The sequence below is a fragment of the Pinus tabuliformis genome, chromosome 9 (assembly GCF_031772625.1).
Source record: "Pinus tabuliformis cultivar Carrire ecotype Pingquan chromosome 9, CPIR1, whole genome shotgun sequence".
NCBI lineage: Eukaryota > Viridiplantae > Streptophyta > Pinopsida > Pinales > Pinaceae > Pinus > Pinus tabuliformis.
In genome coordinates, this window is record NC_142307.1 from 232,750,165 (window position 1) to 232,822,253 (window position 72,089).

Sequence of the window (72,089 nt, forward strand, 5' to 3'; positions counted from 1 at the left end):
TTTGGACTATGGATTTTGATGGAGCAGTAGGAAATGATGGCGCTGGAATTGGAATTTGGGTACGCAATCCTTTCTCCGCCCCAAACAAAGTGCCTAGAAGCGTGAGGGTTTGCTCTTACAAGCTGGCCTTTGAATGTTCAAACAATGAAGCTAAGTATGAAGCTTTGATTGCTGGCCTGAAGATTCTTAGAAAGCTGAATGCAAAAAGGATTTCGATATATGGTGACTCCGAATTGGTAATAAAGCAGGTCAGAGGTGAGTATCAAGCAAAACATCCTAGGATGCGGGCCTATCGTAATGCAGTTTTAGAAATATTAAAGTTATTTTCAGAATACACCTTGACATGTGTGCCTTGTATACAAAATAGTATTTCTAATGCTCTTGCCAAGGCAGCAAGCAGTTTGAAGATCCCCATGAACTCCAACAATAAATTTGAAATCCATGTCAAGCATTGTCCAATCATTCCAGACAATCAGCGATATTGGCAAGTGTTTCAAGATGATGAGGAGATTAACGATTTTCTGCTAAAGAAAGGCAAGTTCAAAGAAACCTCAATTGATGTAAAAAACGATGAGGGCAAAGGGAATGGTACAGATGAAGTGAAGATCAATGAAATGGACGTGTTGCAGCTGAAGAATAACATCATTCCTAAAGGCTTGATACCTCTAGAAGAACGTTTTGATTAGGATGATGTAGCCCGCAAGCCAACATGGTAGCCAACAGAGAAGGGTGTAGAAGAGGTCAACATCGGAACAACTGCCAATCCTAAGTTGGTAAAATTGTCTAAAGCATTACTGCCAAAGATCAAGGACAAATACATCAGTTTGATGGCTTCATTTGCAGATGTGTTTGCTTGGGATTATTCTGTTTAAAGACCTATAGTACCAATATTATTCAGCACACAATACCCATCAAGCCCAATCAAAAACCATTTAGACAGAAGCTGAGAAGGATAAATCCAAAGTTGCTACCATCTATCAAAAAGGAGGTGAACAGACTGTATAAGTCAGGTATCATTGTGCCCATTAGATTTTAAGATTGGATCTCCAACTTAGTGCCTGTAAGCAAGAAGACCAGTGAGATCCGCCTATGCATTGAGTTTAGGAATCTAAATAAAGTCTCATTGAAGGACAACTATCCAATGCCCAAGATGGACCATATACTTCAGCGAGTAGTGGGGGCATCTCGTATGTCATTGCTTGATGGTTATTCTAGATATAACCAAATTTTCGTCCATGAGGATGACCAAGACAAGACGACATTCACCACTCCATGGGGAACCTTTCATTATGCTAAAATGCCTTTTGGTTTAAAGAATGCAGGTGCCACATTTCAGCGTGCAATGGACTTGGCTTTTGCGAATGAGAAGGATGTGTTTTTGGTGGTGTACATGGATGATTTGACAATATTTTCCAAATCTGATGAAGAGAACATGCATCATCTAAAAACTATCTTTCAAAAGTGCAGAAAATATGGTCTATCGCTGAATCCTAAGAAGAGATTTTTCACCATGGAGGAAGGAAAATTACTTAGGCACATCATTTCAAAGGATGACATTCATATTGACCCAGCACGTGCGCAAGCAATTCAGCAAATCGATCTGCCCCGGAATAAAAAGGAGATACAATCATTCAATGGTAAGATGAATTTTCTGCGTCACTTTGTGCCTAATCTTGTTGAACACTTAAGAGAGATGACCAACATGCTCAAGAAGGACAACCAAGTGAAATGGACAGAGGAGGCTGTAAAATCTTTCAACTTGGTCAAATTGGCCCTTTCTTCAGCTCAGTTCTAGTCAGCCCGAACGACACTCAGGATTTCATATTGTTTTCATTTGCTTCTGAGCACACTATGGCAGTGGTATTATTGCAGAAGAGAGATGATCATGAAAGACCCATTGCATTCCTCAGCAGGGCTATAAGGGACGCAGCTTTAAAGTACACCATCATTGAGAAGCAAGCCCTGGCATTGGTGAAGGCATTGAAGGATTTCCAGGTATATATCTTACATTCTCACATTCTGGCCTATGTTCCTAATACTGCTGTAAAAGATGTTTTAGTGAAGACCGATCCGAAATGAAGAAGAGGCAAATGGATCGCGGCTTTGCTGGAATATGATGTGGAAATAAAGCCCACTAAGCTGGTCAAAGGACAGGGGTTGGCGAAGCTAATGGCCGAATCAAACTTGAATGCCTTGGACATAAATATGATCGTTGCCATGTCTGATGAGAATGAGGAAATATCATCTATTCAGGTATCTGAAATGTTTGCTTTATGCCCATGGTATTCAGATATAATATATGTGCTGAAAAATCTGTCACCACCGCCCGGCATAACTAGAAACAAAGCGAGAACACTCAAATTGAAGGCTGCCAAGTTTTGCATTTTGAATTCTGCACTGTATTGGAAAGATCCCAGTGGCATTTTGTTAAATTGTTTGGTGGAAGAGGAGGCAAAGAAAGTCATGGAGGATTTCCACGGAGAAGAGTGTGGTGGTCACCTTTTTTGGAAATCAACAGCAAACAAAATTTTGAGAGCATGGTACTACTTGCCTACTTTGTTTGCTGATGTTTATAAGATGGTCAAGCGCTATCATAAATGTCAGATTTTCAAAGGAAAACAAAAATTACAGCCTTTGCCACTTAAGCCTATTGAGGTGAGCACTCCTTTCCAGCAGTGGGGGTTGGATTTCATTGGGGAAATTCATCCCGCCTCTTCTGGACAACATAGATGGATCCTTACAGTGACAGACTATTTCACAAAATGGATTGAGGCAGCTCCCACCAGACAAGCTACAGATACGGTAATCATTTCATTTCTTGAAAATAACATCTTGTCTCGCTTTGGTTGTCCAAATAAGTTAATCACCGATAATGCAGCAACTTTCAAATCAAAGAGGATGGTAGAATTTTGTCATAAGTATCACATCATGTTGGGTCATTAAATTGCCTATCATCTGCAATGCAATGGATTGGTGAAATCTTCGAATAAATCATTGGTCAACATCATCAAGAAGCTGCTGGAAATAAATAAAAAGAGCTGGAATAAGAGGTTGTTCCATGCGCTTTGGGCAAATCAGATCAGTCAGAAAAAATCCATTGGTATGTCACTGTTTGAGCTTGTTTATGGAGTTGACATAGTATTTCCCACCTCTCTTGCTGCCCCGGTAGTCAGACTTCTTCAGGAGGCCGGTAGTGAAGAAGACACCATACAGAGAAGGTTGAATCAAATGATCCACTTGCAACAAACAAGAGAAGAAGTTTTCAAGAACACATCCAAATTGCAGGAGAAAATAAAGAAAATCTATGACAGAAAAGAAAAGGCAGATAAATTTCAGTTGGATGATGTGGTGCTGAAGTGGGATGCAAGAAATGAAGAGAAAGGTAAGCACGGAAAGTTCGAAAATCTTTGGAAAGGTCCTTTCAAAATTGCAACATAAAGGGGTCAGAATGCCTTTCTTCTAAAGGAAATGAACGGGGAGGATTGTCTAGGAGGGCCAATCAATGGTCGGCTACTCAAGTGGTACAACTGCTGATTTATTAACGCTGCTTCCACTATCATTGTAAATACCATTTTTATTTCAGTTTGGTTTCAGTCTGTCAAGTTAGTTTTTGAGTTATTTCAATGTCAAGTTTGAGTCAATTTCTTGGTCATTTCAGTTTCATAAATAAGTCAGAGTCATGTGCTGTTTATCGAAATGATGACTCCATAGCCCAATGGACAAAAGGCACTGTGTAGCTCCTCTAGAGATCTGCTATTCTTGGCACCTCTAAGGAGCTACCATCCCCCATTGGAGCCAATGTTAGAGTCTGTCTGGTTAGCCCTCCGTCAGAGATCAAAACTCTGTGCATTTCAATATTCGGTGTCCCACTCCATTCACTCAGCTGCATCCCGCTAGGGGCATGCCATGATTTGACGGAGAAAGTCATGCTAATCATTTCCCCTCATTTCTGGCTCCTGCTGGCTCAGGTCTTTTGTCAATAATCACCAAAGTCCATGACAGTCAAGGTCTGCTCCTTTAAAGGACAAAAGTCATTTTCTATGTTTAGGTCTAGGAATTCATCAATTTGATCTTTGAAACATGTCCAGTAAAGCCATGCAGTCCAGAGGGAGGCCCTTACATAGATATGGTTCAGAGAACTTCATCGTCATGTGGATAGACTTCGACTCTTCTTCAAAACTCTGTTTTGAAGAAAAGTCAAACAGTGTCATTTATGACAAAATTTTCCAAAAAAGTCGCCAGTTGATTTTTTCAGATGCAGTCATGGTTTCTGTGGCCAAATGTCCTGTCATATATTCCTTGCAAAGAGTGCCGAAAATTTCATCATTTGAGCGAAAATTTCAAAGGGAAAGTGAAAATCAGTGTGTTTTAAAGTCGGTGAAAAAGTGCAAAACACAACATTAGAAAAAAGGGTTTTCAAGGAAGCAAAAATTAAACCCATCTCTTCCAAGGCTATATATACATGTTTTTATCCAAATCAAGGGCATTGTGCTATTACAAGCCTTGGAGAGATGTTGCAAAGGTGTGAGTGCGAGATTGTGAGCGTTTGAGTGAGTTGGAGGTGGTTTTAGAGGGTGCAGCGCATATACCCAGGAGTGCGGCGCACACGCAGCCTGCCCACCATTTAAAATTACCACAGGCACGACGCATACCCAGTGCGTTGTGCACTGGGTTTTGCGCGCGGCGCACACAGACCAAGGGCCGAAAAACATTACCAAATCACTCCAAATTTTGGTGAATTCTATCAAATCAAGAGGTAGGCCTTACGACATCACCTGTTCATCAAATTTTATCAATGATATGGTGTTTATAGAGATGCTTGAATGTCACGAAAATGCATAAGGTCAACCATAAGAAATCACCAAGAAAATGATGGCTAGGGTTGTTAAAATGTGTTGTTAGTGCCAAGGTTTCACTCCACTCACCTTTTTCCCCTCACCTATCCTTTTTCCCATCCTCCCTTTATCATTTTTCCTAAAACCCCTGCCCTAAATTACTACCAAGCCCTCTCCCTATCCCTCCACTATTCGGTCAACACAAGATCCCAAACACTACCCCATCAACACAATACCCAAACTCCTCCCAAGTCCCTAACAAATTCTCCCTATAACTCCTAGTCCCATTACATCATTCCCTTCCTAATACTCCCTGTTTAATTGTCCCCTTGGTGGCAGATTTTCAAAGCAACTACCAGCTTCATTTAAATCAAAGAGAAACCTAAAATTCAATGTACAAATAACAGTCATGGCATCCAAAGTTTCATCAGAATATGAGGAGGAGACCCACAGTGATACAGCTTCAGGAGAACAGGCCCTCAGGAGACATCACCTTAGTGGCAGACATCTTAGAGATGAGCCAAACTCCCTCACTGAGTTGCAGGCATGCCCTCTTGCTATGTCTTGTTTCCAGCACTTAGGATGTTTTGAAATTTGTCAGAGGGTGGCAAATGTCAGATTTCATAATGAGCCGGCCCGTCTTTTTGAACTCAACCTACCCGGAGGACAGTCTATCTTGGATGGGGTCACTTTTACATTGACACCTGAAACCATATTGATGAGCCCCAATTTTTGGTACAATTTGGGCTCATTTGGCCTACTCACCTTGCTCAACCATCCATATTTTATCACTTATGCATTCATTTCTTAGTATATTCGTGTTATTTGTAGGAAGAAGAGCAGGCATTATATCTATGTGGCTAATACATGATGATTTCAGGTTTTTGGCATTAAAGAGAGCAAAAGACCACGCAGAAGGAGACAGCAAAGGTGGCATTGCAAGTTTATAGGGAGGTTTTCTACAGCCTTAAATAACCTCCCTCGTGATTTTCACCTTAACTCTGAGCTCCAACAGCTCTCCCCACCGAGCTTAGAGGTAGCCAACAGATTCTACAGGATCAGCAGTTTGACTTTCAGTTGGACAGCCAAGCTCCACGAATGGAGGAAGCCAGCTTGATCTTCATTGTGTATAAATATGAAGGTTGTAGCCTTTGATAGGAGCTTTTTGAACCTTTGAACTATTATTGTACTTTCTGAGCACGAGCTACAGCTTGGTGTTTGTTTTTGTAAGCTAGTTTTGGCATGACATTAGACTTTTGATTATGAATAAAGGCAAGTAGATTTGGATCTAATTATGAGCTTTTAAGGGAGCTATAGCTCTCAGGTTAGGGCCCAACCTGAGAGCAATAGATCTCCTCTTCGTTGTATTGTTACTTGTTTCCTTGCAGCACTTTATTTCCTCTGTTTTGATATGCATTTAAAATTTACAGTCTACTGATTTGATTTCTTGTATGTGATTGAGTAGGATTCATTTACAGTTCAAGTGCTTTCAGTTGCTGAGATTAGAGTAGGAGGATTGTAATTCATTAGATCTCAAAAAAGGTTGATAGTGAAGCAGCTGCCATTTCTGTCTAGAGATTGGGGGTGTGGGCTGTACCAACCACCAAAAACGCAGTCTTATGCTTTCATGCAAGCTGCCACACAGTCGTTGCAATCATAGATCTTTCCATGCATTTTGCTCTAGAGCCATACTTCTTCATTCTAACTCCATGCATGACTTCTCTTCATGATTTACATTGCTGTTCATTGGTTAAATAGCACAGGTAGCACAGGTTAATGAATTCTTGTTTTTGGTGCAAGACATAAGCAATTTGTTTTATTTACACTGCTCAGTATCATTCCACTTCCTTATTCTTCTTCTTAACCACACCTCAAGCCACCTACTTGACCTCTGTTCAGCTCGTTTACCTTCCAACTCTTCCATTGCTCACGTAGCTCCATTTTCTTGACCTTTCGTTGCTTCCATCCTTCTATCCACCAACCAACTCCGTGCACTCTTTCTCCATCTTATTTCTCTGCTCCTGGGCCATCACAAGTTCCATCTCCATCTTACATATCCACCCATGACGCTCCATCACTTCACCATCACCCAAAACTCCCACGGTAGAACATCCTGTAGAAGTTAGCAGACTTCCTGTAGGATCCCCTGCAAGCATCCTGTAGAAGCCTACAAACTTGGTTGCCGAGCACCTGAACGTTGTGGACTTTGTGGACTGATGCTAGGGATCCTCTGGGACCTCTCCTAGCCCTCCTGACCTTTCCCAAGCTTTCTCTCCCTTCGCACCACCTCTGCACAGCCAAACCCTAATAAGAAATACGATCATAATCACTCCATCCACTTAAGAAAAAATACAAAAACAATGTTCTTTTTAATGGAAGTAGTTTGAGTTCATGCATTTCACATCACTAGAAGTAATGGCATCATTTTTAGACATTTGCACTCTCACTATTGCATCATAGAGGTTAAACTAGTCAGATTAGGGTTTACTAGGGTTTCCATGTTTTGGTTGGCTTTCAGTTCATTTTTGCAAAGTAGATTAATTTCCTTTGAGATAGCCTTCATCCATCATTTAGAAAGCTTCTTCTGAGAGCATATAGAAGTTGGCTTGAGCCCTAGCAGACTTGTGCCAGCTGACCAAGTGACAGCTGCGACAAGAGCTAGTACTTGTGCATACAGCACCGTCACTTCCAAGTTTGTACGAACTACCGGGTTGATAAAATTACAAATAGGAAGCCTCAGGAGTTGTAGCATTATTGATACAATACTGGAGCCCACCATCTTTTTTGGCGCCGTTGCCGGGGAAGCGTCAGAGTATTAGTAATTGTTGCTTTTCTTCTATTTTCTTACTCTTGCCTTCTGCTACGTAGTTTATTTCATTTCCATTCTGCAAAAGTAGCATAGACATTTCTTGCTTTCATAGACTAGCATTTCCTGCTTTCATAGATTAGCATTTCCTGCTTTCATAGATTAGCATTTCCTGCTTTCATAAACTAGCATTTCCTGCTTTCATAGATTAGTGTTTCAATTCTGCAAGCGTAGACTAGCATTTCCATTCCTGCAATTTCATTTGAGCAAAGTAGATTAGTTCTTTCCTGCTTTCAGTTTAATTCTGCATCTTTGTAGTTAGTTGTAGATCAATCTATTTCAGTTTTGCAGGTACCACAGAAAAAAACAAAAGCAATCAAAAAAAAAAAAAGTCTTTTCCATTTCATGCCTCGTAGAAACTGAGAAAAATCAGGCAAATTCCTACCCAACACCCCCACCACATCACTGAGTCACCCTTCTCTCTTCTTCGGTGACACTGACCCAGAAGAACCTATAGGTGAACATCCTGAGATATACGAAGATCCTATAGTAGAAGAAGAATTAGAGACCACTCCATCTGAAGCTATGGCTGACAATAGAAGAGAAGATGAGAGAATAGAAGGTGCGTTCCCCATCCGAGGAAGAAGGCTTGTGGACTATGGATTTTGATGGAGCAGTAGGAAATGATGGCGCTGGAATTGGAATTTGGGTACGCAATCCTTTCTCCGCCCCAAACAAAGTGCCTAGAAGCGTGAGGGTTTGCTCTTACAAGCTGGCCTTTGAATGTTCAAACAATGAAGCTAAGTATGAAGCTTTGATTGCTGGCCTGAAGATTCTTAGAAAGCTGAATGCAAAAAGGATTTCGATATATGGTGACTCCGAATTGGTAATAAAGCAGGTCAGAGGTGAGTATCAAGCAAAACATCCTAGGATGCGGGCCTATCGTAATGCAGTTTTAGACATATTAAAGTTATTTTCAGAATACACCTTGACATGTGTGCCTTGTATACAAAATAGTATTTCTAATGCTCTTGCCAAGGCAGCAAGCAGTTTGAAGATCCCCATGAACTCCAACAATAAATTTGAAATCCATGTCAAGCATTGTCCAATCATTCCAGACAATCAGCGATATTGGCAAGTGTTTCAAGATGATGAGGAGATTAATGATTTTCTGCTAAAGAAAGGCAAGTTCAAAGAAACCTCAATTGATGTAAAAAACGATGAGGGCAAAGGGAATGGTACAGATGAAGTGAAGATCAATGAAATGGACGTGTTGCAGCTGAAGAATAACATCATTCCTAAAGGCTTGATACCTCTAGAAGAACGTTTTGATTAGGATGATGTAGCCCGCAAGCCAACATGGTAGCCAACAGAGAAGGGTGTAGAAGAGGTCAACATCGGAACAACTGCCAATCCTAAGTTGGTAAAATTGTCTAAAGCATTACTGCCAAAGATCAAGGACAAATACATCAGTTTGATGGCTTCATTTGTAGATGTGTTTGCTTGGGATTATTCTGTTTAAAGACCTATAGTACCAATATTATTCAGCACACAATACCCATCAAGCCCAATCAAAAACCATTTAGATAGAAGCTGAGAAGGATAAATCCAAAGTTGCTACCATCTATCAAAAAGGAGGTGAACAGACTGTATAAGTCAGGTATCATTGTGCCCATTAGATTTTAAGATTGGATCTCCAACTTAGTGCCTGTAAGCAAGAAGACCAGTGAGATCCGCCTATGCATTGAGTTTAGGAATCTAAATAAAGTCTCATTGAAGGACAACTATCCAATGCCCAAGATGGACCATATACTTCAGCGAGTAGTGGGGGCATCTCGTATGTCATTGCTTGATGGTTATTCTAGATATAACCAAATTTTCGTCCATGAGGATGACCGAGACAAGACGACATTCACCACTCCATGGGGAACCTTTCATTATGCTAAAATGCCTTTTGGTTTAAAGAATGCAGGTGCCACATTTCAGCGTGCAATGGACTTGGCTTTTGCAAATGAGAAGGATGTGTTTTTGGTGGTGTACATGGATGATTTGACAATATTTTCCAAATCTGATGAAGAGAACATGCATCATCTAAAAACTATCTTTCAAAAGTGCAGAAAATATGGTCTATCGCTGAATCCTAAGAAGAGATTTTTCACCATGGAGGAAGGAAAATTACTTAGGCACATCATTTCAAAGGATGGCATTCATATTGACCCAGCACGTGCGCAAGCAATTCAGCAAATCGATCTGCCCCGAAATAAAAAGGAGATACAATCATTCAATGGTAAGATGAATTTTCTGCGTCACTTTGTGCCTAATCTTGTTGAACACTTAAGAGAGATGACCAACATGCTCAAGAAGGACAACCAAGTGAAATGGACAGAGGAGGCTGTAAAATCTTTCAACTTGGTCAAATTGGCCCTTTCTTCAGCTCAGTTCTAGTCAGCCCGAACGACACTCAGGATTTCATATTGTTTTCATTTGCTTCTGAGCACACTATGGCAGTGGTATTATTGCAGAAGAGAGATGATCATGAAAGACCCATTGCATTCCTCAGCAGGGCTATAAGGGACGCAGCTTTAAAGTACACCATCATTGAGAAGCAAGCCCTGGCATTGGTGAAGGCATTGAAGGATTTCCAGGTATATATCTTACATTCTCACATTCTGGCCTATGTTCCTAATACTGTTGTAAAAGATGTTTTAGTGCAGACCGATCCGAAATGAAGAAGAGGCAAATGGATCGCGGCTTTGCTGGAATATGATGTGGAAATAAAGCCCACTAAGCTGGTCAAAGGACAGGGGTTGGCGAAGCTAATGGCCGAATCAAACTTGAATGCCTTGGACATAAATATGATCGTTGCCATGTCTGATGAGAATGAGGAAATATCATCTATTCAGGTATCTGAAATGTTTGCTTTATGCCCATGGTATTCAGATATAATATATGTGCTGAAAAATCTGTCACCACCGCCCGGCATAACTAGAAACAAAGCGAGAACACTCAAATTGAAGGCTGCCAAGTTTTGCATTTTGAATTCTGCACTGTATTGGAAAGATCCCAGTGGCATTTTGTTAAATTGTTTGGTGGAAGAGGAGGCAAAGAAAGTCATGGAGGATTTCCACAGAGAAGAGTGTGGTGGTCACCTTTTTTGGAAATCAACAGCAAACAAAATTTTGAGAGCATGGTACTACTTGCCTACTTTGTTTGCTGATGTTTATAAGATGGTCAAGCGCTATCATAAATGTCAGATTTTCAAAGGAAAACAAAAATTACAGCCTTTGCCACTTAAGCCTATTGAGGTGAGCACTCCTTTCCAGCAGTGGGGGTTGGATTTCATTAGGGAAATTCATCCCGCCTCTTCTGGACAACATAGATGGATCCTTACAGTGACAGACTATTTCACAAAATGGATTGAGGCAGCTCCCACCAGACAAGCTACAGATACGGTAATCATTTCATTTCTTGAAAATAACATCTTGTCTCGCTTTGGTTGTCCAAATAAGTTAATCACCGATAATGCAGCAACTTTCAAATCAAAGAGGATGGTAGAATTTTGTCATAAGTATCACATCATGTTGGGTCATTAAATTGCCTATCATCTGCAATGCAATGGATTGGTGAAATCTTCGAATAAATCATTGGTCAACATCATCAAGAAGCTGCTGGAAATAAATAAAAAGAGCTGGAATAAGAGGTTGTTCCATGCGCTTTGGGCAAATCGGATCAGTCAGAAAAAATCCATTGGTATGTCACTGTTTGAGCTTGTTTATGGAGTTGACATAGTATTTCCCACCTCTCTTGCTGCACCGGTAGTCGGACTTCTTCAGGAGGCCGGTAGTGAAGAAGACACCATACAGAGAAGGTTGAATCAAATGATCCACTTGCAACAAACAAGAGAAGAAGTTTTCAAGAACACATCCAAATTGCAGGAGAAAATAAAGAAAATCTATGACAGAAAAGAAAAGGCAGATAAATTTCAGTTGGATGATGTGGTGCTGAAGTGGGATGCAAGAAATGAAGAGAAAGGTAAGCACGGAAAGTTCAAAAATATTTGGAAAGGTCCTTTCAAAATTGCAACATAAAGGGGTCAGAATGCCTTTCTTCTGAAGGAAATGAACGGGGAAGATTGTCTAGGAGGGCCAATCAATGGTCGGCTACTCAAGCGGTACAACTGTTGATTTATTAACGCTGCTTCCATTATCATTGTAAATACCATTTTTATTTCAGTTTGGTTTCAGTCTGTCAAGTTAATTTTTGAGTTATTTCAATGTCAAGTTTGAGTCAATTTCTTGGTCATTTCAGTTTCATAAATAAGTCAGAGTCATGTGCTGTTTATCGAAATGATGACTCCATAGCCCAATGGACAAAAGGCACTGTGTAGCTCCTCTAGAGATCTGCTATTCTTGGCACCTCTAAGGAGCTACCATCCCCCATTGGAGCCAATGTTAGAGTCTGTCTGGTTAGCCCTCCGTCAGAGATCAAAACTCTGTGCATTTCAATATTCGGTGTCCCACTCCATTCACTCAGCTGCATCCCGCTAGGGGCATGCCATGATTTGACGGAGAAAGTCATGCTAATCATTTCCCCTCATTTCTGGCTCCTGCTGGCTCAGGTCTTTTGTCAATAATCACCAAAGTCCATGACAGTCAAGGTCTGCTCCTTTAAAGGACAAAAGTCATTTTCTATGTTTAGGTCTAGGAATTCATCAATTTGATCTTTGAAACATGTCCAGTAAAGCCATGCAGTCCAGAGGGAGGCCCTTACATAGATATGGTTCAGAGAACTTCATCGTCATGTGGATAGACTTCGACTCTTCTTCAAAACTCTGTTTTGAAGAAAAGTCAAACAGTGTCATTTATGACAAAATTTTCCAAAAAAGTCGCCAGTTGATTTTTTCAGATGCAGTCATGGTTTCTGTGGCCAAATGTCCTGTCATATATTCCTTGCAAAGAGTGCCGAAAATTTCATCATTTGAGCGAAAATTTCAAAGGGAAAGTGAAAATCAGTGTGTTTTAAAGTCGGTGAAAAAGTGCAAAACACAACATTAGAAAAAAGGGTTTTCAAGGAAGCAAAAATTAAACCCATCTCTTCCAAGGCTATATATACATGTTTTTATCCAAATCAAGGGCATTGTGCTATTACAAGCCTTGGAGAGATGTTGCAAAGGTGTGAGTGCGAGATTGTGAGCGTTTGAGTGAGTTGGAGGTGGTTTTAGAGGGTGCAGCGCATATACCCAGGAGTGCGGCGCACACGCAGCCTGCCCACCATTTAAAATTACCACAGGCACGACGCATACCCAGTGCGTTGTGCACTGGGTTTTGCGCGCGGCGCACACAGACCAAGGGCCGAAAAACATTACCAAATCACTCCAAATTTTGGTGAATTCTATCAAATCAAGAGGTAGGCCTTACGACATCACCTGTTCATCAAATTTTATCAATGATATGGTGTTTATAGAGATGCTTGAATGTCACGAAAATGCATAAGGTCAACCATAAGAAATCACCAAGAAAATGATGGCTAGGGTTGTTAAAATGTGTTGTTAGTGCCAAGGTTTCACTCCACTCACCTTTTTCCCCTCACCTATCCTTTTTCCAGTCCTCCCTTTATCATTTTTCCTAAAACCCCTGCCCTAAATTACTACCAAGCCCTCTCCCTATCCCTCCACTATTCGGTCAACACAAGATCCCAAACACTACCCCATCAACACAATACCCAAACTCCTCCCAAGTCCCTAACAAATTCTCCCTATAACTCCTAGTCCCATTACATCATTCCCTTCCTAATACTCCCTGTTTAATTGTCCCCTTGGTGGCAGATTTTCAAAGCAACTACCAGCTTCATTTAAATCAAAGAGAAACCTAAAATTCAATGTACAAATAACAGTCATGGCATCCGAAGTTTCATCAGAATATGAGGAGGAGACCCACAGTGATACAGCTTCAGGAGAACAGGCCCTCAGGAGACATCACCTTAGTGGCAGACATCTTAGAGATGAGCCAAACTCCCTCACTGAGTTGCAGGCATGCCCTCTTGCTATGTCTTGTTTCCAGCACTTAGGATGTTTTGAATTTTGTCAGAGGGTGGCAAATGTCAGATTTCATAATGAGCCGGCCCGTCTTTTTGAACTCAACCTACCCGGAGGACAGTCTATCTTGGATGGGGTCACTTTTACATTGACACCTGAAACCATATTGATGAGCCCCAATTTTTGGTACAATTTGGGCTCATTTGGCCTACTCACCTTGCTCAACCATCCATATTTTATCACTTATGCATTCATTTCTTAGTATATTCGTGTTATTTGTAGGAAGAAGAGCAGGCATTATATCTATGTGGCTAATACATGATGATTTCAGGTTTTTGGCATTAAAGAGAGCAAAAGACCACGCAGAAGGAGACAGCAAAGGTGGCATTGCAAGTTTATAGGGAGGTTTTCTACAGCCTTAAATAACCTCCCTCGTGATTTTCACCTTAACTCTGAGCTCCAACAGCTCTCCCCACCGAGCTTAGAGGTAGCCAATAGATTCTACAGGATCAGCACTTTGACTTTCAGTTGGATAGCCAAGCTCCACGAATGGAGGAAGCCAGCTTGATCTTCATTGTGTATAAATATGAAGGTCGTAGCCTTTGATAGGAGCTTTTTGAACCTTTGAACTATTATTGTACTTTCTGAGCACGAGCTACAGCTTGGTGTTTGTTTTTGTAAGCTAGTTTTGGCATGACATTAGACTTTTGATTATGAATAAAGGCAAGTAGATTTGGATCTAATTATGAGCTTTTAAGGGAGCTATAGCTCTCAGGTTAGGGCCCAACCTGAGAGCAATAGATCTCCTCTTCGTTGTATTGTTACTTGTTTCCTTGCAGCACTTTATTTCCTCTGTTTTGATATGCATTTAAAATTTACAGTCTACTGATTTGATTTCTTGTATGTGATTGAGTAGGATTCATTTACAGTTCAAGTGCTTTCAGTTGCTGAGATTAGAGTAGGAGGATTGTAATTCATTAGATCTCAAAAAAGGTTGATAGTGAAGCAGCTGCCATTTCTGTCTAGAGATTGGGGGTGTGGGCTGTACCAACCACCAAAAACGCAGTCTTATGCTTTCATGCAAGCTGCCACACAGTCGTTGCAATCATAGATCTTTCCATGCATTTTTCTCTAGAGCCATACTTCTTCATTCTAACTCCATGCATGACTTCTCTTCATGATTTACATTGCTGTTCATTGGTTAAATAGCACAGGTAGCACAGGTTAATGAATTCTTGTTTTTGGTGCAAGACATAAGCAATTTGTTTTATTTACACTGCTCAGTATCATTCCACTTCCTTATTCTTCTTCTTAACCACACCTCAAGCCACCTACTTGACCTTTGTTCAGCTCGTTTACCTTCCAACTCTTCCATTGCTCACGTAGCTCCATTTTCTTGACCTTTCGTTGCTTCCATCCTTCTATCCACCAACCAACTCCGTGCACTCTTTCTCCATCTTATTTCTCTACTCCTGGGCCATCACAAGTTCCATCTCCATCTTACATATCCACCCATGACGCTCCATCACTTCACCATCACCCAAAACTCCCACGGTAGAACATCCTGTAGAAGTTAGCAGACTTCCTGTAGAATTCCTGTAGGATCCCCTGCAAGCATCCTGTAGAAGCCTACAAACTTGGTTGCCGAGCACCTGAACGTTGTGGACTTCTGTGGACTGATGCTAGGGATCCTCTGGGACCTCTCCTAGCCCTCCTGACCTTTCCCAAGCTTTCTCTCCCTTCGCACCACCTCTGCACAGCCAAACCCTAATAAGAAACACGATCATAATCACTCCATCCACTTAAGAAAAAATACAAAAACAATGTTCTTTTTAATGGAAGTAGTTTGAGTTCATGCATTTCACATCACTAGAAGTAATGGCATCATTTTTAGACATTTGCACTCTCACTATTGCATCATAGAGGTTAAACTAGTCAGATTAGGGTTTACTAGGGTTTCCATGTTTTGGTTGGCTTTCAGTTCATTTTTGCAAAGTAGATTAATTTCCTTTGAGATAGCCTTCATCCATCATTTAGAAAGCTTCTTCTGAGAGCATATAGAAGTTGGCTTGAGCCCTAGCAGACTTGTGCCAGCTGACCAAGTGACAGCTGCGACAAGAGCTAGTACTTGTGCATACAGCACCGTCGCTTCCAAGTTTGTACGAACTACCGGGTTGATAAAATTACAAATAGGAAGCCTCAGGAGTTGTAGCATTATTGATACAATACTGGAGCCCACCATCTTTTTTGGCGCCGTTGCCGGGGAAGCGTCAGAGTATTAGTAATTGTTGCTTTTCTTCTATTTTCTTACTCTTGCCTTCTGCTACGTAGTTTATTTCATTTCCATTCTGCAAAAGTAGCATAGACATTTCTTGCTTTCATAGACTAGCATTTCCTGCTTTCATAGATTAGCATTTCCTGCTTTCATAGATTAGCATTTCCTGCTTTCATAAACTAGCATTTCCTGCTTTCATAGATTAGTGTTTCAATTCTGCAAGCGTAGACTAGCATTTCCATTCCTGCAATTTCATTTGAGCAAAGTAGATTATTTCTTTCCTGCTTTCAGTTTAATTCTGCATCTTTGTAGTTAGTTGTAGATCAATCTATTTCAGTTTTGCAGGTACCACAGAAAAAAACAAAAGCAATCAAAAAAAAAAAAAGTCTTTTCCATTTCATGCCTCGTAGAAACCGAGAAAAATCAGGCAAATTCCTACCCAACACCCCCACCACATCACTGAGTCACCCTTCTCTCTTCTTCGGTGACACTGACCCAGAAGAACCTATAGGTGAACATCCCGAGATATACGAAGATCCTATAGTAGAAGAAGAATTAGAGACCACTCCATCTGAAGCTATGGCTGACAATAGAAGAGAAGATGAGAGAATAGAAGGTGCGTTCCCCATCCGAGAGACCAATGGAGAGATGAAAATGAAGAACATTAGCCCCTCCGCCTTACCTCACTTCCATGGACTGACTACTGAAGATCTTGATACCTTCATGTTTGAGTTTGTTGTCCTTTGTAGAACCTATGACTATACTGAAGATGAGCAAAAGCTGAAACTCTTCCCTTCAACTCTTAAGGATGTAGCATTACGCTAGTTCATGGGCTTACCTGGGAATAGTATCACCACTTGGGCTCAGATGCAGCAAGCTTTCAATACCAAGTACAGGGATTACTGTAGGTCTAAGGAAACCAAGGCAGAAATCTTTCGGATGACCATGGGAAATGATGAGTCCTTAGAGGATTATGAGGAGAGGTTCCAACTTAGCTATAAGCGGGCCAGGTGCACACTTGACCCTGAATCCCTCAAGTTGGTCCTACTCCGAGGAGTCCCTGAAGACCTCTTAGATACCCTTCACATGTTAGCTGGGGGGGACATTTACCAACTGCCTTACGAGGACATCAAGACTGTGTTTAGAAACCACTCCAGGGCAGCTCGGAAACGAGGTAGAGGAAACCTCCTCTCAACTAGTGTCCCTTTCTCCAAACATGAGCTTGCAAATCAATTAGAAGATCTTAAGAGTGAGGTGAGACAGACCATTTCCATGCAGCTGGACACATTTAGGAAACAACAGAAGAAAGAAGAAGCTGAGAGAGCCTTGGTTGTCTTCTGCCCTAGGTGCACAAGGAGACACCCCCTAAGAACGAATGCCCATTGCATTCGGTTGAAGTGTGTTTCGTTTGTGAGGAGGACCATCCCACAAACCAATGTCCAACCTTACCTGGATTTAAAGCCATGTACCAAGGGACAGAAGCTCCCACTGAACCTCTCTATTACCTCAACCAATGAAAGCCACAAGGACCTAGAACTTACCAGCAAGGGATGCAAGGGGCACCTCAAGCTTATTACAACCCCAACCAATCGACTCCTATGCCTTCCTGGGGTCCCCCTGCTCATCCTTCCTGGTCTATGCCTCCTCCATGGTCTTATCCACCTCAGTACCCTACTCAACCTACTTCTCATTCATATCATTCACATGCCCAGCCACAGCCTCAGTGGAATGCACCTCAGTCGGGGTGTAGGCCCAAATACAACACTCCTCCTGCCATTTTGCCTCCACCACCAGTTCAACCTCAACCATTACCTCCTGCTCCTCCAAGGCAACCCCAAATACCTGCTCAACCGAACCCGAACCCCAACAATAGATAGGCCCAGCAGGTATATGCTGGGGAAACATCATGCCCTACCTATGCTGTGGAGATCCAGGAGATCAATCTTCGATCTGGCAAGACTCTTCCAGATCGCCAACCTCCTCCCCCAGAGGATGAGGAAGATAAACAGGAAAGTGAACCAAAGGCTATTCCACCCTTTCCTGAGAGACTAACAGCCACCACACAACCCAACCCAGAGGAGGATGAGCTTCTGGGTGAGCTCAAGCAGTTGTGTGTAAAAATACCACTTCTCCAAGCCATCAAGGATGTGCCAATATACAACAAACTGGTTAAGGAAAATTGTTTCAAACACCCAGGCAGGCGGAAGAAAGATGCTTCAACCATCAATGTCATAGGACAACTGTCTGACCTTATGTTAGGACAAGTCATGTGCCCAAAGTACCTAGATCCTGGAAGTCCTGTAGTAGATGTCCACATCAATGGCACCATCATACCACACACCTTGATTGATCTGGGGGCTGCCATTAATGTGATGACCAGGGATACCATGCTCAAAATCAATCTTCAGGGTTCCTTGAGGAAGACCTCGACAATACTGCAATTAGCAGATCGCTCCACGGTGACTCCCGAAGGGATTGTGGAGGATGTCTTGGTCTCTATCGACTCTTGGGAATACCCTGCAGATTTCTTGGTTCTACAACCCAAGGCAAAGCTTACTGGATATCCTCTCATTTTGGGAAGGCCTTGGTTAGCCACTGCAGATGCTTACATAAGTTTCCGTGCAGGGAATATGACCATCAAAAATGGTCCTATGTCCAAGCAGCTAGTCCTATACCCTCCTGCCCAACCCTCCTTATAGCATGACTTACCACTCTGGTTGGAGGAAGGAGAGGAAGACGAGGTGTACTCAACACCTTTGTGCACCCTAGATACCACTAGAAGAGACCCCCCAACCGAGGATGACTTGATTGAGACCCTGATCCAGAATCCACCTTCCAGTGCACTATCCTTAGAGAAATTGGTGGAGGATACCCAAGCCAGCACCCTAGCGGATCTTTGTACGACCAACCCTGTCACTCCCAGAGTCAAGAATGTGGAGTTCGGCCCTGAGAGAACATTAAAGATCAGCTCCTCCCTATCTTCTTCCCAAGAAAAGGAGCTGTGTAACCTGTTGGCCAGTCACCTAGATGCTTTTTCTTGGAGCTATAAGGAGATGAAAGGAGTCCATCCCTTGGTCTGTACCCATCACATATACATCAAATAGGTTTGTAAACCGGTTAGGCAACCTCAGAGGAGAATGAATCTAGCCCTTAAGGACATTGTCAAGGAAGAACTGCAAAAACTGTTGGATGTCGGATTCATTTACCCCATCTTAGATAGTGAATGGGTGTCCCCTCTGGTGTTGGTTCCCAAGAAGAATGGTAAGTGGAGAATCTGTGTGGACTACCGAGAACTGAACAAAGCTACCAAGAAAGACCATTTCCCTCTACCTTTCATAGATCAAGTGTTGGATGGACTGGCAGGAAAGAAGTTCTTCTCTTTCCTGGATGGGTTTAGCGGGTACAACCAGATTCAAATCAGCCCGGAAGACCAAGATAAGACCACCTTCACTTGCCCTTGGGGTACCTTTGCTTACCGAGTTCTTCCCTTTGGGCTATGCAATGCTCCTGCTACCTTCCAGAGAGTTGTCTTAAGCATCTTCTCGGAGTTGGTCCATGATGCAGTGGAAATCTATATGGATGACTTTACTCCTTATGGAGCCAACTTCCAGGAAGCATTGTCCAATCTGGGAAAAGTCCTAACCAAATGCATTGAGATGAACTTGTCCCTTAGTCCCGAAAAATGTGAATTCCTAATGACTGAAGGGACCGTGCTAGGCCATACCATTTCTTGCCAAGGGTTACAGGTGGATCCTAACAAAATTGCTCTCATCAAGAAGGTTCCACCTCCTCAAAAGGTAAGGGATGTTCGGAGTTTCTTGGGATTAGCAGGATATTACCGGAGATTTATTAAAGACTTCAGCAAGCTAGCCTCGCCATTGTTTGGCCTGTTGGCAAAAGATGTGGAGTTTAAATGGACTGACGATTGTCAGAGGGCTTTGAATGAATTAAAGGACAAGTTGGTGTCAGCCCCAATCCTGAGAGGTCCAAACTAGGCCCTACCTTTCCACATCCACACTGATGCCTCGAACAAAGCCATAGGTGCAGCTTTAGGACAAGTTGAGCAAAAACTTCCATATGCCATTTACTTTGTTAGTAAAAACTTGTCCAAAGCTGAGCTGAATTACACTGTAACCGAGAAGGAATTCTTGGCTGTGGTCCATGCACTGAACAAGTTCCAACACTATATCACTGGCTATCAAACATTTGTACATACAGACCATGCTGCAATTAGATATTTAATGAATAAACCAGATGTGAATGCTCGAATTATTAGATGGTTACTTTTGTTGCAGCAGTTTGATTTGACCATTGTTGACAAACCAGGTAAAGAAAATGTTGTTGCTGACTTTTTACCTAGATTGGATTTGTCTGCAAATGAGGATGGAACGGTGGATGACCAGATGCCTGATGAACATCTGTTTGCTATCTCAACACTCTCTCCATGGTTTTCTGATATAGCAAACTACCTTGTTTCAGCACAGTTCCCTCCACACCTATCTTCAAGAGAGAAGAGCAGAATCATCAGAAAAAGTGCCTCATTTACTTGGATCGGGGGCAATTTGTTCAAGCTTGGCCCCGATCAGATCTTAAGGCGTTGTGTAAGGGAGGAGGAAGTCTTTGATATCCTCCTCACCTATCATGATGGGCCTTGTGGAGGACATTTTGCAGCAAAGAGAACTGCCTTCAAGATCCTGCAGGCAGGCTACTATTGGCCCACACTTCATCAAGATGTCAGAAGATATGTCAGCCAGTGTGACCAATGCCAAAGAATGGGGAAACTGACCCAAAGGGATGAGATGCCTCTCCAACCTCAGGTGACTCTTGAGCCATTTGAGAAGTCGGGTATGGACTTTGTGGGGCTAATCAACCCTCCTTCGAGGCAAAGGTCTTACATCATTGTGTGCACTGACTACCTGACAAAGTGGGCAGAGACCAAAGCAATCAAAGCAGCAACAGAAGAAAAGGTGGCCGAGTTCCTAAGAGAAAACATCTTCTATAAGTTTGGCTATCCAAGAGAGCTGGTCACCGATCAAGGGAGCCAGTTCACCTCCAACCTGGTTGAAGATCTACTAGCTCATCACAAGATCAAGCATAGGACTTCCACCCCCTATCACCCTCAAGCAAATGGGCAGGTGGAAGTCACCAATAGAGCATTAGAAGGGATCTTGACTAAGGTGGTCAGCAGCAGCAGAAAGGACTGGGCAGATCGCTGGTTGAAGCCACATGGGCTTACAACACCACTTGGAAGACCACCACCGGCTTCACACCTTATGAGCTAGTCTATGGGAAGAAAGCTTTGCTGTCCATTGAGTTTGAATACAACACTTTGAGGATGGCAGCTCAGCTGGACCTAGATCTCAGCCATGCACAACAAGAAAGGTTATTGCAGTTGAATGGACTGGATGAGCACCGAATGTAGGCCCTCCTTCACTCAGAAGTGGTTCAACTTCAGAGAAAGGTGTGGCATGACCAACATCTCCATGACAAGCAATTTCAGCCGAGAGATTGGGCTTTGTTGTATGACTCCAGATACAAATATTTCAAGGGGAAGCTGAGAACCAGATGGCTAGGGCCATATTCAGTGGAAAAATGTCATGACAATGGATCTGTTCTTATTCGGACCATTGATGAGGAAGCCATCCCCATGCTTGTTAATGGGCATCGATTGAAGATCTACAGGAAGCCTCCCTCAAGACAAGAGTTCATCAAAACTATGGAGAAGGCAGTGTTGGTCATAGAGAAGGGTTCTGCCTCTGCTTTGGGCATACCCTGAAGAAAAAAAAATAATAATAAAGAAATAATAAAGATCCTTGGGTGAAAACCTTTCTGAGGCGCCCAAGGCAGGTGGTAGGGGTGAAAACCTCATTGAGGCGCCCCTGTTGTCTTTTCAAAAAAAAAAAAAAAAGGAGATTGGAAAAAGATCCTTGAGTGAAAACCTCTTTGAGGCGCTTAAGGCAGATGGAAAGGGTGAAAACCTCAATGAGGCGCCCCTGTTATCTTTCAAAAAAAAAAAAAAAAAAAAAAAAAAAAACAAGGTCAGCAGATTCATTATGTAAAATTGCATGCAGGTTGCAGGTGTTCTATGGAGGAGAGGGAGCCTCTCAACTCAAAGCCAAGGGTCCTCATCATGCAGTCAGGACACCTCACCAGCACCTCCTCCAACAATACTCATTTTCTCCAAGGTAGGTGCAATTTTATTACAACTTGAGTCTTCTACAGGAAGACGCAGATTTTCTACAGGAAGATGCAGAGTTTCTACAGGAAGGTGCAGACTCTCTACAGGAACACAACCTTTCTATAGGAAGCTCTGTATTTCTACAGGAAACTTCATGTAGAAGCTCAGAACGGCCCATAATTCATTTCATGAGGAGATCTAACAGCTAAGGATCGGTTTGGACGCATGCAAGCCACTGTTGTCACCCTTGCACATTGGTGTTATCTTGTTCCACCATCCTTGTCGACATGCAACAAAGTTACCCGCACCAGCAAAGCAGATCGATGAGTTCTCAAGAAAAAGCAAATTTTAAATGAAAAAATGCTGGAGATCTCGCACCATATTCATCCCAGTCATCCAGAAGCTCCGGGAGCGTGATCGTGAGGCCAGATCCTTCGTCGTGCAGCATGCACCCAAGGAGGAAGAACTGTTACAAGACATCCCGCGGGAGTCCTGTAACAGTTAAGCCTGCTAGAGTGGATACCATTCACAGCGCAGGCCATATGCAATGAAACATGGGCGCATGCAACCAAAGCATCCAATCCATCGTCGGCAGCCTGTAAACATGGACATCCGGGCCTATGTAAGTTCGCCAGCAGCAGGTAAATCCACTCATCAGTGTCCACAAAACTGAAACATCGTGTGCAGCCGCGCAGGTAAGTGTATCGACCCTTCCTTCCCTCAGATTGCATTAATTTTACTTTGATTTTATTGCAAAGTGTAAAGGTGAATGGGTTGAGTGGCCGTATGGCCATTTGGCCGACCACGTCGGCCAGTTAATGGTCTAGTTGGATGTTTGGGTGGCGGCCATGAAAAAATGGGCAGCACGCACGTGAGAGCAATCTCTTCGGGAAAAAAAAAACAAGTTTAACAGAAGAGGCGGCGGCAGATCTGCGGTAATTGATGCGGCAGCAAGTGAACGCGTAGTTGAATGATGGGATGACATCGCCCAGCGGTCCGGCGGGGACAGCTCACCCCCGCGCCATGGATTCCGCCGAATTCAAAATCTAATCAGCTAGATTGCACTCATGCATTTATCAACCACCGTTTTGAACTCGAGCGGCTATCCTGATCTTTCTGCAGTTCGATACGTCGAGCCTTTGGCTATCAGAACGATTGTGAAGCACACCCAAGGCGCAGACCGACTGCAGTCTTTCCCGAAAATCACGCGCTGCATTCTACAAGAATGTTGTCATTCTACAGGAACGCTGTCATTCTACAGGAACGCTGTCATCCTACAGGAACGCAGTTTCTACAGGAAAGCGGGTGCCTCACGTAAAAAGGTGGAAAATTAAAAAAAGGTAACCATGAACTCTTCATGCACTGGTTATTAAAGGTGGCAGAATTGTCGTCCACAGTCTGGTCATAGAAAAATGGTGAAATTGTTGTCTTCTGTGCCTATACTATCATTCTACAGGATGTCAGGGTAATTAAACTGTGTTAAGTTCCTCAGGGATAAGTTTTGTGGATTATGTGCATGACATTCTACGCTCTGTCTCAGTAGACCAAATTTCTTCCACAATCACCACCTTTGGTTAAGGAAACCGTTTTATCATGCCGGGTGGGTTTATTAGACGAGAACCCACTGATTCAACCAAGTTAAGGGAAAACCAGGAGGTGGTGGAGCTCTTCACACGAGTTCAATGGATATCTTTTTGTGACAAATTGCAGGGTTACGACGATGAAGTGCAGAAGAATTTTTGCAGGCTCTGAGGCTGAAATCCAAGACACTGGCCACAATGAACTTTAGGGGTCTAAGCCTCAAGCTCACCCCGCAATATATCAGTCGAATTACTGAACTTCCGATGGGTTTGCCATGGGATAAGGAAGAAAGGAAGTTGAGCCAGCAGGCCAAGAAAGAATTCTTTCCACCTGAGGAGGAATTCTCGGAGGACAAAAATGGGGTGCGTAGAACCAGTTTGCTGCCACCATGGAATGAAGTTAGCCTGCAAATCATGAAGTATATAACCTGTGAAGGCCGTTTTAGCATCGTGTACGCGTATCACTTTCGGTTGCTCACTGAATTGAGGCACCGGATTGATCTTCCTGTAGAACAGAAACTGAGAATTCCTTATTTCCTGCTACAGTCTCTAATTGAGTGTGCCACAAAGTTAAAAGAAGGCATACCAGATCAGGTAGCCCACCATGGGTTGATCAAACTTCTTGTGGAGGATGCACTCCATTCATATAAGGTTCCCCTCTCATGGGAATCATTTAGGAATTTGACAAGAGATGGAGACATAAGGATGTTGATTGAAGAAACGGGTTCCTCTAGTAGTGAGGAAAAAGAATCAGTGGCCGAGGGAAAGAAGGAAACAGGCCGAAGACCCCGACCACAGTGCAGAAGAAAGAACAAAAGAAGAAGCATGAGGAAAAGGATGACAAAGAAAAAGGTGACACACCCATCTTGTCAGCAAGAGAAAAGAGGTTGCAGAGCAGAACGGACAAAGCTGAGGTGGTCCACATCAGCCCAAGTACCTCATCAGCACCTGCAACCAAACCAAAAAGCAAAACCCATGCAGCAAAGCAAGCAAAGGTGGTGACACCTGTGTCTACAGGAAAGCAGAAACAGGCTTCTACAGGAAGCCCGAAAACAGTAAAAGGGTCTTCTATAGGAAGCCCGAAAATCATTGAAAAAGGGGCTTCTACAGGAAGCCTGAAAATAACCAAAACAGGGGCTTCTAAAGGAAACCCTGAAAAGGTGAAACCCAAGGAGAAGAAGGTGGACATTCTGGCAAGGGAGGCAGCAACTGTACTAGCTGGCCTCAGCACGCCACCTAAGCCAAAATAAAAGAGGAAGAGGGAGACCCCTCTATACTTTAAAGCTCGAAGAAGTGTTAGCATAAAGACGGGCAAGCCATAGCCTTCGTCCAGCAGCCCAATTGTCATTGAAGATGCCCCTGCTTCTCCCAAGGAAAAATCCCCATCAAGGATAACAGTCACCTATGAGAAGGGGAATCCAAAGAAAAATACGTGGCAAGAAAGGTTGGACCTGTTGACCGAAAAAGCTCGGCTACAGGAGGCTGAAAATGTTCTACAGGACACTCTGGCCTGGCTACAGGAAACCGAGAAGAGGGAAGGAGAAGGACCCTCATCACCACCAAAGGAGGGTGAGATAGAGCCACCTAAAGAGGCAGAAAAAGAACATATACCAGAGCCCAACCCTCAGCCTAGTCTGAGTTCATACTACACCTTTCTAGAGGCGGGCAAAATCATACTGTAGAAATTTACTGTACCCCTATTTTTTGCATTAGAAGAAGAAAGAGTCCGAACCCACACATGGATGCAAATCGCCAAGTCAAAGGGTGTGGCAGACATAGGTCCTTTACAAGAGCAACTCAAGGAGGTTAGGAGTGAATTCACCATGGCTAAACATGTGGCTAATTGCCAACGTGTGCTTCTACAGGAAGAGAACCAGAAGCTGAGATTGCAGCTACAGGAGCTAAGGGCATGGGAAGGTACATCCTCCAAAGACACCACAGAAGAACAACAAGGTAAAAAGGAGCTGACCACCAGTCTTGAGGAGCCAATGACACTTCTACAGGAAGCATAACAACAAGCACAAATTGAAGTGCAAGCTCTAAAAGAACAGCTGCAGCAAAAGGAAGCACAATTGGCCTGCATGGCCAGTTGGGCCATGGAGGCAATACAGTGCAGACAACCTGCAAAATCCTATGGTTTATACTTGAAAGATCAATGGCTGCAGTTCCAAATAAATACCTTGGCACAAAGAGGTATTTCACATATCCAAAACCCACAACAATTTTCTGAATTGTGCAGTACTAGTTCATCAGAAGACAAAGCCAAATTAGCAGAGTTCTACCTCCACAATTTGGCTTTGCCTAATGAAGTCTCCTGGGATCCCAATACTGCCTTGGGTGATATGAAATTGATGGCGTTCACTTCATGGTTGAACCATGAGGATCAAAGAGCAGTTGAAGCAAAATCGTTCATGAACCGAGAATTGAACGAGCCATTGTTCATTCGAGCAGAACCAGAGGATCCGGTTGCACTCATCTCAGCACACCAACAGTTGTCTACTGATCCCATAGCTTCCTTGAGATTTATGGACCAACAGGCCCAAGTCATAGCTCATTTTGAAGACATGGAAAGATTGCTAGGAGAAAATGCTTCCCAAGCATGCACACGCAGATGGAACACCTTGGCACACAGTTTGAAAATCCGAGAGTACCATACCCCAACTCGGATGAGAGAAGCTTTGGTAAGGGTAGACCTTTACAAGAAATCCATGCAAAGCCTCCAGGCCAGCTGGATTGGCCTTGAACTCAGCCCACCACTACTGCTAGGGCTGACTGAAGGCAATACAGAGGAGGATGACAGTGAACAATGGGAAGAGGTGAACAGGAAAGCTGGGTTTCATATCAGCAAGGAGGACACTACCACAGAGGCTTGGGATGTAAGGGAAGCAGTAAAAGCAATGAAAGATGAAGATTTGGACTAAGTTGCTCAAGGATGAGCAAATATTTTAGTTGGGGGGTGATGACGAGCCCCAATTTTTGGTACAATTTGGGCTCATTTGGCCTACTTACCTTGCTCAACCATCCATATTTTATCACTTATGCATTCATTTCTTAGTATATTCATGTTATTTGTAGGAAGAAGGGCAGGCATTATATCTATGTGGCTAATACATGATGATTTCAGGTTTTTGGCATTAAAGAGATCAAAAGACCACGCAGAAGGAGACAAGGAGACAACAAAGGTGGCATTGCAAGTTTATAGGGAGGTTTTCTACAGCCTTAAATAACCTCCCTCATGATTTTCACCTTAACTCAGAGCTCCAACAACTCTCCCCACCGAGCTTAGAGGCAGCCAACAGATTCTACAGGATCAGCAGTTTGACTTTCAGTTGGACAGCCAAGCTCCACGAATGGAGGAAGCCAGCTTGATCTTCATTGTGTATAAATATGAAGGCCGTAGCCTTTTATAGGAGCTTTTTGAACCTTTGAACTATTATTGTACTTTCTGAGCACGAGCTACAGCTCGGTGTTTGTTTTTGTAAGCCAGTTGTGGCATGACATTAGACTTTTGATTATGAATAAAGGCAAGCAGATTTGGATCTAATTCTGAGCTTTTAAGGGAGCTATATCTCTCAGGTTAGGGCCCAACCTGAGAGTAATAGATCTCCTCTTCGTTGTATTGTTACTTGTTTCCTTGCAGCACTTTATTTCCTCTGTTTTGATATGCATTTAAAATTTACAGTCTGCTGATTTGATTTCTTGTATGTGATTGAGTAGGATTCATTTACAGTTCAAGTGCTTTTAGTTGCTGAGATTAGAGTAGGAGGATTGTAATTCATTAGAGCTCAAAAAAGGTTGATAGTGCACCAACTGCCATCTCTGTCTAGAGATTGGGGGTGTGGGCTGTACCAACCACCAAAAACGCAGTCTTATGCTTTCATGCAAGCTGCCACACAGTCGTTGCAATCATAGATCTTTCCATGCATTTTGCTCTAGAGCCATACTTCTTCATTCTAACTCCATGCATGACTTCTCTTCACGATTTACATTGCTGTTCGTTGTTTAAATAGCACAGGTAGCACAGGTTAATGAATTCTCGTTTTTGTTGCAAGACATAAGAAATTTGTTTTATTTACACTACTCAGTACCATTCCACTTCCTTCTTCTTCTTCTTAACCATGCCTCAAGCCACCTACTTGACCTCTGTTCAGCTCGTTTACCTTCCAACTCTTCCATTGCCCACATAACTCCATTTTCTTGACCTTTCGTTGCTTCCATCCTTCTATCCACCAACCAACTCCGTGCACTCTTTCTCCATCTTATTTCTTTGCTCCTGGGCCATCACAAGTTCCATCTCCATCTTACCTATCCACCCATGACGCTGCATCACTTCACCATCACCCAAAAATCCCACGGTAGAACATCCTGTAGAAGTTAGCAGACTTCCTGTAGAATTCCTTAGTTTCCTGTAGGATCCCCTGCAGACATCTTGTAGAAGCCTACAAACTTGGTTGCCGAGAACCTAAACATTGTGGACTTCTGTGGACTGATGCTAGGGATCCTCTGGGACCTCTCCTAGCCCTCCTGACCTTTCCCAAGCTTTCTCTCTCTTCGCACCACCTCTGCATAGCCAAACTCTAATAAGAAACACGATCATAATCACTCCATCCACTTAAGCAAAAATACAAAAACAATGTTCTTTTTAATGGAAGTAGTTTGAGTTCATGCATTTCACATCACTAGAAGTAATGGCATCATTTTTAGACATTTGCACTCTCACTATTGCATCATAGTTGTTAAACTAGTCAGATTAGGGTTTCCATGTTTTGGTTGGCTTTCAGTTCATTTTTGCAAAGTAGATTAATTTCCTTTGAGATAGCCTTCGTCCATCATTTAGAAAGCTTCTTCTGAGAGCATATAGAAGTTGGCTTGAGCCCTAGCGGACTTGTGCCAGCTGACCAAGTGACAGCTGCGACAAGAGCTAGTACTTGTGCATACAACACCGTCGCTTCCAAGTTTGTACGAACTACCGGGTTGATAAAATTAGAGATAGGAAGCCCCAGGAGTTGTAGCATTATTGCTACAATACTGGAGCCCACCACATATCAGTGGCAACAGGGATACCAAACATTAGAGAGCAGTGGCATAAGAAGAAGAAGGTGTAGAGGAATCATTATGAGCCTTACATTAAGGACAGTTGTTTGAGCCAGCTCACGAGAGTTTTTCCATTCAGATTTTTGAGAGATGAGTATGCTCCGCTTGTGAAATTGATCATGAGGTATTTCAGTTGTGAGGGGAGGTTTTCTTGCCTTTATGCCTATCACATCAGGTTGCTCATGCACTTTACCAGGGAGTGAATGATGAACCTCCCATTTTTCATCTACAGGAACATAGAGAGGATGAAGAATTTCATGCAGCACAGGACCCCTCGACAGCAGCTCAACAATGTTTATCACTTTGCTCTGATCCGGATTTTGGTGGACCATCTGTTGGGATTGCAGGGTGTTGCTTGGGAGGACTTCATCTCCCATGACTTCTTCAGTGCTCCATAGGTGGTATTAGATGCAGAGCATGAGATAGGTGGCCCATCTCATCAGTATGAGCGACATGAGACTGCTACTATGCCAGTATACATCACCTATCAGAGAGGCAGTAGACCCTTATTTGCAGCAACAAAGTGAGTGTTATCTCCACCTGGGGTGGAAGGGGCCTCGCTTTTGTCATCAACATCACAGGAGTAGGGCAAGGGTAAGGAGCCATTGCAGGAGGAAGGGCCATCAGGTGAAAAAGAGACCGAATTCGTTCTCCTTCGTGATAATGAGACAGATGCAGAACCAACAAATGCAGAGCTTACAGAGATCATCCAGGAGCAGAAATCAGTGATTGAGTCCTTATCCCTTGACTTGGAGAGGGAAAAGTGGAACATCAAGTACTTGGAGCAGAGAAACAAGTAGCTTGAGGACCAACATACGATTATGGAGTCGCAAAACATTCGTGATTATCGCTAAGCTGATCAAAGAAGAAGGGTTGAGCTCACATCTTTGGAGCAAGAAATCAATGAGGATCGGGAGGCCAACCTTCAGAGGGTCAACATGCATTTGGAGAGGCTGTTGGACAAGGCCGACCAGGAACTTGCTCTACTGATACATATGGCTTTCCGTTACAGGGTGCGAAACATGAGTGCGCAGGCCCGAATAAGGAGTTTGAAAGCGAAATTGAGGAAAGCAACAAGAAAGGTAAAAGAGGCAAAAGATAAATATTGGCTTTGAATCTTGACTAAGGCTTCCTTGGCCCATCATAACACCCCATAGGAACCTCTAGCCCAAATTTCAAAAAATTTGGGGAATTTTTGGTCACATGGTAAGTTTTTGGGCAAAAAACAGGGATTTTCTCCCTGTGCGCCGTGCCACTGGCGCGATGCTAAAATTCTAGAGCTCTAGATGAGGAATGGATTGCATTTTTGGATTCAGCATGGAAAATCATGACTACTGGTGTCCGAGCAAGAAATTTTGACAAGATCTGAGTCTCCTAAAGGTCAAAAAACAACCAAAAATGTCCTCTTTGCCACTTTTTTGACACACAGAAAGCAGTCTTGGGAGAATGGAGATTTTGAGGGGAAAATGAGCACCAAATTTAAAAATTCTAGTTGGGTTAGAGAGTAGACAGGACACGCCTTCTATCAAGCCCACTTGGGAACATTTTTGACACCTGCAATTGCCCCAAAACAGGCCCCGAAGTAGCACGACGCACAGAGGAAAAATTGCCAATTTGCTTCCGTTTCGCGAAATTTCGGTTCGCGACTTCTCCAAGTGGGCCCGCTTATCTACACTTTGGTTTTTTTTCACACCAAAGGTGGCATTTAAAGTGTTTTTTCTCTAGATTGGCTTCTATGCAAGTGGCGAAGGAAGGCGAACAATCACCCAAGCCAAATGTCATGTTTGTAGCGTTGCACCTGTAGCTAATGGTTGGCTCTCCATCTCCATTTTGCAATGATTCGAGTAACTCCCCAAACCTTGGGCGTTCTATCTCTTCCTTACACATTCTATATATTGTATGCAAGTTATTTGCAAAGGGTTGGCTTGTAACTTCTGGAAGACTGTGGGAAAGAAACTTTGTTTCTTCACTGTGTATTTTTTATAGAGAATTAATGAAAGGCAGTGGCTCTATTTCATGAGATTATTGTGGTTGTGAGTGTAGCAAATTTGTCTCTTATGTTTTCATATGTATTTCGTTATGTTTCATAATTCAATTCATGTTCATTTCCAGTGAAATTTTCTGAGTGAGATTACGTAGAATTCAATTTTATTTCTCCGCATGTGGGAAAATTTCATGTTCAATGTTTTTGTTCTGTTGAAAAGGATTCATGTAACTATGCCCTTTTCACTTTCTTCGGCAATCTATCCATGCCGCGTTACCTCAAACTAAATTGTTACATTTTCCGCCTACCTTTCCTCACAGAATAATCTGTGCCTTTGTATCAAATTCTTTGTTCCTTGCTAACCATTGGTCCCATACCATCCTAGAAGCTCAGTCATTCATGAAAATGGTTTCTTGTATCCCTATTCACTTACTAGCCTAAGATCAATATTTCACTGTAAGTCATCTCAGACCATTTTTGCTTATATATTCACTGAGCGTGACTCGGAGAGAGCCCTCTCCTGCTCTAGTAGGACTAGCTACCAGACTGAGTGTGGTTTGTGGTTACCCTAATTTTTGCCTTCCTTCAGCCTAAGGCAGATTTAGGCGCTAACAGAGGGAATTGATTAATATGAGACCTTTTCTCTTGTACCAAGGTACTCATCAATCAGATATATTCTAGCACTATAAGCAAAGATAGGATGGAAGATACATCAGATGGATGTAAAGACAACATTCCTCAATAGCATGATTGTGGAAGATGTGTATATTGAGTAGCTAAAAGGATTTGATACTTTCAACAGAGAGTCACATGTGTGTGGACTCAAGCGAGCATTTTATGGACTGAAACAAGCACCTCGTGCTTGGTACACCAAGATTGACAATTATTTCATCGAGTTGGGCTTCACCGAAAGCGAAGCAGATGTGAAACTTTATGATATTGTGGTCGAAGGTAAATTATTGATTATAATATTATATTTCGATGATTTCATTGTGATAGGTGATGAGAAGTTGATTAAATTTTGCAAAGAGGATCTTGCAAGATATTTTGAGATGAAGACCTGGGGCTCATGCATTACTTTCTTGGTATGGAAGTATGGAAAGGAGATGAGGAACCATTTGCCTCTCAGGGTAGGTATGCCAACGAGATACTGAAGAAGTTCCACATGGAGAGAATCAAACCCATGGAGACTCCTCTAGCAGGTAACTGGAGGAAGGAGGATGTTACTTCAAGTGAAGTAGTGGAGGCTACTATTTATAAATAGCATGTGGGTTCACGTATGTATTTGGTGAACACACGACCGGACATGTTTTTTGTTGTTAACCAAATTAATCAAGCCATGGTTAATTCAACCAAACTATATTTTAAGGCAACTAAACATGTGTTGAGATACCCCAGAGGCACCACTCAGTTTGGTCTTTGGTACAAACAAACTGAGGAAGTGAAGCTTCAAAGCTTCACAAATGCAGATTGGGCAAGGATTCCATCCAATAGAAAGAGCATATCATGGGGAATCTTCAGTATTGGGTCAGCAATAGTTTCATGGTATAGCATGAAACGGAGATCAATTGCACTCAGTTCAATAGAAGCAAACTACATGGTTCCTATTCAAGAAGCTTGTGAGGCTATCTCGATGAGAAAAGTCCTTGTTGGGTTGTTTGGTTAGCAGATGGATCCAACAGTGATTTACTGTGAAAATCATAGTTATGTGAAACTCTCTGAGAATCCATTTTTTCATGATCATTCCAAGCATATTGACACATGGTATCAGCATCTACGAGATTGTGTGTAGAGGAGAATCATGTTGTTGGAGTACATTCCTACAGAGGAGCAGGATGTAGATATTTTGACAAACGCATTGTCAAGATGCAAATTCGAGTTTCATAGAGACAAGATCAGGGTAGAAAATAATCCCTTTCTTTTTAAGAGGGAGTGTTAAAAATAGAAACAAGAAAATCCTAATTTAATTTTTCCTTGAATTAAATTAGGAATTAAATGTAATTCTATTCTCATAACAACTTGTAGCAGTTAACTAACTCAGTAAATTCGAATTGGGAGTCTATATAGAGTCATGTAGACTGATTCGTAAATTTTACGGGCCTAGGTTGAGTTATTATTGAGTTGTAATTATTTAATTCAGTTTAACTCAGTTAAATTCAGTTCAACTAGTTCTAGCAGTTGGAGGAACTAGTGAGTGGTCAAGTGAATTAAATTGGATTTATTTCACATGTAGGGATCAATCAGATAACTGATAATTCACTCAAAAAAAAAAACATGCATGTCAATTCAAAGGAAGACTTAGTTGAGATTAGAGTTTAAGGATAGTGTACTATCACTTGTAAAAACATCTAAATTAAATCGACGGTGCCTACAATCAGAGGAAGGCCTATGGATGGATTGCATAGTTATGAGTGAGAAATTTCCCAATTAAATATGCGCTAATTCGCAAGGGACCAACACAAGGAAGTAGGAGCTTGGCAGGCAACAAATTTGGCTAAGAATTGGCTTGAGTTGGTTTGTGAAGCATTGAGATAGATTGTACCTGTGCAGATATTGTTCGGGTTGAACAAGCATTGTATTTTATTCTTAAATCTTACGGTTAATACAATATACACATAGCAGGGGTTTGTAGTTGAGGCTTTCCCCAGAATATTATTATGATATGTGTGATTGAAATTCTTCATTTTTTTGCTTTGTGATTTCATCGATCAATTTTTGTTTCCATTGATGAGTAGAGTATATTAAAGTCAATTATTTTATATTATAATCTGAAGTTTGAATCGCAATAAAAATATACAAAAGAATAATTCAAAAGGTAATATTCCTAATTAAAATGATTTTCTAGAATTATATGTATATATTACTAAAAATAATTCATTTATTAATATCAATTTTGTTATATTTAGTTTTCATATATAAACATAAACATAGTTTATTACTTTTTTCAGGAAGCCTATGAAGATCTCAAATGATAAACAAGCTGAAATGCGAAACGTGTCAGTACGAACCAAAAAAGTGTATAAGGAGATGGTCAAAGAAATGGACATAATTTTGCATCATAGGAGGAGCCATATCAACAACAACATGCTTCAAATGTATGTAATCATGATTGATTTTTTACATATAATAAAATAATTTAGCATTAAATATTAATTTTCAAGTATTTTTTGCACAAAAGAAAACAAAATAGAACTCATTCAACACATAAAACAACAAGACAAGGAAGAAAAGGGTTGATTTCAAAGTTTGTGAGTAATTGTTAATATTTCTTTATAACAACTCAATGTTTCATTTTTTTATATTTTCAATTGTTTTACAACAACCGTCCTTGAATATCTTCAAATAGGTGCTAACATACAAAGAAGAGTCGTAGGAATAATTGATTGACATTATGTTAAATATGGGTTATGAGTATATGTTGGCATATCACAGATTAATTGTGGAATTTGTAAGTATCTATGTTGTTTTAATTCTCTGAGTTTATAATTAATAGAACAAAAAAATCCTTTATATTAAATCTATGATTTATAATGGGGTTTAAAACATGAAGGATACAAAATATGGAACTACGGCAATAGAAGACTTGTTGCAACAAGGCATGCGACTTGGTTTTGAAACCATGTGCATAGTTTATGAGTCAATTCTTGTTATGGTACATTGTTATTTTATTTACATTGATGTATATTATTTATTTCAATTTTCATTATTCTCACCAATGTAGATACACTCATTACATTTTATTTTTATGTTTGCAGATGGAACAAGATCAAGAAAACAAAAATAGACGATGCAATCAACAAAACATTCCTCCAAATGACCGAATTCATCGAAGTAGCTCAAGCACTGACATTAGTTCCAGTGAAGAATGATGATCTATTTGGATATCAATACAACCTATTGTGTTTTTTGAAATAATTTTCTGTGAAATCAGAGATTTTTTTTTAATGTAATGGGCATAGTGTCCCAATTGAAAGACAAGGGGTTACCAATAACAATCCCATTCTGTATGACAAATAGCCTCTTATTGATATATTAGGAAATACATTTTAATTTATTCGATTGTGCTATCCAATGTCGTTGTGAAATGTTACACCATTGATTAAATATATAGACGATTAAATATTATAATAAAGAGATGTGAAATCTAATAATATAACAAATTAATACAAAAATCATATACAAATGCAATGATCAAATTTTAATTTATATGAATATTGTTATAAGATATATGTTGATTTTTGGATGAATAATAGATTTAAAAACTTACAATAATTGCATTGTCATAGGTCGATGTTTCCAAAAAAGAGAAAAATTCATACAAAAAAATTGTGTGACCATAACATAAAAGCGCAGTGGTGCATTATGTTATATAAAAGCACTGTGACAACATACTTTTTCATGACTAGGGTATTTTCGAAAAACAACGACACTGGGGAATTTATTTATTCAAGCACCAGTATTGTTTTCAATTAACGCCCTAGTTAATTGTAATTCTTAACGCACCAGTGCTTTCATAGAACTAACACCTCGGTCCTACAAAATATTATTTACAGCCCCGATTCATTATGAAAACTAACAACACCTATCCTTGTATATAACTAACGAATTGGTGCGGCATTTATAAAAACAATATGCATCGATGCTGCACGTTTAAACAAAAGAATTGGGACTGTAATTATTTTGTTCATGCCTCAATGTCATTCCCTACAAGAATGCCCCAAGGTCTTTTTTATGTATTAGCACTGGTGGGATATATATTACACACTGATGTTCTTTGCATTCAATGCAGTGTTGCTTTTAGTTATGTATGAAGTTTGGTGCATTTATATCTATAGCACATTGGTGCCACTTATTCCATGAAGTGCACCGCAAAAAAAAACATCTGCTAAAACCTCTCGCTACCCATAATTTTTCAGTTGTGATGAAGTTTCATTATAATCTCCACTAAAACATCCGTTATCACAAATGGATGTTTTAGTGGATTTTCTTTGAGATTTTTTTTCCAATTTTATAACACTAAGAACCTTTGTTGTAACCTCCACTAGAAGGTCTTTTCCTTGTAGTGTAAAAAAGAATACATAGGATGAACAATCTGGAGAAAAGGGTTGATTTAGCTCAGTCATAGAAAATGCAAAATCCCAAAAAAAGTATAGATATGGGTATGGACAGGAGTATTTTACAAATGCTGTGGGATTTTTTGTGATTTTCCTTTGCTTTAGGGCCATTTCAAATGTAGGAAGCTACAAATCCATGGAAAATTTAACAACAAGGAGCCAAATGTTTCATTTCAGCTGCATCGAGAAAATAAGAAAAATATGATTATGACTTCTCTTGCAGATTTGTAAAGCAAGGGGAATATAGATCAAAGCAACTGTACATAACACATAAAATAAAAATTCTGATGAGAAAGAAAATACTTTCGTGAACATGTTTATGACCCGAAAGATGTAACTGCTCCCTTTATCCTAAAGTTAATTATTATGCTAATAAAATTAAGACTCCAAATGAAGCCATTGAAGACCTACAAACGTAAGCACAAATGAGAAATAAAATGACTGAAAGGAAAACAAAGCTAAAATGAAAACTAACAACAAATGAGGATGAACTTGTATACACATACCTTGAATAATTTGATTACAGGTTTAACTCATAAATCATAACATTCTCCCATGCATTTTCCATAGAATTAGCTTATGTTCAAAATCATTTATTTATTTAATCTAAATTAAATGTTAAGTAATGAGTTATCATTGACATTTACATTAAGAGACCGGAGTGTTAAAATCCACCATTTAGAAATGATTATGAATTGGAGAATTGGCATTTTCAGAAGCACCTAGTTATAGGAATTCTTTGGAACTTCACCATTCATGAATTTTCTTAGAAATTTTAACAATTTCAACAACGTGATGAAGCTTTGTGAAGAAAGATAATCAAACACAGCACAAGCGTGTATGATCTGAAGATATTAGGTGATTGATATGCTCTAAGCCACTCTTTGATACGAAAATATGCAATATTGAAATAAATACAAACATAAAACAATCTAAATTTAAACTAATATATTCCTAATCCTAATATAACTGTAAGAGGGAAAATATGAATAATTTTAGTCATATTTCCACTGTAACCATTCAAACACTTTATTTCCTGCATGTGTGTCCACATCAAAGATCAGTAAAAAAATTATGGATATGATTAAACTAATAAAAATAAATACGAATGCACTATGTAAATTTATTGCTAATGTATCTACAAAAAGAAACTTATTTACAATCACTCTTTCTTCAAAAGTTTCTTCCGACCAACACTCAACAAGATGATAAAGATATGGATGAATATTCATTGGAGATTGGAAGAGATCAAAATAAAGAGAGGTTGAGCATTCGTTAGTGTTATGAACATAAGACAAACTATTAGTATTCTTTTGTTGAATTGAATCTTCCAAGCAACTTTTAGATGGGTCTTGAAAGTATGGATGGAACATTAGTGAAGAATTCAGAAGATCATTAATTGGGTTAGATGGTCATATTGTGCTGATTCATGTGGAAGAATGAGTTGATAAGATATGAACGTCAAATAAAGTTGGAAGAGTAGAGGCTCTTGATGCTCAACACTGAGGCTTTGAATTTCATCTCCACATTCTTCCTGTAGTAGATTTTGCAAATGTTCAACATGTGATTTCTCAATATGCCAACATAGGATAACTAAAAATTGAAAAGTTAAAGAATAACACAAATCTGAAAATGACCATAATAAATGAAGGAAAAATAATAAAATTAAATCATTATTTACATTAATGTTACAGCGAGTATTACAACACAATTGGGACTTGTTCAAAATAATTTCCCTTTCAAAAGAATTAGTCATGATAATGTAATTACAAGAATTACCAGAAACTACTTGTGAATGAGGAAGAGGTTCAGGACTATGTCCGGGAATGAGAACTTAAATATTGTCAGAATCATAAATAGGGATGGAATTGTCATCATGATTTAATGAAATTTCAAAATGAATCTCTTCATGGGAAAATGAGTAAAAGGAGAGTCATTATTTCGAAACATACAAGAGTTATCAAGAGTGTGAGGAATCGACAAGGGCTAAAATGACATACTTTCCTCCAACTTTAAATAATCATCATAAATGACTTGACTAATTACATTAGTATTCCCTTCCTTTCCATACGATGTATCAAAACAAGAAAAATGATTGGGCATATTTTCAGCAATGTCAAAAGAATAATCATGGAATTTTTCTTTACTTTGATCAAAACTAATTGGAAATTCATTTATGTCAACTCCTTTGTTCTTTGGAATAACATTTATGCAAAGAGTAATTGTAGAACGAGAAATAAATGGATTTTTATCAACAAAAAGATCAGGGTAAAGAGAGAAATGAGAATTAGAAGAAATGGTCATGAAAAATTCTCTACCTGTGGATTCTTGTGCATTTTCTCCAATGTAAATTTCATATTCATGATCATTTATGTGGTTAATCATACTTTCTTGAAGATTAATGCTTGACTACCTTAAGTTTTGTAATTGATCAACATGGGAAATTCAGAAATTTTTGTGGCAAAATACACTTTATTGGAATCTTCAATTTGTGCTTGTGCTTATTGATTTTCTGATTTAATTTCTTGCTAATTTTTAGATCTATTCGCAGTTGATTCTTCATGTTTTACCTCCATATTTTCTTGAAGTTTATCATCAAATTCTTCCAAGCTTTGTGATTGTGAATTATTAACATGAAAGAGAGAATCATGGTCATCATTGACACTATAGGAAGTGCACACCAATTGTAAGAATTTATCATACATGTGTGATACAATTCCATAAAGATTGACATGTGCATATTCAATATGTAAATTTTTAGTTATGTTAATAGAGAGAGAGAGGATTGTTATCACCCCAAGAAACTCTCCTAGGTTGTATATCAGAGATGCTCGGGAACATTACAAACTCAACAAAAATGTTGGAAAATGGTGGATGAATGGAAGAAATGATGCATATTCAAGCCAGATAACCACTTCTACTATGATTAACCCCAGACATGGGTGAACACCCCCAGGCTACAAGGCTTTAGACCACCAATTACTCATAGTTTGAGGAACAGGTGAAGATGGAGAATACTGATCACACCAGCAGATGCACAGGACCCTGTGATGGCCAGCTGAAACCAGTAAGGAGGTCTTCAAATCTATTTCCTAATGAACAGACAGGATGATAGCTCTCTGGCATTAAAATAACAAAAACCTGCATACAAATTCAATGATACATACTAGATTCTAACACAGAGGTGGGATGATAGCCCCTCTAATGCTAAACATCAAGACCACAATAAAAATGCATAACAGACATAGCTTGGAACAAAGAAGAAGAATTGGAAAGTGAGCAATTAACAACAAAAGGAGCTTGCATTAGCTGAAAATGAAGACCAGACGTTGCAGGTATCACAGTAGTTACAGTCCCTAGAAGTTGAAGTTTACATCAAAATAACATTCATCAACCCCTATTACATCTTCCTTCTGCATATATATAGAGGTTGATTACAAAAACACTGTGCTATGATATGCGTGGAGGGTCATAGCTAACCACCAACCACATTAACTGTTTGATATGGATCTCTGTTATAATCTGCTGCTATAATGAATGAATCGACTGTTCTGTTGCTTGGCCATCCTTCTCTGAGCAGATGTAGTGTAATGTGTACAAGGCTCCATGACTGATTAATACCTTTAACTGCTCTTTCCTATATTTTTTCTTCTCGGCCATGCTATTCCTTGATTGCAGTGGTTGAGGAATTAATACAGACAGTACCAGGACTGGTAGTCGGCCACCTTCATTTCTCGAGAGTACAGAGCAGGCTATGGGCGTAGGCAGAATGGCGGAGGAAAACTGAGCGGAGGGATGAAGCTCAGCCATCGGATCACACAAATCAACAACGGAGATCGTTTGACAAGGGGTATCAGGAGGAAGCACGGACGAGCAAATGTGGGCCATCAGATCGCGTTCGAGCAGATCCGACGGCTATCAGGCAGTGGAGGTGAGCGAAGGTTAACAAGCGAGGGGCCATACGTATGGGTGGTGAGTGATTTCCCTGCACCGCTCACGGGAAAAGGTGGTAAACGTACAGGGTGGGTGCGATACGATTCAAATGTTGACGTGTGGTGGACGTGACTTGTGGGAAACCACTTTCCCCACTAACTATCGCGTCTGCAAATTGTGGGAGCGGGAGCAGCATATACCGTCGGATCTTCATGGGATGATCAGACGACCAAGGTATAAAGCACATGCTCTTTTAAAACTGATGTGACAGGGACAGAGTGCGGCTATATGAATATGGTCGTGTGGGTTATATAACGTTTAAACTTAATGAAACCGAGCGCTAAGGAAACACAAATTTTACGCTAAATTCAGGTGTAAAACAAGGGTAATGGGGTTTTGTGGAGTTATAGGGAAAACGAAGGAGGAGGCAGGAAAAACTGTTGCGAGCCTTATGCAACCCAAACTAGCACTGCCCAAGCTATTTTTATCCATCAAATATTGAAGAACATAGCAAAGATAACACTGGCTCCTTTTGGGGATGAGATCCTCCCTGTGAGGTTTCAAGAACCTACAAATCAATGCCTTTCCAGCTAAAAAAAAATTAGCCAAAATTCCTAATGTTCCATTGGGCATGGAGTCTACTGCACCTATACTAAAACTGCTTAAAACACAATATTTACAACTTTTAAGGCTATAGACCTTAAACCAAATAATTTTTCAGAAAAATCCCATTAACTGGGCCATCAAAAACTGCCTCTCCTCCCATACTTTTCAGTATGAAGGTTTTGTTCCCTTGAATCTATGAAATGATGAGAGGACCTGTCCAGAAAGCATCAAATTTCCCATGGTTTCCTTTCTTTTACTTCAATGCATCCCACTTCAAAACCATGTCTCCCACCTAAAAATTATCTAGTTTTGCCTTCTTGTCAAAGGCTTCCTTGACCTTTTTCTGATGTGTTGCAGCCTGTTCAACCAACTGTTCTCTAATCTGATGTACTTTTGCTAAATTAGTGATCCTTTTTGCCATGTCTTCTTCCTCATCCTGCTCTTCTTGAAGGAATTTTTCCACAGGGAGATTTAACTGAATTGGGAATACAGCCTCAGTGCCATATACCAACTTGAAAGGAGAATTCCCTATGGATTTCTTAATGGTTACTCTATCAACCCACAGTGCATACTTAAGCTTTGAATCCCAATTCTTTTTATTGTCTTCTAGCAGCTTCTTAATTATCCTTATCAGGCTTTTATTTGAAGATTCTGCTAGACCATTGCCTTGAGGATAGTATGAGGTGGAATGAACTAGTTTAATACCCATTGAATCACACATTTCCACCAATTCCTTTGCCTTGAAGGCTGCTACATTATATGTGACTAACTTGTGTGGACAACCAAATCTGGTAAAGATATTCTCTGTCAAAAACTTCATGACCACATTATGATCAGCCTTCCTGGTAGGGACTGCTTCAATCCACTTAGTGAAATAATCAATGGCTGCTAATATCCATCTGTGTTGGCCACTGGAATGTGGATTTATTTCTCCAATGAAATCCAAGCCCCACTGCTAAAACGGTCCTTTTGCAAGTATTGGTTTCAAAGGCAAGGACTTCAATTGTTGTTTTCCTTCAAATCTTTGGCACCTATCAAAAGATTTAACACAAGAAAATACATCAGAAAATAAAGAGGGCCAATAGTACCCAGCTCTGAGAATCTTATGCGCAGTGGTTTTCCAATAATGGTGCCCTCCACACATGCTAAAATGAAATTGTTGCATAACTTCTTTTGACTATTCTTTGTCTAGGCACCTTAAAAGCACCCTAGATGGATCCCTCCAATAGATCAGATTTTCAATAATGCAATATTTGGCTGCCCTAAGCTTTATAGTTTTGGCTTGACTTTGAGTAAATCCTGAACGGGTTTCTAGCTTCAGCAAAAAATTAACGATTGTAGAATACCAATTACAAGAAGCTAGATTCTCAGCCACTGACTGCTTCTTCTTTGTTTCAGTTGCTTCTTCTTCTTTATCTGTCTGACAATTTTCTGCAATTGTGCACAGGAAATAAATATCCAATGATCTGCAATTTTCTTCAGCCAATATCTTTGCAAAACCCTAACCTCTGACCAGTTTGGTGGGCTTCAGTTATATACTAAATTCTATCATCTTTGCAATCCATTTTTCCCTTCTTCCATCAGCATCAGGTTGTGTTAAGACATATTTTATTGGAGCAGAGGGTACATATGCAATTATCTTGGAATGTCTGATATAAACTCTGAAAGCTTTCAAGGATTTGATAAGAGCATATGCCTGTTTTTCAATAATATCATATCTCAGTTCAGCATCCCTCAAGTTCTTGCTGAAAAATGCCACTGAATGTTTTGAACCTTCTTCATTTGCTTGCAATAAAACTGCTGCAATGGTGTCTTCAGAGGAAAATGAGAATACATGGAACTCCTTGCTATAATTTGGACTTATTAATGTGGGAGCCTCCATAATAACTTTTTTAATAGACTCAAGTGATTTTCTTGCTACATCAATCCATCTTACCTCTGCTCCTTTCTTCAACATGGAGGTAATATGCTTCACCAATTCTGCAAAATTTGGAATAAGCCTCCTTACAAAATTAATTTTGCCCAAAAAGGATTGGATATCTTTCTTCGATCTTGGGACAGACAAAGTCTGTATTGCTTTTACTCTTTCTGGTTCAATCCGAACACCTGAAGCAGAAACAATATGTCCTAATAGCTTGCCTTCTTCTAAAGCAAATTGTGAATTTTTAGGATTAACTTAAATCCCAAACCTTCTACACTTCAGAAACACTTTTTTCAAATGCTGCAAATGATTTCGATGGCTACTGGAGTATACAGTTATATCATCAAGGTAGATAAGAACAAATTTATCCTTCTCTCCCACAAATGCTATATCCATAGCTCTCTGAAAAGTTGCTCCAGCATTCATCAATCCAAAAGGCATCTTGGCATACATAAAGTGCCCCAAGGAGTGGTGAATGCAGTCTTCTCTTGATCATCTTGGTGCACAACAATCTGATTAAAGCCTAAAAATCCATCCAAGAAAAACATTACTTTGGCTCGTGAGACCTTTTGCAACAAATGCTCCATCTTTGGTAGAGGATAGTTATCTTTCTCGGAGCATTTATTTAAGTTTCTGAAATCAACACACAGTCTGATTTCTCCACTTTTCTTCCTCACCACTACTAGGTTGGCTATCCATTTGGAATATCTAAGAGGAACTATAATCTTGGCAGCCATCAACTTTTTAATTTCCTTTTCAATTAGAGGAAGAAGCATAGGATTTATTGGTCTTAGCTTCTATTTTAAAGGAATAGTGTCTATCTCTAGAGGGATTTTATGTTGAATAATCTTTTTGTCATAAGTTTTCAGGTCACTATACTCCTAGGCAAACACATCAGCAAATTGCTTCATTAATTTGCAGTATTCAGAACTTTGATCAGCAGACAGATGAGTGGACAAATTTACATATTTAAGCTGACCTGGACCTCCTATATCATGCTTATAGACTGCAGATTGATCTTCTTTTTGGGCGGCCTTCTAAGGCACATCATTTTGGTCAAACAGTCTTTCAAGAGGAATTAGACCCTTAAGAATATGATTGCTGGGAAGCTGGACAATGCTATTTTTACCAATTTTATTTCTAAGTTGGGACTAAGGGCTTTGTTCCAAGGCATCATTCTCTTGGTCAATTTTCATTTCAGAAAACTCATCAATAACTTGTAGAAACCTATTTAACTCATCATCATCATTGAAAAATTTCCAATGGTGGACATTGTCAGGCAAGGATGGTCTATATTTCATTTGCACTTCATAAACTAGTCTGGGAGGCATGGGAGGTATAAATAGACTAGCAGAAATAGCAAGGGAGTCAGCAAGCTGATTTTGGGCTCTAGGAATATATGAAATACAGAAATTATCAAAGGAATCTTTGATTCTCCATACCTCATCTCTGTATGCTTTCAGCCTTGGGTGCTTTGCTTGAAATATTTTATTTACTTGCTGAATGATCAGATCAGCATCTCCAAACACCTTTATGTTCTTGATTCCTCTGTCTTTTGTTGCATTAAGGCCCAATAGCAAAGCCTCATGCTCTGCTATATTGTTTCTGACTTGAAAATCCATCTTAAAAGATAGTTGTGTGCTTTATTTCTCTGGAGATACTAGCACCACCCCTGCTCCTGCAGTCTCCCTGAAACATGCTCCATAAAAGAACATCTCCCAAACCTGACTTCCTTGCTCCTCCTCGGCCTATTTTGTTGGTTTCCTCGGCTACATTGAGGCCCTCTAAATTCTTCTATTTGGAGAATACATGCTCCAAAATCAGTGTCCACTGCATATATAGGATGATTTGTAGGATTCCTCTCATCACTGATGATGTATGCCAACTGTGCTTCTTTGTACAATCTCCTGCTTTCTCCTCCAAAAACTAGGACAGTGGCATAAGAAAGATCATTATGTAATGTCCCACCTAGTCTCTTAATCCACCCTCTAGACAGCAGCATGACAAACTTGGGAGGGACATTTGCTACCACAATATCCATCATCATACTCTTCATGGGCAGCTGAGTTAAGGTAATGGCTAGGTCTTTGATTAATCCTAGGAATTTCAGTTTCCTTGAATCAAAAGAGAATAAATCATGATAGGGTCTGGTGATATCAAGGCCTAACTCTTCCATGAAACCTTTAGGCATTAAATTGTGGTTGGCCCCTGTATCTAGCAGGCAATTATGAAGGATTTTATCATGAATGGTCAAGGAGACATAAAAATATGGAGAATTATTATCAGTAGGTTCAATCTTGGGACTAAGCACAATGGTAGGCTTGTCATCTTGCAAATTGATAGAGTCACTGGAGGTTTGTGTGGTTTCTAGCTTAAGGGCTTCAATAATAGGCTCTCTAAACACTTCACTCTTCACCAATTCTATCAGAGGCACAACTATTTTCAATTTCTGGACTTCTGACTCAAAGCTGAAAGAAGAAGATAACTTATCAGAACCTCTTACCTCTTGAACTGGAGTTTGAAGATGACTAGATTAACTGTTTGTCTTCTCTGTCTGACATTCTGTGATTCTGTTTGGACAACAGCTCTTTGGGCAGGATTCTCTTTGACATTTTTTGCATTGGACCTCAAATTGTATCTTTGTTGTTCACTAGTTTGTAGAACAGCCTCTCTGTCCCACTCCTGACTGTCTTGTTCATGCAGCTATGATTCTTCATACGCAACCAATGTCAAAAATGTAGCGCTGCCTTTATCTTCCATGTAGTGAATTTCATCCTCATCTTCAAATTGTTCCTCCTCCATGACTACATTTTGGAAAGGAGCTTTAACTTTTTGTTCTTATTTTGATTCTTCACCCCTTTGAATAATTTGCAACTGTTCATTTGCTCTTATGAATGGATTGGGATTTCTTGGAGCAAATGTATTCTGCTGCCTTGCTTTTCCTGAATTTTGCTCAACCTTTAGCTTAGAAATCTCAGCAGCCAATGCCTCTATCATCTTAGTCATTTTGTCCAATTTAGGCTCTAAAGATGAAGCAGAAGAAGCAGAAGTCTGACCTCTCTGCCTCCTTTTGTCAGCTTGACTTTTGAGCTTTTCTGCAACCATAATATTAGATTCCACCTCTAGTGCTGCATCCTGCATATCAGCTAGAGTGGCACATCTCCTTTCTCTCAATAACAGGTAGAAATTAGAATCAAAAGCATTAGCATAAGTGAGTTTGGCAAAGGTAGGGGTAGGCTTCACCTCAGCTGGAATCTTACTATTCATACGATTGAATCTTTTATTAAAATCAAGCAAAGATTCACCATTTTCCCTCTTCAGATTACCAAACTCAATATGATAATATAGCAAGTCCTTTTTATCTCCCCAGTGCTTCAAAAATGCATCATCTAATGCTTCAATATCAATTATAGATCTCTGGGGTAATTCTCTGAACCAATTCCTAGCCTCTCCATCAAGGCTCTGGACAAAAACTCTCATCCATACATCATTTTCACTTATATCTAAGTTATCAGCATAACTGTAAAAAGCTTCAAGGTATTCTTCTACTGTTACTCCCTCTGTACCAGTGAATTTAGGCATATATTTCTGATATTCTCCCACAGGCATAGGATTTAAAGGAACAGACAAGACTAAAGGTCCATATCTAGCAGCAATAATTCTTTCTATCTTTGTGGGTGCTTGCTGGCCTACCATGATTGGGATATGTGGAAGAATACTGGAAGATTGAATGGTAGGAAGTAATGTGATGGATGGCAGAGACAAAGGATGTTTTGGACTATATGGGAAGCTTTCTTTGGACTGAGATTAATAGGGGAACTAACTGCACAAGGGGTTGTATTAATCTCTGAAGGAATTTCCTAATTAACAGTGCGGGGCTCTAAATATTTAAACTATATATCATCAACTATGACTTTATCTTTCAGAGATGCATGAGAATTCTTAGGCTTACCTGATCCTGATGACCTTTTCTATGATGCTTTCTTCCGATTTGACAGTCCTCTTAGGTTTAGGCACTGATTCAGCTGGTGATTGAGGATTTCTTCAAGTATGTCTCACAAACTGAGCCAGAACTTCAATGTGGAGTCGCCAAAGGTTGGTCTTCCTACAGTGGAGTCCCCAGATAGATGGTTACAACCAGAAACTGTGCCCAGACCTTGTTTATCATCAAAATCTGGAACTGTTTCGTCCTCCCAGGGAAGCTGAGCTTCAATTCTCCTCTCCCCGGAAACGACGCCAATTAATGTTATCACCCCAAGAAACTCTCCTAGGTTGTATATCAGAGATGCTCGGGAACATTACAAACTCAAAAAAAATGTTGGAAAATGGTGGATGAATGGAAGAAATGATGCATATTCGAGCCAGATAACCACTTCTACTATGCTTAACCCTAGACATGGGTGAACACTCCCAGACTACAAGGCTTTAGACCACCAATTACTCATAGTTTGAGGAATAGGTGAAGATGGAGAATATTGATCACACCAGCAGATGCACAGGACCCTGTGATGGCCAGCTGCAACCAGTAAGGAGGTATTCAAATCTATTTCCTAATGCACAGACAGGACGACAACTCTCTGGGATTAAAATAACAGAAACATGCATACAAATTCAATGATACATACTATATTCTAACACAGAGGTGGGATGAAAACCCCTCTAATGCTAAGCATCAAGAGCACATGAAAAATGCATAACAGGCACAGCCTGGAACAAAGAAGAAGAAGTGGAAAGTGAGCAATTAACAGCAAAAGAAGTTTGCATTAGCTGAAAATGAAGACCAGACGCTGCAAGTATCACAGTAGTTACAGTCTCTAAAATTTGAAGTTTACATCAAAATGACATTCATCAACCCCCATTACATCTTTCTTCTGCATATATATAGAGGTTGATTACAAAAACACTCTGCTATCCTATGCGTGGAGGGTCATAGCTGACCACCAACCACATTAACTGTTTGATATGGATCTCTGCTATAATTTTCTACTCTAACAAACAAATTGACCATTTTGCTACTTGGATGTTCTTCTCTGAGTAGATGGAGTGTAATGTGTACAAGGCTCCATGACTGATTAACACCTTTAACTAATTTTTCCTGTACTTTTTCTTCTTGGCCATGTTGTTCCTTGATTGCAGTGGTTGAGGAATTAATACAGACAGTACCGGGACTAGTAGTCGGCCACCTTCGTTTCTCGGGAGCACAAAGTAGGTCGTGGGCGTAGGCAGAATGGCGGAGGCAGACTGGGTGCAGGGACAAAGCTCAGTTGTCGAATCACACAAATCAATGGCGGAGATCGTTTGACAAGGGGTATTGGGAGGAAGTGTGGACGGGTGAATGTGAGCCGTCGGATCGTGGTCGGGCAGATCCGATGGCTATCGGGCGGCGAAGGTGAGAGAAGGTTAATGAGTGGGGGGGCATACATATGGGCGACGAGCGGTTTCCCTGCACCGCTCACAGGAAAAAGGTGGTAAACGTACAGGGTGGGCATGATACCATTCAAACGTTGACGCGTGGGAGACATGACTCATGGGAAATTGCTTTCCCCGCTAACTATCACATGCGCAGGTTGTGGGAGTGGGAGCAGCATATACCGTCGGATCTTCGCGAGATGATCGGACAGCCAGGGTATAAAACACATGCTCTTTTAAAACTGATGTGATGGGGACATAGCGTGGCTATATGAATATGGTTGTGTGGGTTATATAACGTTTAAACTTAAAGAAGCCGGGCGCTAAGGAAACGCAACTTTTACACTAAATTTAGGTGTAAAACAAGGGTAATGGGGTTTTGTGGAGTTATAGGGAAAACGAAGGAGGAGGCGGGAAACACTGTTGTGATCCTTATGCAACCAAAACCAGCACTGCCCAAGCTATTTTTATCCATAAAATATCGAAGAACATAGCAAAGCTAACAAGGATGACTCATCAAAGATTGAAATTGTTTCATATGGATTTGGAATACAAGGAAGATAAATCAAATCTCTAAGCCATCCTATTAACTGAAACTCTAAAGGTGAATCTTTAGATTGAAATTGGAAACAAAATAATTTAAATCTAGTTAGAAAAGCATCCAAAGACTCACCTTCAAATTAGCGAAGTACTTCAACTTGATCACAAACATTTTCATAATTGTAATCCTGAAAAGCATGTAGGAAACTTTTTACAAATTCGTCCCAAGTGCGAATGGAGGCAAATGGTAATAATTTGCACTAGTCTATAGCTCATCCTGTCAATGTGAGAGAAAACATCCTGCACACATCATCTTCGATATCATAATTATTTCAATTTAAAATAAATTGAAGAACATGATCAAAGGCAAAGGAAATCTTCTTACCATTGAACTTCATCTTTGACAAGAGATTTATTACCTGAATTAGGTTGGAGGCGCGTGGAAATCTAGTGAAGCAACTCCAAAGAGATCATTTAGAAGGAGTCATTGTATAAAGATAAAACTTTTAAAACACAAAATATTTAAGAAACAATTTATTGTTGCCCTCCTTCTAGTGCCAAAAATGTTGATGGCCAAAAATGAATTCATCAACATTTGGGAAGGCCATTCGGTCAGAGTCCTAAATCAAACTCTTATCTATTTAAATGATGGCTATAAATGGTTCTATTGGGTCTAGTTACCCCCTCTTTGTCCATGATGACTTGTGATATATTGAATACTTACCAAACAAGACAGAGATATCAGATCTACCCTCTTACAGAGCTCTTGCAAGAAAGTGACCCTTAACTTGAGAAAAGGGCTCAACCAAGCCACACTAGAGGTTGCTCCTATATAAGGAGACTTCTAAAATGATTTTTTAAATAAAGTGCAAATCCATCTAGGATGAAGGATAAAAAAAAAAAGGAAATGTAATCTATCTTATCTTGATTAAAGCAAGATATAGATCTTGCCCAAATCAAGAGAAAAGTAACTTATAAGAAATGGGGAATTAACATGTTCTTTTAATGAGGAATAGGAGACTGTAGAAGAAGTTCTAATAACTAATATAGTAAGTGCACCACGTGCTTTATTTGGAGATTTAAAATAGTAAATGTTTAACCACTAAAACTAGGATATAATTCACTTAATTCTAATGGCAATTAGATCGATTTTAGATAGAAAATTTCTGAGTAAATAGTTACTCCGAAATTTGATTTAACCACTTAAACAAATAGGCAATAAATAAGATATTTGTAATTCTATTGGACAAGATATCTCATCTAATGAACAATCATTAGCATTTTCAATAAGAGTGGCAAATATGAAATAATTGGTACAAATCTATCATTGGATGAATAAAAATTGCAATAACAAATAAAAGTACTTGTAAATAAAATGAATAAAACATGATCCTTTTGCTTTGTTTCCCCAATGGACCTCCAAGAATCCTTTCAAAATGATCATCTCTACTAGCAGGAAGAGGAATTACAAAAATACAAGTTTTTCCATACTAACAAAGACTAAATTCTAAAAAGAAAAACCCCAAATATTCTGAGATATAAGTTTTCCTCTCTATCTACAACTTAAAATCCCCTTACAAAACTGCCTAGAGTGTCTAAGTTGTAGAGAAGAGGAACCCTTTCCTTGTTCTCTAAAACATCGTTTACAATTTACAAAAATAATCCAAAATGGAGATTTTTTGAAGGTAGCTCAAATCCACCAAATTTGGAGCTACAATTCCTCTTTTTCTCCTTTTCTGGTTGCAATAGAATTTCTCCAAATATTTCTTGCTTCATCCTCTCCAATAGATCTCTTGTCAAAACCAGTCAAAATTCCAATAAAACAAATTAATTTTACACATTAAAATCAAAATACCATAATTGGGAACATAAACTTTCAAACCAACATATAATTAAATCAATAAAATAAAATGCAATGTGTGTTTCTCAATAATCTCTATCGAATTATCTTTGGCCCAATAAGGTTGTCTTCAAACCAATTTGCAACAACGAGAGTATTAAAATATTGTTTTGTGAATTTGACAATATTGTTTTGTGAATTTGACAATATTCTTTCGTTTATCATTGCTGCAAGCATGCCCTCTCCCATACAGGAGTATTAAAATGGAATAGAGCCCGCACTCAGTACTTCAACAATTCTCATAGGCTAAGATGCCCGGTTGTTAATGTGCATCTGTATTACAAAATTATACAGTATGATGTTCTGACTACCTGGATCAAGTGGTTGGTATTTTTTTCCTTTCTTTGATTTTTTTACAATATGCTTCTGATTATCACTATGGAAAACATGCCCTTCCCCATTCTGGGACAATTGCAATGGAAGAGAACCAGTGTAGAACACTTGAATATATCCCTTTGGTAAAGATGTTTGGTTCTAAGCTACAACCTCAAATGCTTGTTTTCTCGGCTCATCGAGCCAAGGTTTTTGGAGAAGACGTTGGGTTCAGGATCTCTTAAGAAAAAGCGTAGATGAACAGTAGTCTTACCTGACAGAATCCTACGAAGAATCTGCCTCTGAATCTACTCGATCAACTGTTGTTGCATCAATGCCTAAAGCTAGCACTGGCCTAATTTCCTTTACAGGCGGCTAATACTAAAAGGTAAGAGCAGATGGCCTAGTTTCCTCAAGCAACTAATACTAAAAGGTAAGAGAGATAATACTAGAAACTCTCTTAGATCATAGTATCAATCTAGCATATTCGTAGGGAGTTCCGATAGTTTAGGATTTTTGTCATTAGTTATTAATTTTTGTAGCCTATTAGGTTATTTGGTTTCTAGACACATGAAACTTGCTTGCAGTTTTTTCAATTTTGAATAGCTAATGGCCAATTATTTATGATTCTACGGGTACCCTTATCTACAATTTCTCCTTTCTAGGCTTGCCTGAATCCTACAATTGGAATAGTTAGCTTGTCAATAGAATCCTACCTAGCACCAAATATTTCTAATCATAATTTTTGTCTTTACATGCATTTGTCCTCTGTTTATCAATTGTTTTGGAAAAAGGCTCAAGCCCTGCTCTCTTTATATGTTTATTAGTCGTTCCATCAACAACATTCTATATATGTTTATTAGTTGTTTATCATCTGCTTTTTAATATCCATCAACAACATTGTATTCTCAAAGGTCCATCAACAACATTGTATTCTCAAAGGTGGCGCTGGCAACTCTTAAGCTTCTCGAAAAGAACAGGAAAGCAGGTATGATATAAGCATATATAGGCATACCTAACAATGCATAGCCAAGTAACCAGTGAATACAGGCATACCTAGCAATGCATAGCTAGGTAACGAGTGAATGCATAGACAGGTAACCAATTTCACGCTGGATAAGCTATTCATAGTCCATTCCATTGCAAAAATAATTATTGAATGTTCCATTCCATTGCAAAAATAATTACTGATTGTTCCATTCCATTGCAAAACTAATTACTAATTGTTAAAATAGCCAGTGTTGAAGGATTGTGTTGGAGTAGGAGTAGGCAGTCCACAGATTGAAGGTGTTCATTATGATAAAGAAGCTTTGCCTAATGACCAGTACATTCAATACAAATCTCTGGCCGCAAACAGTACAAATAGTATGATCAAAAGAATGTCTGTCTCAGATGGTTGTGTCAAAATCATCCCAAGTCAGCGCAGAATACCACGACAAAAACAAGCGGAATACATAAAGCTTATTACAACAAGAAGTCAGAGTTCTCTCAAGCAATGCTATGTCAAGCGATGCCTTGAACATCTGCTGACTCTTTCTTATATAGACATCCTAGCGAATCTAATCCTATCTAAGCAATGACGTAAAATGGAAATTATTGAGGGTCTGTTGGTATTTCTTTCACCGACGGTATCTACTCAACCTTTTCCAGTACAAAGATTCCTGCTACAACATGTGACCTCATTATCACATTGCTAGCAAAGATTCTACCATGGTCCCATCGGACTCCTATCCGAAACATAGTCGGATACACTTGATGGTGGCTCGTACTCCTCGAGTATCCTTTTGTAGTGGCGGTCTATCAGCCGATTATATTCCTTGTCGATATCTGCTTCTGGGTCATGGGATTTCATCTTTTCCTTTTGTATTGTCATCTAACATTATTGTCCTTTGAGATGCTGCTTTTGAAGATTCTCCCTTTTCCGTATTCATCTTTATCTTGTGGAGGCCCGGTTGCTGAGTCGTGTACATGGCTTCCTGTTTTTCCCACTTGTTAAGAAAAGGTAAAGCACTTATCTCAATATCCAAAAAAGAATCTTTATAAACATTTCTCACTGCTGGTGATCTCTGAACTGCCAACTCGATGCCATCTAATAGTTCCCACTTAAAATTCTGAAACATATTCGTGGAACCTTCTATAGCATGTTGAACCCATGATCTGCAATTCTCACTCATGAAATCTTTATGTTGCCATCCTTTTCCAAAAATAATTGAAGTGCAGATTCTTTTTTAGATCATTAAACTGATGATATGAATGACATTATTATTCCAATTAGGAGATTTAGCAATTATTGTGACTAAAGATTTTTGATTAATTATCAATTTTAGAGCTTTAGGTTCTCCTTGTAAGTCATCCATTTTATATAGAATCTGGAGTTTTTCTATCAACTTTAGGTTGCCGAATTCATGAAACCAATCTGCATGCTATTTGATCATTTCTTGATTATTGTTGGTTTCTATTTATCTGATTCTTTCATGGCTAAATACCTGTGCGAATGGATTAGGATCAATGCTTTCTCTCAATCTTAAATTGCAAAAATCCCAAGGATAAGAAAAAGTCTGAAGATACTGCAACGTTCTTTGAATGCACTCGGACACCCTCGTTGTTAACTTTTTTCTGCAAAAACCTCCTCTGATTTCCCATTCAGCAAAACCTTCAAATATCTCATACTGAGGGAAAGTGTCGCTGACTGCATAATTTTCATCATATCTCTACAAGAAAGAGGCTTCCAATTCTTCAAATATATCAGGGATCTTTAGAGACACAATAAATTTTTCTAACTCTTGTTTAATAGGAATCTCTTCAAGATCCATCAGTTTTGCTGCAGTGAATATGCTTAGAGAAAAATCAATTCCTCCAATGATCTGATAATAATTTAAAACTTTGAGAGTCCAGATCATTTCATCAGTGTATACACTAGACCATAAATCAGATAAACTCCTGAAAAAGAGTTTCACTTTCATATTTGGCAAAGGAAATACTTTTACCAAAGTGTCATCTAGGCCCAGAGAAACACCTAAATTCTTGGACTGACATGCTTGGCATTTTCTTATCCAAGTATTTCTTCTTAACCTCATTCCTACCACCTTTTTATTTGTTCTACAATATGGGTCTCATGATTCTCAAAAATTCTAAATCTATCTACAAAAGTAGCAAAATTGTCATCTTTTGAACTTTTGCCTGGAATATCAAAGAATGAACCTGTACAAGTTGTGAATGCCTTATTCATGTCTCTGGTTAGTGAATCTGTCAAAAAATAGGAATTCCCTCGGATCCACTCTACTTCAAATTCAAATTGTTGGAACCAGATTTGCCAAGCCAGAATTCTACCCTTTGCAATTTGTCTTGAAATTTTGGCAAATAGAAAATATTTGAAATTCCTCGAATCTGTTATGATTAAAAACTTTACGGGAGTAATATATACCTCAAAGCGCTGTATCCCGTTGAATATAGCCAATGTTTCTTTTTCGGCTATGAAATACTTCTTCTGGCTAGGTGTGAATTCACCAGAAGCATATGCACAAAGCTTTTCTTCAATTTTACCTTCACTGTCTTTTCTTTGTTATAATAGAATAGCTGCCCAAAAATCTAAAGAAGCGTCAGTTTGAAGAATGAGTAAACGATCACCTGGTGGCTGAAGCTTTGGTAGGTGTTGACATTCTTCTTTCAATCTGTTAACAACTTCTGTTGCTTCTTGTGACCATCCCTGTATGAGATGCCTTCTGATTGGCGCTATCTTCTCTATCACATTTGGAATATATTTGTGAAGATAATTCAAAACTCCCAGAAATCTTTGAATCGTCTTAGTGTCCTTCAATTCATCAGGAAACCGTGTCAACTTGGTTAATACATGAGGTTGCATTTGAATCGAACCATTGACAACATTAATCCCCAAAAAATCAACACTATCTTGAAATAGAGACATTTTTCTTTCTGACAGGACTATTCCATGCTGCTGAACTTCTTTCAAGAAAATCTCTAGATGCTCTAAATGAGTATGTACATTTGGACTATGAATAAGAATATCATCTATATATGTTACAAAAAAATCATATTTTGCAAAATTAAATCCATTCTTCGCTAGAAGAATGCTGGGGTGTTCTTCAAACCAAAAGGAACAACTTTCCATTGGTAAAATCCGACTGGGCAAATGAAAGCGGTTTTGTGCCGGTCTTCTGGCTGGATCTGAATCTGATAATACGCTGACTTCATATCAAACTTACTAAACACCTTGCTATGCTGGATTTTCTGCATTATAGTTTTAGGTCTTGGCAATGGATAGTTGAAGCTCTGAGTGATGGCATTAAGAGGTTTATAATTTATTACCATTCTTGGTTTACCTCTTACTATCTCAGAGTGATTCCTCACAAGAAAATCTGACAAGCATAATGAGACTCTCTTAGCTCAATGAGCTGCATTTGTAGCAGTTCTTTTATCTGATTCTTTATTTCTTGTTCATCTGCTGGGGTGCAGGGAATCATCTTACCTTTGACTCCATTGTCATGCAAGGTTATGATCTCTTGCATCGGGCTCTTTGTTTCCCAAAACTGTTGTGGGTTCTCCGAGCAACTCTTAAGAAGTCTTTGATGGATATCACCATGTTCTCTAGACCAGTTGGGATCAATACATGCCAATTGTTTTGTTTTAGATTCTGCTCTTTTTTCATAAAAATTCAGAACTTCCTGCCAATCATCAGAATCCTTTTTTGCCTTTCTGGCTCCTATTCTTTTCTGGCTATTCTCATGCCTAGCTTCAGAATTTGTAATAAATAATCTAGGAACAGAAATAACTTTCTTTTCAAATTAATAATCAGCTTATCTTGGTTGATTTTTACTGGAAGCACAAAATTTAGAAATTGCATACCCAACATTAAACTGGCTGAGGGATCAAAATGTTGAATTGAAGAAATCTTTACAATACTCCCCCCAACTTTCAAAGAAATGTTGTCTACATAATGTGTTAAACTAACAGATCCTCCAATTGTTTCTGAAACCAGAATATTTTTCAGTGGTTTCCACAAAGATTTGAATAAAGATGGTCTAGCCAAATTATTTGAACCACCGGTATCAACAAAAGCATCTACAAATATCCATTCATTTTTTACCTGTACTTGTACCGGGATGTATATCAGGCTATTTGTTTTGACTATCTTTTTCAACAATGTATTTTCTTCTGTTCTTTTAATATCTGGTTGTGGAAGACTTGGTGAAATTGTTGTTATTTTTTCAAATGGACAAAAAGCATTTATTTCCGGCAAAGGTAGCACAGGCTGCTTATCTTGTTTGACTGATAATGGCACTGCACTTGCAGATTCATCATCTGAGTCATCTGAAGTTTCACTTGTGAATTCAATGTCTGTGTCACTTTCTTCATCACTGTAATGATTTTCATCTAAAAATTCATCATCTGAGCATGATGGACAGAAATTCATTTTCTAAACATTTTCTTCTTCTTCTGCATCTGATATTTCAGTTAAAATATTTACATCTGAAACATCGTCGTCTGAATCTACTATTGACCAATCATCCTGAAATTCTTCTATATCTATGCATGCTTTGAGCTTACTAGAAGAATTTTGTGGACATTTTCTTGCAAAGTGTCCTTCTTTTTTACAGATGAAACAACAGTTGTTGTTTCTTAGCTTTGTTCTTTTCTTCAAAAATTTATATTTCCTAAAAGGCTTTCTTGGATTAGAGACTCTCTTGGGCTTGAATCTACCATACTTTTTTTTTTTCTTCCTTTTCCTGAAAGGTGTCCATGGTAGCATTATTTTAGAGACATCTGAGTTGGGTGTGATGTCATGTGCTTTCTTCTGCCTGCATAAGTTTTTAACTTTTTCTGTAACTCTAAACAGAAGATCAACCCAATAAATCTGATCTAGTCTTTTGCTTTGTACATCTAGATCTTTCATTACAAGGTCTCCTAGATTGCCTGGTAATGTTGACAAAAATGAAATTTTCTGAGCTACGTCATTTGAGAGATTAGCTTTGAATACTTTAGCCATGAAATATTTACTAAAGTTCTCCAAATATTTTAGATCTTTTAGTTCCATGCGGCTAAGATCAGTTATAATTTTCTTCTTCTCATCAACTGGCTCAGGCACGAACTGTGTTTTTAGCAACAACTCTCAAGTTGTCAGTCCAACTTCCATGATGGCTCTTCTTTCTTCTTCAGATGGTCACATCCACCAATCATAGACTATTCCAGTCATTCTATTTTCTGCAAGGACCATGATAGACACATTATCCAATCTTGTAGTAACCTGCATCTGATATAATGCTTCTATCCAGATTCTGATTGATTCTCCAGGGTTTGAAGAATTATCTAAAACTAGGATATAGCCACTGGTATTGGCTGCATACAGGTCTTCTTCAACTCTTGGATATTTATTAACTTCTTTCATAACATGTGCCTTATTCTGATTATTTATAGATGGCAAAATAATCGATGGGAATTTAGAGGCAGCTTTCTCTAAAGTCATTACTTCCTTCTTTGACTCAAAATATTTATCAGCTTTAAATGTCCTAGATCCACTGGTTAATTTTCCAGTGTCTTTGGAAGTACATTCTCCTGCACTGTTTGCAGTTGTTTCTCCTTTTGCTTCCTCTTCCTCCTCCTCAAGATCCCAATAGTTGGGTGCAAACATATATATATGAAATTTTGGAATTTCTTTGGCCTTTTTCTTTTGCCTTCTCTTTCTTATTTCTTCCTTTTCTTGCCTTTCTGATTGTTTCTCATCATATAGCAACTTAAGATTAGCAATAATCAAATCAGCTTGTTTGCCTAGATCATATAGAACATCTTCCGGATGACCACACCAAGTGGTTAGATAGTTTCCTATCTGATATACTTGGTCCAAATCATTTGGATTCTGTGAATTATGTTCTAGCAGTGGGGCACAGTCAGCTCTTGTGGGTGGTTGTTTGGTATTAGATGAAGAAGTACAAAACTTTGTTTTGGGTGGCCACTTTCCTCCTCTTACAAATCTATGATTTTCATGCTGAAATTCCTCTACTGGCTGGAAAGTATTTACATAAGTTCTAAATATCTTATTTACAACAAAAAATGGCTTTTCTTCTGGTATATACAACTGATTTGTAGCCAACGATGTACTGGTGGAAGAACTAGGTTTTTCTGGTATAGGAATATGACGGTAGAAAGTTCTTCTTCCGCTACTTGGGATTGGTTCATTTTCTATGACTGCTGGTAACACATGTTTTTCTGGCAAGACTATTGGTCGTGGTATTCTGGGCTGACTTGGGATGATTTTGACACAACCATCTGAGACAAACATTCTTTTGATCATACTATTTGTACTGTCTGCGGCCAGAGGTTTGTATTGAATGTACCAGTCATTAGGCAAAGCTTCTTTATCATAATGAACACCTTAAATCTGTGCATTGCCTACTCCTACTGCAACACAATCCTTCAAAACTGGTTGTTTTAACTTAGGATGTACAATATTAGTCAACTGAAAAGAGGTTTGGACTATTACTGACAAATATTCACTATCATCAACCATAGATAGACCTTGCACTCCAATCAAGGCTTTCCAACAATCTTTAAGATGGACATCTGTTAAACTGATTGCATAATTAGGATAGATTGTTCCATGTTGACATCCCGAGGAAAGATTTCCCAATATGGTTCCTATTCGGGCATGATCATAAATATTGTGCCTTGTATCAAAAAGTTTTGCTATACATGGAGTGTTTAAACCATGACGAAACAATGGGGCTAAACCTATTCTAATCCCCCCCAAAGTGCAAATAAAAGAATCTCTTCTCAGCATGATATTTTCTAAACTTTCAGACTTCATCTTCTGAAAACAAATTGAAACTTATGATTTGTACAGATGGGCCTTTAATTCTGACTTTCAGTTCAACTTCTTTAAAATAGGCCTTCTTTCTCAATTTGAACATCATCGGGAATGGATAAATTTCTTTTGTATCTAATGCAGGAAGATTCCAGTTTTCTGGGTCTTTGACCTTTTCATGTTCTTCTAAATCTTTCTCAAGGGTTCTATTTTCTACTTCTGACACAGATTTCTTTTCAATGGTCGAGAAAGATCTTAAGAAGTTGGCCATGTTGAACTTATACAATTCTATTCCAGAAGTCGACTGAAGGAGCTTGTATCTACTCAGCACAATGTAAAGCAAAGATGCTTTTCAAAGGCTTCCTGGCTTTCTTCAGATTCTGTCTATAGAATGTATTTCATCCAAAGGAGTGGGGTGTGGCTCTGATACCAAAATAGGGGGATGACTGTTCAACAGAGATTATATATCAAGAAATACATACAGATAGGATGAAGCTTCGGTGTATTCAAACTTACTTTAAAATTAAAGTCGAAGTTTTCCGAACAACAAATCAGAGATGAGTAACCTTCCTCAACTGATCATGCGCGAGCAACACGACCTTTCTCCTCGGGTCTTCAAAACTCCAGCACCTTACAGCTCAAGGTTCTTTTGGATAGCGGAACTACCCTTAGACAGGTGGCCCAGTAGGCTTCAATATTAACAAAAACAAGTGGAATACATAAATCTTATTACAACAAGAGGTCTCAGAGTTCTCTCAAGCAATGCTCTGTCAAGCGATGCCTTGAACATTTGTGGACTCTTTCTTATATAGACATCCTAGTGAATCTAATGCTATCTAAGCAATGACGAAAAACGGAAATTATTGAGGGTCCTGTCGGTATTTCTTTCACCGACGGTGTCTACTAAACCTTTTCCAGCACAAATATTCCTGCTACAACATGTGACCTCATTTTCACATTGCTAGCAAAGATTCTAGCAATAGGGGATGACTGTTCAACAGAGATTATATATCAAGACATACATACAGATAGGATGAAGCTTCAGTGTATTCAAACTTACTTTAAAATTAAAGTCGAAGTTTTTTGAACAGCAGATTAGAGACGAGTAACCTTCCTCAACCGATCATGCGCGAGCAACACGACCTTTCTCCTCGGGTCTTCAAAACTCCAGCGCCTTACAACTCAAGGTTCTTTTGGATAGCGGAACTATCCTCAGACAGGCGGCCCAGTAGGCTTCAATATTAACAAAAGCAAGCGGAATACATAAAGCTTATTACAACAAGAAGTCTCAGAGTTCTCTCAAGCAATGCTTTGTCGAGCGATGCCTTGAACATCTGCGGACTCTTTCTTATATAGACATCCTAGCAAATCTAATCCTATCTAAGCAATGATGTAAAATAGAAATTATTGAGGGTCCTGTCAGTATTTCTTTCACTGACGGTGTCTACTCAACCTTTTCCAGTACAAATATTCCTGCTACAACATGTGACCCCATTATCACATTGCTAGCAAAGATTCTACCATGGTCCCATCGGACTCCTATCTGAATCATAGTCGGATACACTTGATGGTGGCTCGTACAACTTGAGTATCCTTTTGTAGTGGCGGTCTATCAGTTGATTATATTCCTCGTCGATATCTGCTTTTGGGTCCTGGGCATCTGTCATTTCATCTTTTCCTTTTGTATTGTCATCTAACATTATTGTCCTTTGAGATGTTTCTTTTGAAGATTCTCCCTTTTCTGTATTCGTCTTTATCTTGTGGAGGCCTAGTTACTGAGGCGTGTACATGGCTTCCTATTTTTCCCACTTGTTAAGAAAAGGTAAAGCACTTATCTCAATATCCAAAAACAAATCTTTATAAACATTTCTGACTGTCGGTGATCTCTGAACTACCAACTCGATGCCATCTAATAGTTCCCACTTAAAAATTTGAAACATATTTATGGAACCTTCTATAGCATGTTGAACCCATGATCTACAATTATCACTCATGAAATCTTTATGCTGCCATCCTTGTTCAAAAATAATTGAAGTGCAGATTCTTTTTGAGATCATTAAACTGATGATATGAATGACATTATTATTCCAATTAGGAGATCTAGCAATTATTGTGACTAAAGCTTTTTGATTAATTATCAATTTTAGAGCTTTAGGTTCTCCTTGTAAGTCATCCATTTTATATAGAATCTGGAGTTTTTCTATCAACTTTAGGTTGCCGAATTCATGAAACCAATCTGCATGCTGCTTGATCATTTCTTGATTATTGTTGGTTTCTATTTCTCCAATTATTTCATGCCTGAACACCTGTGCGAATGGATTAGGATCAATGCTTTCTCTCAATCTTAAACTATGAAAATCCCAAGGATAAGATAAAGTCCAAAGATACTGCAAAGTTCTTTGAATGCACTCAGACACCTTGGTTGTTAACATTTTTCTGCAAAAACCTCCTCTAATTTCCCAATCAGCAAATCCTTCAAATATCTCATACTGAGGGAAAGTGTCGCTTACTGCATAATTTTCATCATATCTCTACAAGAAAGAGGCTTCCAATTTTTCAAATATATCAGGGATCTTTAGAGACACAATAAATTTTTCTAATTCCTGTTTAATAGGAATCTCTTCAAGTTCCATCAATTTCGCTGCGGTGAAGATGCTTAGAGCAAAATCAATTCCTCCAATGGTCTGATAATAATTTAAAACTTTGAGAGTTCAGATCATTTCATCGGTGTATACACTAGACCATAAATCAGATAAACTCCTGAAAAAGAGTTTCACTTTCATATTTGGCAAACGAAATACTTTTACCAAAGTGTCATCTAGGCCCAGAGAAACACCTAAATTCTTGGACTGCCATGCTTGGCATTTTCTTATCCAAGTATTTCTTCTTAACCTCATTCCTACCACCTTTTTTATTTGTTCTGCAAGATGGGTCTCATGATTCTCAAAAATTCTAAATCTATCTACAAAAGTAGCAAAATTGTCATCCTTTGAACTTTTGCCTGGAATATCAAAGAATGAACCTGTACAAGTTGTGAATTCCTTATTCATGTCTCTGGTTAGTGAATCTGTCCTTGGAATTCCCTGGGATCCACTCTACTTCAAATTCAAATTGTTGGAACCAGATGTGCCAAGCTATAATTCTACCCTTTTCAATTTGTCTTGAAATTTTGGCAGATAGAAGATATTTGAAATTCTTGGAATCTGTTCTGATTAAAAACTTTACAGGAGTAAGATATACCTCAAAGCGCTGTATCCCGTTGAAGATAGCCAATGTTTCTTTTTCGGCTATGAAATAGTTCTTCTGGCTAGGTGTGAATTCACCAGAAGCATATGCACAGAGTTTTTCTTCAATTTTACCTTCACTGTCTTTTCTTTGTTCCAATAGAACAACTGCCCAAAAATCTAAAGAAGCGTCAGTCTGAAGAATGAGTAAACCATCACCTGGTGGTTGAAGCTTTGGCAGGTGTTGACATTCTTCTTTTAATCTTTTAACAGCTTTTGTTGCTTCTTGCGACCATCCCTGTTTTATATGCCTTATGATTGGCGTTGTCTTCGCTGTCAAATTTGGAATATATTCAGAAGATGAAGTCCGAAAGTTTAGAAAATATCATGCTGAGAAGAGATTCTTTTATTTTCACTTTGGGGGGATTATAATAGGTTTAGCCCCATTGTTTCGTCATGGTTTAAACACTCCATGTATAGCAGAACTTTTTGATACAAGGTACAATATTTATGATCATGCCCGAAGAGGAACCATATTGGGAAATCTTTCCTCGGGATGTCAACATGGAACAATCTATCCTGATTATGCAATCAGTTTAACAGATGTCCATCTTAAATATTTTTGGAAAGCCTTGATTGGAGTTCAAGGTCTATCTATGGTTGATGATAGTGAATATTTGTTAGTAATAGTCCAAACCTCTTTTCAGTTGACTAATACTGTACATCCTAAGTTAAAATAGCCAGTGTTGAAGGATTGTGTTGCAGTAGGAGTAGGCAATGCATAGATTGAAGGTGTTCATTATGATAAAGAAGCTTTGCCTAATGACTGGTACATTCAATACAAATCGCTGGTCGCAGACAGTACAAATAGTATGATCAAAAGAATGTCTGTCTCAGATGGTTGTGTCAAAATCATCCCAAGTCAGCCCAAAATACCACAACCAATAGTCTTGCCAGAAAAACATGTGTTACCAGCAGTCACAGAAAATGAACCAATCCCAAGTAGTGGAAGAAGATCTTTCTACCATCATATTCCTATACCAGAAAAACCTAGTTCTTCCACCAGTACACCGTTGGCTACAAATTAGTTGTATATACCAGAAGAAAAGTCGTTTTTTGCTGTAAATAAGATGTTTATAACTTATGTAAATAATTTCCAGCCAGTAGAGGAATTTCGGTATGCAAATCATAGATTTGTAAGAGGAGGAAAGTGGCCACCCAAAACAAAGTTTTGTACTTCTTCATCTAATACCAGACAACCACCCACAAGAGCTGACTGTGCCCCACTGCTAGAACATAATTCACAGAATCCAAATGATTTGGACCAAGTATATCAGATAGGAAACTATCTAACCACTTGGTGTGCTCATATTGAAGATGTTCTAGATGATCTAGGCAAACAAGCTGATTTGATTAATGCTAATCTTAAGTTGTTACATGATGAGCAACAATCAGAAAGGCAAGAAAAGTAAGAAAGAAGAAAGAGAAGGCAAAAGAAAAAGGCCAAAGAAATTCCAAAATTTCATATAGATATGTCTGCAACCAACTATTGGGATCTTGAGGAGGAGGAAGAGGAAGCAAAAGGAGAAACAACTGCAAACAGTGCAGGAGAAGGTACTTCCAAAGACACTGGAAAATTAACCAGTGAATCCAGGACATTTAAAGTTGATAAACATTTTGAGTCAAAGAAGCAAGTAATGACTTTAGAGAAAGTTTCCTCTAAATTCCCATCGTTTATTTTTCCATCTATAAATAATCAGAATAAGGCACATGTTCTAAAAGAAGTTAATAAATATACAAGAGTTGAAGAAAACCTATATGCAGGCAATACCAGTGGCTATATCCTAGATTTAGATAATTCTTCAAACCCTGGAGAATCAATCAGAATCTGGATAGAAACAGTATATCAGATGCAGGTTACTACAAGATTGGATAATGTGTCCATCATGGTCCTTGCAAAAAAGAGAATTACTGGAATAGTCTAGATTGGTGGATAGGACCATCCCAAGAAGAAAGAAGAGCCGTCATGGAAGCTAGACTGAAAACTTTAGAGTTGTTGCTAAAAACAGAGTTCGTGCCTGAGCTAGTTGATGAGAAGAAGCAAATTATAACTGATCTTAGCCGCATGGAACTAAAAGATCTAAAATATTTGGAGAACTTTAGTAAATATTTCATGGATAAAGTATTCAAACCTAATCTCTCAAATGACGTAGCTCAGAAAATTTCATTTTTGTCAAAATTACCAAGCAATCTAGGAGACCTCATAATGAAAGATCTAGATGTACAAAGAAAAATACTAGATCATATTAATTGGGTTGATCTTCTGTTTAGAGTTACAGAAAAAGTTAAATACTTATGCTGGCAGAAGAAAGCACATGACATCACACCCAGCTCAGATGTCTGTAAAATAATGCTACCATGGACACCTTTCAGGAAAAGGAAGAAAACAGAAAAGTATGGTAGATTCAAGCCCAAGAGAGTCTCTAATCCAAGAAAGTCTTTTAGGAAATATAAATTTTTGAAGAAAAGAACAAAGCCAAGAAACAATAGCTGTTGCTTCATCTGTAAAAAAAAAGGAAACTTTGCAAGAAAATGTCCACATAATTATTCTAGTAAGCTCAAAGCATGAATAGATATAGAAGAATTTCAAGATGATTGGTCAATAGTAGATTCAAATGATGATGTTTCAGATGTATATATTTTAACTGAAACATCAGATGCAGAAGAAGAAGAAAATGTTCAAAAAATGAATTTTTGTCCATCATGCTCAGATGATGAATTTTTAGATGAAAATCATTACAAGTGATGAAGAAAGTGACACAGACATTGAAGTCACAAGTGAAACTTCAGATGACTCAGTTGATGAATCTGCAAGTGCAGTATCATTATCAGTCAAACAAGATAAGCAACCTGTGCTACCTTTGCCAAAAATAAATGCTTTTTGTCCATTTGAAAAAATAACACCAGTTTCATCAAGTCTTCCACAACCAGATATTAAAAGAACATAAGAAAATACATTGTTGAAAAATATAGTCAAAATAAATAGCCTGATATACATCCCGGTACAAGTGCATGTAAAAAATGAATGGATATCTGTAGATGCTTTTGTTGATACCAGTGGTTCAAATAATTTGGCTAGACCATCTTTATTCAAATCTCTGTGGAAACCACTGAAAAATATTCTGGTTTCAGAAACAATTGGAGGATCTGTTAGTTTAACACATTATGTAGACAACATTTCTTTGAAAGTTGGGGGGAGTATTGTAAAGGTTTCTGCAATTCAGCATTTTGATCCCTCAGCCAGTTTAATGTTGGGTATGCCATTTCTAAATTTTGTGCTTCCAGTGACAATCAGCCAAGATAAGCTGATTATAAATTTGAAAAAGAAAGTTATTTCTATTCCTAGATTATTTATTGCAAATTCTGAATCTAGGCATGAGAATATCCAAAAAAGAATAGGAGCCAGAAAGGCAAAAAAGGATTCTGATGATTGGCAGGAAGTTCTGAATTTTTATGAAAAAAGAGCAGAATCTAAAACAAAACAATTGGCATGTATTGATCCCAACTGGTCTACAGAACAAGGTGATATCCATCAAAGACTTCTAAAGAGTTGCTCAGATAACCCACAACAATTTTGGGAAAGAAAGAGCCCGATGCAAGAGATCATAACCTTGCATGACAATGGAGTCAAAGGTAAGATGATTCCCTACACCCCAACAGATGAACAAGAAATAAGGAATCAGATAAAAGAACTGCTACAAATGCAGCTCATTGAGCCAAGCGAGTCTCATTATGCTTGCTCATCTTTTCTTGTAACGAATCACTCTGGCATAGTAAGAGGTAAACCAAGAATGGTAATAAATTATAAACCTCTTAATGCCATCACTCAGAGCTTCAACTATCCATTGCCAAGACCTGAAACTATAATGCAGAAAATCTAGCATAGAAAGGTGTTTAGTAAGTTTGATATGAAGTCAGGGTATTATCATATTCAGATCCAGCCAGAAAACCAGCACAAAACCGCTTTCATTTGCCCAGCTGGATTTTACCTGTGGAAAGTTGTTCCTTTTGGTTTGAAGAATGCCCCAACATTCTTCCAGCGAAGAATGGATTTCATTTTTGCAAAATATGATTTTATTGTAACATATATAGATGATATTCTTATTCATAGTCCAGATGTACATACTCATTTAGAGCATCTAGAGATTTTCTTGAAAGAAGTTCAGCAGGGTCCTAAATATTACTAATTAAATTAATAAAATAATTTTGACCCTCGTCCTATAGTCAAACTAGCCGTTGGTCAAGTTAGCCGTAGGAGGCTCTACTCAGACTATTTAACTTGCTAAGCTGGATCTGTTTCTTCAACTTGTCCTGACGATGAACCACACTAGTTGGTTCGAAATGCATCGACAAATGGTATCGCATGTGATTTTCGCCGAAAAATCTCTCACAAGCATGGAATAGTCGTGTCAGAAAGAAAAATATCTCTATTTCAAGATAGTGTTGATTTTTTGGGGATTAATTTTTTCAATGGTTCGATTCAAATGCAACTTCATGTATTAACCAAGTTGACAAAGTTTCCTGATGAATTTAAGTACACTAAGATGATTCAAAGATTCTAGGAGTTTTGAATTATCTTCATAAATATATTCCAAATTTGATAGAGAAGACAGCGCCAATCAGAAGGCATCTCAAACAGGAATGGTCACAAGAAGCAACAGAAGTTGTTAAAAGATTGAAAGAAGAATGTCAACACCTGCCAAAGCTTGAGCCACCAGGTGATGGTTTACTCATTCTTCAAACTAATGCTTCTTTAGATTTTTGGGCAATTGTTCTATTAGAACAAAGAAAAGACAGTGAAGGTAAAATTGAAGAAAAAATTTGTGCATATGCTTCTAGTGAATTCACACCTAGCCAGAAGAACTATTTCATAGCCAAAAAAGAAACATTGTCTATCTTCAATGGGATACAACGCTTTGAGGTATATCTTACTCTCGTAAATTTTGTAATCAGAATAGATTCCAGGAATTTCAAATATTTTCTATCTGCCAAAATTTAAAGACAAATTGCAAAGGGTAGAATTCTAGCTTGGCAGATCTGGTTCCAACAATTTGAATTTGAAGTAGAGTGGATCCCAGGTAATTCCAATTTTTTGACAGATTCACTAACCAAAGACATGAATAAGGCATTCACAACTTGTACAGGTTCATTCTTTGATATTCCAGGAAAAAGTTTAAAGGATGACAATTTTGCTACTTTTTTAGATAGATTTAGAATTTTTTAGAATCATGAGACCCATCTTGCAGAACAAATAAAAAAGGTGGTAGGAATGAGGTTAATAAGAAATACTTGGATAAGAAAATGCCAAGCATGGCAGTCCAAGAATTTAGGTGTTTCTCTAGACCTAGATGACACTTTGGTAAAAGTATTTCCTTTGCCAAATATGAAAGTGAAACTCTTTTTCAGGAGTTTATCTGATTTATGGTATAGTGTATACACTGATGAAATGATATGGACTCTCAAAGTTTTAAATTATTATCAGATCATTGGAGGAATTGATTTTGCTCTAAGCATCTTCACCGGAGCAAAACTGATGGATCTTGAAGAGATTCCTATTAAACAGGAGTTAGAAAAATTTATTGTGTCTCTAAAGATCCCTGATATATTTGAAGAATTGGAGGCCTCTTTCTTGCAGAGATATGATGAAAATTATGCATTCAACGACACTTTCCCTCAGTATGAGATATTTGAAGGATTTGTTGATTGGGAAATCAGAGGAGGTTTTTGCAAAAAAAAGTTAACAACAAGGGTGTCCCAATGCATTAAAAGAAAGTTGTAGTATCTTCGGACTTTCTCTTATCCTTTGGATTTTCATAGTTTAAGATTGAGAGAAAGCATTGATCCTAATCCATTTGCACAGGTATTCAGCCATGAAAGAATCGGAGAAATAGAAACCAACAATAATCAAGAAATGATCAAGCAGCATGCAGATTGGTTTCATGAATTCGGCAAGCTAAAGTTGATAGAAAAACTCCAGATTCTAAATAAAATGGATGACTTACAAGGAGAACCTAAAGCTCTAAAATTGATAATTAATAAAAAAGATTTAGTCACAATAATTGCTAGGTCTCCTAATTGGAATAATAATGTCATTCATATCATCAGTTTAATGATCTCAAAAAGAATCTACACTTCAATTATTTTTGAACAAGGATGGCAGCATAAAGATTTCATGAGTGATAATTGCAGATCATGGGTTCAACATTTAAGTGGGAACTATTAGATGGCATCGAGTTGGCAGTCCAGAGATCACCAGCAGCGAGAAATGTTTATAAAGATTATTTTTTGGATATTGAGATAAGTGCTTTACTTTTTCTTAACAAGTGGGAAAAATAGGAAGCCATGTACACGCCTCAGCAACCAGGCCTCCACAAGATAAAGACGAATACGGAAAAGGGAGAATCTTCAAAAGCAACATCTCAAAGGACAATAATGTTAGATGACAATACAAAAGGAAAAGATGAAATGACAGATGCCCAGGACCCAAAAGCAGATATTGACGGGGAATATAATCAGTTGATAGACCACCACTACAAAAGAATACTCGAGGACTATGAGCCACCATCAAGTGTATCCAACTATGATTCTGATAGGAGTCTGATGGGACCATGGTAGAATCTTTGCTAGCAATGTGATAATGAGGTCACATGTTGTAGCAGGAATCTTTGTACTGGAAAAGGTTAAGTAGACACCGTTGGTGAAAGAAATACTGACAGGACCCTCAATAATTTCCATTTTTACGTCATTGCTTAGATAGGATTAGATTCACTAGGACGTCTATATAAGAAAGAGTCCATAGATGTTCAAGGCATCGCTTGACAGAGCATTGCTTGAGAGAACTATGAGGCTTCTTGTTGTAATAAGCTTTATGTATTCCGCTTGTTTTTGTTAATACGGATGCCTACTGGGCCACCTATGTGAGGACAGTTCCGCTATCCAAAAGAACCTTGAGCTGTAATTGTTGATAACATCTATGAAACTAATTACTGATTGTTGATAACATCTGACAAAGAGAAAAATGTCTGAAAAAGACTAGTTACTGATTGTTGATAACATCTGTGGAACTAATTACTGATTGTTGATAACATCTGACAAAGAGAAAAATGTGTGACAAAGAATAGTATTGTTTGTTTTACACAATGCGAACAACAACATGATGAACTCAGGCAAGGTTCAATGAGTGTTTGAACAACAACATGATGAACTCAGGCAAGGTTCAGTGAGTGATCGATCTTCAGTGACTAATTGGGCAGGTGACTGATCAGGAAGGCTTCAGTGTTCTGCAAAATTCCAATGATCCATACAAAACTCCAATGAAGACCGACTCCTAGGAACCTATGATATTGAATTTTCTGAAGCAATGAATTTCTGAAGTGGTCAGAGAAACGTGTACAACATCCTCTTGACAAAAAATTAGCAGATCAGCAACCGGTATGCACAACAAATTGACAACAGATCAGCATCATGCATTGACAATAGATCAACATGCGGTTGTTGCAGATGGTCTCATAACATTTAATTGGTCTCCTAACATTTAATTTCAACCCTGCATTATTCCATTATGCCATAAATTTTCAAAAGAAAGTCAATAAATCTCATTTTAAGCCAAAGTTTTTCCTCTCTCGACCTCAGGAAGAGGCCAAATAAGAACTCAAAACATTTCAAAACATTTCATTGGTTTTAACATAAAACAGTCATATTGCAGTCACAATGTTTAATAGGCTAAGAAGAAGGTGAAGAAAAAGCAAAAAATATATGTACAACAATAGTTTGGCTAATTTGCATTAAAACCTTAGCTTTTTTAATGTATCTGCTTTTCCCAAAGCATTTCAATTACAAGAGTCACTTCTTGGCCCTTTGGGTATGGACTAATAAGAGGGAGGGACCACGAGGCCTATAACGCTTTGAAATGAATTTAAGTTTTCTTTAGGCTTTGGGTATTAATTTTATTTATCTATTTATTTATTTACTTTTATTTTTTTGTAAACAAGGTAGTACGTTCTATATTTACTTTTTCAAAATTTACATTCCCAACACATCGATTAACCAGCCACCTGCCCGAAGGAAACCAGGTGGCCATCGATCAGCATTTTATCCATTCCAAAATTTAAATAAGTTCATCATCAACATCTGTATCTCCCAATTACCTCTCTCCGGTCTTTTAGACAAAAATTCAAAAATTGTAGACAAAAAAACTAAAAAATAACTACTCCTAGGCTATCTAGAAGGCTTCATGCTCTTTCGGAGTCATCATCTTCTTGCCTTTGTTCTGCGGCTTTACCCCTGGGCCTCGGAGTTCTCGTCCTTGCTAAAACAGTTTCCACTTTAGCTCAGACAAAGTTTGCTCAATGCAGCCCAAAGCGAAGTTGTTCCTATATGTTTGGATCTGGATGGTTGTCAAATCCTTCATTATCTCCCCGCTGATATGTTCTAGTTCTTTGTTTCATTCTTGTCGGTTCTCCACCTCTCCTTCCATGTGTTCCTGATGGAGGGTGATTGCACGAGAAACTATGTGTTTCATGATCTAGTATAGTTGCAAAGTTCTGGTATAAAGATATTGTCTGCCATTTGTAGTGCCTAGATCATGTATCATTTCTTCCCACTCAGGCAGGGGAAGGTTTCTACCTTGAATATTTTGTCTTAAGTCGCATGCCCAATTCCAAAGCTATTCCCGAATTTCCTACACATTTGCTTTCATGTAGGTGTCCACAAGTTCCTTTACTTGTTCACCTGTTGATTTTCTGCCTTTTTTCTGGCCCATGCTACTTGTTTCGGCTTCCTGCTTGACATTCCTTTTGCTTCTCCTGGGTGCCATGTTTTTGCTAGGCAGCTTCCTGATGCTCTGGTCCTTCAGGTTGGCTTGCTGGGTTACAGTTGACCCTTCACTATGGGTTAGACCTATCACAGTATAAACACAATGGTCAGTTTTATCCATTGGGGACATGTGATTTAAGGGGATAGCGCTACCACCCCTCTTCCTAGGTCCTTTCGAGTTGTGTCTAACTCGTGAATACATATCCAAAGCCTCTCTAGAGCTCTCCTGACCCAAGTTTTCTTTGATGAGGGTTACTCTATGATAGTTGGTGTAGTTTATCTAGGCCGCACGGACCGTCTTGTGTTCCATACCCCTCCCATCTCTCTGAGGTTTTCCTAACCCCCTTCCTATTTTGATTTCCTCTGCTTCAGGGTCCCCCTCCCACTTTTTCCTCAATTCTCTAGATCCTATGGAAGGTATCTACTTCCTCACTTAGGTGTTCCAGGTTCACCTTACTGAGGGCATAATCTTAGGGTTTGGCATTCCACGGGCTTCCCATCTATTGCAGGGGTCAAGGAATATTGCGTCCTTCTTTTCTTGTGAACCCTTCTCAGAACTACTATAATCTTCCTTCCTAGCCATGGAGTTGCGAGGCTTTCTCCCGACCTAGGCTATCTTAACTTGATAACTGAATCTGGGGTGTTGTAGGCTATTCCTATCTATTTGCATGCCTATGTTTTTCCTCATGCAGGAACTTTTTTCCAAGTGAGGGGAAGAAGTTTTCACATACCCGTCAGTCTGGAGTTGTTGTCTCTCTTCTGTAGCTGTCTTTGGCCATTGACACGTTCTCTCTCAGCACCTTCCTTCTCTCGTGTTCACATGCAACATGCATGGACTCCCTCATACTTTGTTATTTCAACCTTCCTGTGTCTTAACCTTGCCTCTAGTTGTCTCCATTTCCGACGATCCATGGCGTGCCTTCTAGCCCACTTTCCTTGAGATGTTGTCCAAATGTCTTGTCCTCCGTGCTTCATTTATGGCTATCTTCTCCCAGCTACTCTTGTCATCCCTTTTCTAACTCCACATTGCCATCTGGCTCTCCTCTTCTGTCCCTTCTCGGTCCTGTTGTCCCATTCTGCCTGTGCCCACCTCCTTCCATTTCTACTCCCACACTTCTCGAGTCTGTCCTTTCTCTTTCCTCTTTCGTCATCCATGTCTGCTCTGTCCTTTCTTCCATTCTGTTCTATTCCATGGGTGATCTATGCTGATATTCCTACGCTTGCCTTTGTCTCTCTTCCCTCCTCTCGACGTCATTCAGATTCTCTTACTGCCTCTAATCTACCTCGAAAACCTGTTTTATCTGATTCATTTCCTCATTCATGTTAAGCTCTACTTCTCCTACGTCTAACTGGTGCTCTCTGTTTCGGCATCCCCAGTTCACAAGGAGATATTCCGGGGCATTTCCTTTCCTCTTAACATGGGAAGTGATAATGTATGCCAGTCGTTGCAATTGCTTTTCAACTTCTATAATTACCCACGCCATCCACCAACTTTTGCTTAGTTTTTCTGCATTTTCTCCTTGCTGTAGTTGTTTTATAGTGTCTATGACCAGCTTAGAATCTCCTTCTATCTGTAGTCTTTGGTATCCTTCTCGTATCACTATCTCCAGTCCTCTATTTAGTGCATGGTATTCTGCTTCATTGTTGGTGGCAA